This window comes from Prionailurus bengalensis, chromosome C2, assembly GCF_016509475.1.
Source record: "Prionailurus bengalensis isolate Pbe53 chromosome C2, Fcat_Pben_1.1_paternal_pri, whole genome shotgun sequence".
NCBI lineage: Eukaryota > Metazoa > Chordata > Mammalia > Carnivora > Felidae > Prionailurus > Prionailurus bengalensis.
The window spans coordinates 102699209-102771297 of NC_057350.1; positions in this window are offsets into that span (position 1 = coordinate 102699209).

The window sequence follows — 72089 nt, forward strand, 5'->3', positions numbered from 1 at the left end:
GGCTCCACGACTGACCCTTTGCCTCTCTACTCCATTCTATCATACTGTACTCATCAGAATGAATTTCACTCCAAATAGATGAGTATCTTCAATTTTTCTTTGTTTATGATGTCTTCTAAAGGAGGAATTTTATTCCACAGTGGTATCTATTTTGGCTTCATTCTCTTTGCAGACTCTTTCTGAATACTTCAGTTCACTATCTACAATCTTAAAATGTCTATTATCTATACTTTACATAAAAATGCATATTACATACTACATTAAAATTAACTATTGTGAGCATATAGTTGGTATGATGATAGCAATACCAGAGAAAGATGTATGATGTAACATTATTTCTGAATTTGTTATTATTATTACACAAAGAAAGCTTTGGCAAAAGCCTTTACCATGCTTTCCTTAAGTTTACAAATTCTCTTAAGATGCCTCCAATTAAGAGATCCAGAAATAGATGAAGGAAAAATTTTATAATTCTTAATTTTTCAAAATAAATATTAAATAATATTTTAAGACTGTGAGCACTGTCATTAGTTTCTCTGGAGAAAAAATGATTTACAGAGTCAGTAGACAAGTAACTACAAACCCTTTAATTGTTCCCTATTTATCCTTGCAGGAAATCTCAACAACTGTTAACTTTCCTTCAAGACAATATATTTCAAAAATAATCACTGTGTACAGATATTTCTGTTTATGTCCCTTGTTACCGACACTTGAAATAAAGTGAGTACCATTAAGATTGTTTCCCAAAGTAATTTCAAAACTGTATTGTCCACACAACCTCTATATCACTAGTTGTTAAAAAGCAGTGATGCCACAAAAGACAGGATTTGATTGTGTAAGCCAGTACTGAGGGCTCACTTAATATTCTTCTTCCAAATAATCATGTTTTTAAAATCAATAGGATGTTTCCATAATATGAAATAATTTTAAGAGTTTTATGTTAACATTCACTTTTTATGTATAATTTTTCCTCACTTGATAATGATCTTCTTCATTGGTCATAGGCATCCTATCTTGTGGGCATAGATAATCCTAATATCTTCCTGTCTGCTAATTTCCTTTAATGTAAAATGCAGAGTGAACCAAGGTGTGTTGCGGTGGTTTTGTCACCTGGCTCTGCACAGAATCACCAAAAGATATATAAAGCTTCCGCTCAGGGCTTCAAATAAGAGTTATGATATCCTGTACACCAGCTTCAAGAAAGCCAGAACTCTGGAGGGTGAAGCCTAACTGATTTTCTCCAGTACATTAATCAAAGCACCTTTGACAACTAGAATTATGTTGTTATCATGTGAGGCATTCAAATTCTTCTTAATTCCCAGGTGGCATTTCACTATTCTGAAGAAGTGACAGATGAAAGAAACCTTAGTTAAGATATCAAAGGGAATAAAAATGGTAAAATATTTCTGATCAGCCATACATTAAATAACAACTTGACTTTCAAAACCAAACACTAATGTTGCATATCCTGTCTACAATCTCTTGCAGAAAAAAACAAAAAAAATGTTTTATGCTACCTGTTTATTATAAGCATTAAAATTATGTATATATTCTTATAAAGTTAAGTTTTATTTTTTGTAATGTTTGTAACACCCCAATAAATCAATAGTATATACCAAAACATTGGTTAATATTTGATATTTTACTGGTTAATTTGATATTTGATTCACTTTTTTTTAAGTTTATTTATTTATTTTGAGAGAGATGGAGACAGCGCAAGTGGGAAGGGGGCAGAAAGAGAGGAAGACAGAAAATTCCAAGCAAGCTCTGCACTATCCATGCAGAGCCCAATGCGGGGCTCGAACTGACAAAACTGTGAGATAGTGACCTGAGTCAAAACCAAGGGGTGGACACAACAGACTGAGCCACCCAAACTCCCCATACATTCATTCATTCTTAATGAAAGTAATTAAAAATTGAAAAAAAAATCATGGATTCAAACACACAAAAGAAGCCCAGTAGTAGTATCAGACTACAGAAAATTTAGAGAACCAAATAATTGCTGCAAGATTGAACTTTAGTATTTTTGTGTTTAGTGTGAATTAGAAAGTTTAGATGTTCTGAGTTTTGCTTATTGAACCTGACCTATGTTTAACTGGGTCCTAACTGGGATACCAGACTGTGATCCCTTGCCTCTGATGCACTAATTCTGGATCACAACTTACTGAATCCTAAAGTCTGGACATCTAGACATCTGCCTGCATTTTTGTTTTATTTATACTTACTTACTGCTATTATTGCAAATCTAAACTTCTGGATTTCCAGGACAAAACAAGGCCGGGGTAAGGGACTATAAGTAGTTAAATTCAGGCAATACTGTGAAGGAAAATGCAAAAACCCAAATGCTATTATACATTTGCCAAGTTATAATAATCATCATCATAATAATCCTAAATAGTATTGAGAGAAAAATGATCGCTTATCTGATCAAAGTCAATGCTATATCAAATCCAGAAGTTGGACTATAATTGCCGGCTTTTAGACAAGAGGTCTGTACAACAATCTGTAGGTAGTATAACTAAGTTAATAAAAGTTTAAAAAAATGTGATCAGAACTAAACAACACCAATATCATTGTATTATGCTCATGTGCCTCCTGCTTTGTTCCTTACTTTAAACATATCAGCAAAATAGTTATTGCAAAGGATTAAATGTCCAAGGTACAGTTGCTCTAAACTATGAGCAACTTCTAGCTCTGAATAAGCTAGAAGTATTCAGTGCATATCAATCATTATACAATTTCTACTTCTTCACAAAATATCATTACTTTGTTGCCTAATTCTAAATAATTAGTATGAGGTTTAAGATTTAATACAGTAAATTAAATTCTCTATTTTTCCTGCAAATTTATCAATCCCTAACTTATAAAGACATAGTTAACTCATATTATCCTGATTTACTTTCTAAGATTTCACAATCTATAAATGGAATATTTACATTTTAGTTTAAATTTCTTAATTTTATCCAGGGAAAAATCTAAATTATATAAACATGTTCATGCCTAAGATCTTCGCGATAGTGAGATTAGCATCATATCTATTAGGTAAAACTGCTAGTTTTCCTTATAGTGTTAATATTCTATATTACAAAATAGAATTTTGTGAATCAGTGGACATTCCAGAGTCATTGTGCTATGCTGCATATTTTACATAAATAGGTATTTCTTTTGTAAAATCAAATTATATTTTACTCAAATTTTACTATTTTGTTACAAATAATATTCAATCTACTTTAATTACACCATCCAGAAAAATACTGTAAATATTTCTACCCTCTTTCTCTCTACCAGGTCCCTCAAAAATTGCAAGTAAGAAAAGTAACAGCTACCACCATGGTTAATGTTGAAATATTGAACTTTTTCTCCAGAAAACGGCAAACAAGGTGAATATCTGTACACTTAATTATTTGTAAACAACAATGAACTTGAGATACTAGCCATTTCTACAGAGTAAGAAAATGAGAAGAATAAACTCAAAAAGTAAGCATACTTAATTTTAGATGGCATGATTGTTAATGTAATAAGTCATAAGGAATGTGCATGGTACTAATAGATAGGATAAGCCAATTGAGCAAGGTCATAGAATACAAGTTTAATATACAAAAATTGAAAATACTTTTAAATTCTAGCAATGAACCATAACAAATAGCATCCAAAATATAAGATATTTATAAATTTTCCAAAATAATATATGCATTTTAGAAATAAATAGCAGAAATAGATAACCATAAATGATAAATTTGACTTATTTAAATTTAAATTAGCCTTCTGCTCATTAAAAGATATTTTAAATTTATATATATTTTTTCATTTTACAGTTTATGATTTTTGTGTTCTCCTTCAAAAATCTTTGCATCTCCCCAAATCACATAGATGCCAGATATGTCTGAGAAAATCTCTTTATATTCTTGGTTTGCTGACAGTTTTACTAGAAATGACTGTTAAAAGCTCTGTCAGTAGAAATTTTTTGTTGTTTTTAGAATGATTGAATTAAACTGATTGACTTTTTCATTGTTAATCAACTTTTCATTTTTCACATAAATTCTACCTTGCCTTGACATTTTACCTTTTAAAAAATACCGATGGATCTTTTTATGGTCAGTATTTTAATAAAATATGTAAGCCTTTATTTTTGATTAATCTTAGTGTGTAATTTTACTTCCCTTATAATGTCTTAGTTTAAGTTTTTACAATAGGATTATGCTAACCTCATAGAATAAGGTGAGAATGTTCTTCTGTAATTTTCAAGTTTTTTTGATGTGAAATAATTTAACTTCCTTTAACTTAAAATTTCTTACTAATAAATTGAGGACTTAATTAGAGAGTAACTAACCTTAATGGATATATGTTAGCGCTATTTCACAGTGAATTTTTCACATTCACTGTGTTATGAAAACTGCTGAAGAAATAAAAAAAAAAACAAATTAGAAGAAAGCAGGCTATATGAAAAAGTCCAAATTTATGTAATCATTTTAGGTAAGTGTATACCTAAGAAGCACAGAAACTGGGTGCTACATATAGGCTAGAAGTTTCTAATCTACCATGAGATAATAAAAGAAAGATATGCCTTTGACAAGAGATTGATTAGTCCCAAACAGGTTGGAAAATTCATCCTTCCCTAAGAACCTTCTCTGGTAAGAAGCATTGTCAGTTGAGGTTGGTCTTTTTTATAATTACACCACAGATAATTACACCACAACCCTAGTGGAATTGTTAATCAGAGTCAGATTCGGGCAATTTGCTTCAAATCACAAAAGATAATAATAAGCAAGTAGGTGTTTCCAGAAGAAAATGATACATGTGCCAGAAAAGAGGAATATGACTATAAATAATAAAACATTCATTGGTTATGATACAGATACACACACTTATTTTTTTTATTAATGTTTATTCTTATTTTGAGAGCAACAGAGCATGAGCGGGGCAAGGGCAAAGAGAGGGAGACACAGAATCATAAGCAGGCTCCAGGCTCTGAGCTGTCAGCACAGAGCCCAATGTGGGGCTTGAACTCATGAACCGCAAGATCACGACCTGGGCCAAGGTCGGATGCTTAACCGACTGAGCCACCCAAGCACCCCTACACACACTTATTTTTATATTTAATGTAAGTATTAGGATAGCTAATAGTAATATGAAATAAAATGTGAAACATCTCTATTTTACCTTTTATGTTACTTGTTTTTAATAGTCATGGAATCTGAATATCTCAAAAAAATAAAGATGACATATTTTAAATTTTGGATAAAACAGGGGAACCTGGGTGGTTTAGTCAGTTAAGCATCCAACTTCGGCTCAGGTCATGATCTTGCGGTTTGGGGGTTCAAGCCCCACGTTGGGCTATGTGCTGACAGCTCAGAGCCTGGAACCTGCTTCACCTTCTGTGTCTCCCTCTTTCTCAGGCCTTCCCCCACTTATACTCACTCTCTCTCTCTCTCTCTCTCTCTCTCTCTCTCTCTCTCTCTCAAAAGTAACATTAAAAAAATTGGGGGTAAAACAACAGGTCATCTATTTTATCCTTCTGAAAGACTAAAATGGCTTGTCCCCATCTATTAACATATGACACAATAATCCATTCATTAGCACAAATGAATCATGATCATTTTTCTCTAATTCTACTTATTTTTCATTCCATTAAACACATTTAATGTGAGAACAAAATCTAAAAGACATTTCTAAAGGGATAAAAGCAGTTGCGATTCTCTAAATTCAACAAACATTTGCACATACGAGCTATGTGGAAACATGTCAGGGTGGCAAAATTTCCTTAAACTTCCAAAACCTGCATAATGTTATTTTTAATAATACAATATATACATAAGGGTGATGACAAACGATAAAAGGAACAGAACACATACTTTAAAAAGAATTCATATTGCTTCTTGGTGTGCTCCACTTGTCTCCAATTTCAAGACACTTAAAACTAGTTGCTGAGAAGAGTTTTAATTTTATTCAGCACTGTAAGGTGTAAAAAGTCAGAGTAACTAGATCTCTCCCTCCCTACTATTTAATGAGTTTGAATTCTCTTGAGTCAGTTCTGTTCTATGTTCTTCCTTTTCAACACTAGCTCTTAAGGTCAGTTCTTTTAGTGCTATCTTTCGATTTTATAATAAAAGAGCAGATCTTTTCTAAAACTGGTATTCACATGACTGAATTTATTATAATAGTAGGAAAAAAGGTGTGGCTACCACCTGAAGCCTTGTTCTTAGAAATTTACACTCTGACACTGATGCAGTACTTTTAAAGAAAAAAAAAAGTCATAAGTCAAAGATTACCATAGTCATTACTGGCATTATACCAAAGTTGTATTTCAAGATGTAAACCAAGCGGGTGCAACTAGATGCTAATGAGTAGTATCTACAAAGGTTAAATATAAATACATATAATTATAGCTTTTTTGTGACAAGAAATTATTACTTTCTTTCTTACCCACAAGACATATCTTTCAAATAACAAACTGAAATGAAAGTATATTTATTCTGCAATCATAACAGGACTAGGAAATGTACAATTATGGTTAAGTGTTTGGAACATTTTGAATATTCATGGCTACAGCCTATAGATAGGATTAACTTTTTCCAACCAATGAAGTTCTGTATAATAGTATATTTGCATTCCGAAATTTTAAACTGGTGCTGAGAGAAAATATACATATTTTTTTGTTTTCTGTCAAATTTATAATATATAATATTATCAGTGAAAAGTCTTAGAAAAATCATCTAGTATTAAGGCAAAGTCTATAATGAGGTATTTTGAAGCAAGACTGCCAAAGTATACTTATTTTATAAGGATAAATTATAAATTATTTCTGCATAATAAATATAATCTGTAATTTAATATTAGGTACCCTGTGTTGATTGTGAAAATACAAGTCACATTATTGAGTTGATAATAAACAGGTATTCTTTTTTTAATGTTTACTTATTTTTGAGAGAGAGAGTGCAAGCATGGGAGGGGCAGAGACAGATGGCCAGAGGATCCAAAGCAGGCTCCCAGCTGATGGCAGCTAGCCCAATGTGGGGCTGGAACTCAGGAACTAGGAGATCATGACCTCAGCCTAGTCAGACACTCAACCAACTGAGCCACCCAAGGTGTCCCTATAATATAAGGTATTCTTTAATAAGTTCTAGATTTTAGCACAGAATGGATACTATCAGTAATATAATAAACATGAAAGATATTTATATAATGTTAAGTGAAAAAAAATGATGAAAATTGGATTTATTTTATAATTAATATGAATAAAAACCCACATATACATATTCACGGACAAAAGGATTTGACATTAAAAAGAGATGAAAAGTTTACAATTTGTAACAAATGTATTGTTTTATTTCTCTCAATTTATTACCATAATTTTGAAAAATTAATTTATTCTGAAAAACAAATTTAGTAGGTATTTTGAAGACAATAAGAGACCAATATTTAATAACAGATCCCATGAAAATTAAAGTAAAGAAGTGAGAGCTAAGGGGTAATCTTCAGTAACTAAATTCTGCTAATCATTTAGCACTTATTGACTGTGAAGATAGGACAATTGTTCAGCAGTAACATTCAGCATGGGAACTTAATTTGGTTTGGGTTTGTAATTTTTTTTCAGGTAAATGTAATGTATTAAAAAGGCAAATTCCCGGGGCGCCTGAGTGGCGCAGTCGGTTAAGCGTCCGACTTCAGCCAGGTCACGATCTCGCGGTCCGTGAGTTCGAGCCCCGCGTCAGGCTCTGGGCTGATGGCTCGGAGCCTGGAGCCTGTTTCCGATTCTGTGTCTCCCTCTCTCTCTGCCCCTCCCCCGTTCATGCTCTGTCTCTCTCTGTCCCAAAAATAAATAAATGTTGAAAAAAAATTTTAAAAAAGGCAAATTCCCTAAAATTGTTCCATTTTATGAATTTTTAGTTTAAAATGCATCATTTTATTTAATCAAAACAAATATAACTATAAACCAGTTTAAATTCCTAACATGGATTATAAGGCACTATAAAATTTAGTTCCCTGAAAATCTGTGGTCTCTTCACCATTCACTTTTCCCACTGAGATCCAGCCATACCTCTTTGTTCACTTTGCTTTTCTTTGAATCCTGCAAGTTTCTTCTTGCTTGTGTGTGTGTGTGTGTGTGTGTGTGTGTGTGTGTGTGTGTGTGTGTATCTGCTGGTAGTTAAGAAATGTGTAACAATTCCCAAGTTGGTTTGGCTACAACAGGCCAGCAAGAGGGATCCTGTGCTGATAGAAATGTTCTGTATCATGACCGTATCAATGCCAATATCCTGGAAAACTACAGTTTTGCAAGGTATTTCTATTGAGTAAAACCAAGTACAGAGCACATATCTCTCAACGTTATTTCCCAAAACTGCTTATAAACCTAAAATTATCTCAAAATAAAAAGTTTACTTAAAAATAAGTGAATAAAAGTAACTGGGAAAAACAACTATTTGGATCAAGTTTTAATTATGTAAATGATAGTCATTAGGTAATACAATAATTTTCTTCAATACAAACTTAGGAAGCATCTATAGGAAATGCCCTTATGCTAGTTGATAATATGGATTCACAATATTTACAGAATGCTCTACTTGCAGTGATAATTTCTTTTCAAGGTACTGTGAGATAAAATGACATTTTATGTAATAATAATACCACTATCAAAGTAACATGTAAAGCTTTTTAGCAGAAATATACATTTTGTATATATAAGGATGAATTTAATGTTTACCAAGTAATCCATTGGATAATAGTTCTTACTTTTTAGTAGAGCAAATGTAGAATGATGAGATCAACGTCAAAAGAGACATACAAACTATTTCAAAACCAACCTAAATTAAGAATTCTACAAAGTAGTTATCATGTTAAATTATGAAACTAAGAATTGAAGAGCAAAGAAATTCTTAATTTTCCTAAAAGCATGAAATAGTTGTTAATACGGAGTAATTTACCTTATTATCTAACGTTGGCAAGTACTCTGATATAAAGACAGCAAAAACTTTAATAACGACTACTTGCACTATTCTCAGTAATACCACTTACAAAGCACTTACACTATACCAACAGTTAGAAGGAAGGCTATAAAATATGTCTTGTGTTCAGCCTGTTTTCTGATTCTAGGATGGAAAATATTCTACATTCACTTATATGTAGCATCACATTTTTAACCTAAGAAATAATGAGGAAGCCATCTCAAAGTAAATGTATTCCAAATAATACACTTCATTTCCATATTTACATTAAATATCGCTACATTAGAAACAAGGGATTAATTCAATATTACTAGAGTTAAGGTGTTACCCAATGGTTCAAAACTGCTAGAGAGTCACTGAAAATAGATCTCTAAGTCAGAACAGCTACACGACCAAAATCGCTTTAGTGGATCTTCATTTTCTCCCAGCCATCTCTGTTCCTAGATAGGTTCCGGAAAACAGTATGGATGTTGGGACAATTCTGCAATTCTATGTTCAAACTGCTGGATAGATCATATATTCAACATTATATTCTTTCTTCAGTGTTTGGAACTTTCTATCTCTTGTCTATATACTTCAGAGACAACCTCTTTTGAAAAAATTAAAAAATAATTAAAAAAAAAACAGAAAAACTAGAGTTAAACATGATTTTCTTCAGAACCTGAAAAGCATTGATCCCTTAACTTCTGGCTCCAAATCCACACTAATTTCATCTTTTAACGGCCACTACAATGATTTGCGCTGATGTGCCTAAAGTTAGGTACTATTTTTGCAAATATAACAAAACTTAAAAACACAAATATTCTATGTGACTATAGTTTATCCTCACAGACTCTCACAAATATTCTCATGAGTCAGTATTTCTTGATTACTCTCTTCTAGGACATTAAATTAAAATCAACAACAACAACAATCTGCTTGAGTGCCCCGCTCCCCAATCCTCCATCAGAGTCTCACAGGCCACATTTGGAGGATTGTTGTCATAGAGAAACTAAGCATTGGCCAGTTCATAAATACATGCTAAGTACAAGAATCTGTCTTGTACTGAAAAAGTCCAAAAAGCATATTTCATTTCAATAACAGGTAATTAAAAGCTGTCATCCTATTAAATTTATTACAATCATAATCTTCAAGATCCACCCATGTTCAAATTATAGAATTTGACAGGTAATAGAAATCATTATGCAACTAAAACTCTTCTCAAATTTTGATTATGGTACTAATCTTTGATAGTCCTCAGGGTCATGAGATTGCTTTCATTCCTTTTTTTTTATCTTCAAATCTAAGAGTTCCTTGTATATTTTGAGTATAGCAATTTACCACATATATAACTTGGAAACATTTTCAACCATTCTGTGCTCTGTCTTGTTATTCTTTTTTTTTAATTTTTTTTTTAGTTTTAAAACTTTTCTTAAGTTTATTTTTGGGGGGGGGGGAGAGAGAGAGAGAGAGAGAGAAAGAGAGAGAGAGAGAAAGAGAGAGAGAGAGAGAGAGAAAGAAAGAAAGAAAGAAAGAAAGAAAGAAAGAAAGAAAGAAAGAAAGAAGAAAGAAAAAATGCAAGCAGGGGAAGGGCAAAGAGAAGGAGAGAGAGAATCCTAAACAGACTGCGTGCCAGCAGCACCAAGCCCAATATGGGGCTCTGTCTCACCAACCATAAGCTCCTGACCAGAGCCAAAACCAAGAGTCGAACACTTAACTGAGCCATCCAGGCACCCCTGTCTTATCATTCTTTTAACAATACATTTCATAGATCAAAAGTTTTTAATTTTAAAAATTCCTACTAATTTTTTTTTCTTTTTTACCTTTAAGGATCATTCCTTTGTTTTTGTTTTTTTTTGTTTTTTTTTAAGAAAACTCATTAACAAACCCAAGGCAATATATATTTACTTTTGTTTTCCTCTAGAAATATTATATATTTGCATTTGTGTTTAGGGATATAATCCACTTTTATTTCATTTCTGTGTTAAATATATATTTTGCCTAGGTTTATCCTTTTTCATAAGGACAACCTATTGCTCCATCACCGTTTGCTGGGGAGAAAAAATTATCTTTCCTCCACTAAATTGCCTCTGTGTCTTTGTCAAATATCAGTTAGATTTATTTTTGTGGGTCTATTTCTGCACTCTAGTCTGTTATCTTGACCTATGTGTCTATTCTTTCATAGTATCGCAGTCTTGACTGTGGTAGCTGTAGAGTTAAGTCTTGGTCTGGGGTACATTTAGTCCTCTGACTTTATTCTTCTTTGAATATTCTAGGTCTTTTGCCTTTACATGTACATTTCATAAGGAGTTGACTGATATTTACAACATACCCTTCAAATATTTTGGTAAGATTTACATTGAATCTAAACAAGTGGAGAAATAATTCTCCATTTAATTAGCTCCTCTAATTTCCTTCATTGGTTTTTTATAGTTTTCTACTTACAGACCATGCACATATTTTGTTACTTATACCTAATACTTTTTTGGTGCTATTAATAAAGGGTATTGAATTTTAATTTCAAATTTCAATTACTCAATGCTGATATATAGGAAAAGGATTGACTTTTGGGGTATACAAAAATAAAACCTGTATCCTGTGGCCTTGCTATACTTGCTTATTAGTTCCAGACATTTTTTCAAGATATTTTGGAGTTTTCTACATAGATAATCAGGTTAGAAATAAACGAATAAAATATAGCATACACACACACACACACACACACACACACACACACTTTTTTGGGTCTTATTGAACTAGATAAGATTTCCAGTACAATGAATAGGAGTCATTGGAGAGGATATCCTTGCCTTTTCTTGATTATCTGGGGAAAAGCCTCCAGATATTCTCAGCATTAAGGATGATATTAGCTGTAAGTATAGCTGGGTCTTCTATGTTGCTTTTATTTGGTTAAGGAATTTCTCTCTTCCTATTCTTTACCTTTTATTGTGAATTTGCTCTAATTATGTTGAACTGATTTTCTCAGACTACTTTGTTACAGTATTATACTTTCACATGTTCTTTAGTCTGTTTGTAGCATGAAATATAGTGTTGATTTATATATTTAAAACCAGCCTTGCTTTCCTGGAATGAATCACCCATCATAATATAGTTTTTGTATTGTTGAATTCAATTTGTTTTTATTCTACAAAGGATGTTTGCGACTTGTTCATGAGAAACAGTGGTTTGCAGTTTCCTTTTTCCGTAATGTATTTATTTTGTTTGGTATTAGGATAACATTAACCTCACAAAATGAGTTAGGAAGTAATAACTCTGCTCCTATTTTCTGGATGAAATTATGGAGAACTAGCATCCAATCATCCTTAAAAGTCTCATAGATTTCACCAAAACACCATCTGAGTCTACCACTTTATTTTGGGGCAGGTTATTAATTATTGATTGAATTTATTTAACAGATATGCATGCATTCAGATTATGTCTCTCCTTATATGACTTTTGGTAGCTTGTGACTATCAAGGAATTAGTCCACTTCATCTAAATTACAAAATTTCTGAACACAGAGCTATTTGTAATACTCCATTACTGTTCATATGATATTAGTAATTTGTATCTTTTTTTTTCTTGGTTTCCATGGCTAGAAGTTTATCAGCTTTTTTGATCTTTTGAAAGAACTAGTTTTTTATGTCATTATTTTTTTCTCTATTATTTTTCTGTTTTCAAATTTAGATTTCTGCTCTAATTTTTATTTTCTTTCTTCTGCTTACTTTAGGCCTAATTTGTTCTCCTTTTCTAGTACCCTGGTTATTGATTTAAGAGGTTTCTTCTTTTCTAATATATGCAGACAAATAGATGAAGAATACAAGGGATAAAAACTACTTTGGGGCGCCTGGGTGGCTCAGTCGGTTAAGTGTCCGACTTCAGCTCAGGTCACGATCTCGCGGTTCGTGAGTTCGAGCCCCGCGTCAGCCTCTGGGCTGATGGCTCAGAGCCTGGAGCCTGTTTCTGATTCTGTGTCTCCCTCTCTCTCTGCCCCTCCCCCGTTCATGCTCTGTCTCTCTCTGTCTCAAAAATAAATAAACATTAAAAAAAATTAAAAAAAAACTACTTTGTTGTTGTTGTTTTGTTTTGTTTTTTGCCTATTCCAGTATTAAAACAAACAAAAAAGCTAGGTAAGTCTTAAGAAATGAGTTTTTCTACCATTACTGATATGAAGCTGAGCTGTTAGGATTAAAATAAAGTGATCATATCTATATTAAAAATATATTATAAATAATGTTTAGAACATACCTCATATAAATTTTTTAATGTTTATTTATTTATTTTGAGAGAGACAGAGTGTGTGCAAGTAGGGAAGTAGCAGAGAGAGAGAGGGAGAACCCCAAGCAGGCTCTGGGCTGTCACAGCAGAGCCTGACACAGGGCTTGATCCCACAAACCGTGAGATCATGACCTGAACCAAAATCAAGAGTTGGGTACAAATGACTGAGACACCCAGGCTCCCCCGTACCTCGTATGATTTTTATTCTTTTAAATTCCTTAAGGTATGTTTAATACTCATGAGGTGTTCTATCGTTGTGAATATTTTTGTGAACTTAAAAATAAGTGTATTCTGATGTTGTTAGAGAACTCTACAAATGTCAATTATAGTAAGTTGATTTATAGTGCTGTTCATGTCTACTATATAATTACAAATTTTCTGCCTGTTTGTTATATCAATTACTGACAAGGGTGTTGAAGTTCCCGATTACCACAGGGAATTCTATATTTCTTTATTAAGTTATATCAGTTTTTACTTCATATATTTTAAAGCATTCTTTTTAGATGCATTTATGTTTCAGATTATTATGTCTTCTTGGAGACTTCATCCATTTATCATTATGTAATGCTCCTATTTCTCTCGGATTAATTTTATTGGAACTCAGTTTTGTCTGAAATAATTTTAGCATGTTTTTTATTCACTCCTCTATTATTAATCTGAGCATTTAATTTAAAGTGAGTTTTTAAAGGACAGCAAAGAGTTATGTTTTAATGCACTGTCTTTTAACTTGGATCATTATATAACCATATTTAAAGTGATGATTGAGAACTCCACTTTTACCTCTCGCATATAAAGAGTTTGAATATTGTTACTCTTTCTCTTAAAATATTTTTTTTAAAAAGGCTGAGCAAACATATCAATTACATTTGCTGCACCCATTAGGGAAGTCAGGTTAGGGAGCAAAATGCCACCCTAATATTTGGAGATAAATAAACCCTGAGAGTCCCAGCAGAATTCTGTATACATAACATAGGTACCTCCAGCCAGGAACTGGCAGGATCATTTAAATGGTTAAGTTTTGAAGAGTTAATAGAAGCAGAGTGTGAACTAATATGAGAATGAGAAAGTGCAGCCTTAGGGAGCTCACCGTAGCCTTGAGGGTGTTACCAGGAGCAATCACAGGAAAGATACCATCATAGCTCTGGCAGGGGAAAAGGAAAACTTACCACTGTGAAATATACTCATAGTGTCCTCCCTCAGAAAGACCTACTCTCCAGTGGAAAAGACTTTAATGCTGAGTGAGCTGACATAGGGGAAAGACATTTCCCTGACTGTAGTCCCCTTTAACCTCTTGTCTTACAGCATGGGGTAGAGGTGGCTAGGAAACACGTTGCAGGCCACACCCCATGGAACAGACCCACTAAGTGATGGATTTAATCACAGGATTATAGAATGCTTCTCCTTGCCTATACCTTACCACCAGCCAGGAGGGCTCCAGTGTAACAACAGTGGATTTCAATAAAAAGAGCTCAAGAAAGATCCTTGGGGCACCTGGGTGGTTCAGGTGATTGAGTGTCTGACCCTTGATTTAGGCTCAGGTCTTGACCCCAAAATTGTGACATCAAACTTTGGGTTGAGCTCTGCACAGATCCTGCTTGAGATATTCTCTCTCTCTTTCTCTCTCTCCCTCCCTCCTTCCCTCCCTCTCTCTCCCCCTGCCACCTCTCCATCTTCCTCTAAAATTAAAAGAAAAAAAGAAAGATCTTCTCTTAAAAGAAATATTTAGTAAAGCTCAAAGGCCACAGGAGAGAAAAATAAAAGGAATATTAAGAGGTCTGAAACCCTGGCACTTATTGCTACAGAAGTGTTACACAGCACAAAGCCTACCCAGAGTAACATAAATCTTCACACTAAAGACTTAGTGTGAAGCTTTCAACAACAACAACAAAAATACAAGGTTTGCTAAAAACCAAGAAAAAGCATAGTTTGAAGAGATAAAGGAAGCATCAGAACCAGATTCATATATGACACTGATTTTGGAATTATCAGATAAATAATTTAAAATAACTATGGTTAATATGATAAGGGAACTCATGAAAAAAATAAGATATAAGAATAATTTAGTAGGGGCGCCTGGGTTTCGCAGTCGGTTAAGCGGCTGACTTCAGCCAGGTCACGATCTCGCGGTCCGTGAGTTCGAGCCCCACGTCGGGCTCTGAGCTGATGGCTCGGAGCCTGGAGCCTGTTTCCGATTCTGTGTCTCCCTCTCTCTCTGCCCCTCCCCCGTTCATGCTCTGTCTCTCTCTGTCCCAAAAATAAATAAAAAACGTTGAAAAAAAATTTAAAAAAAAATTTAGTAATGTAAGCAAGATTAAGAAAAACTAAAAAAGAAACGCTAGAAATAAAAAGTACCGTAATACAAATGATGAATGACTTTAATGGGCTCCTCAAAAACAGACCAAGTTAAGAAAATAATCATGAGCTGAAAGATATATCAATAGATACTTTACAATTTGGAATATAAAGAGAAAAACAATTTTTTTCTAAACCCTCAGAATGGGCCATTTAAAAACTGTAGGACATTTAAAAGGTGACATTTGTAACTGGAATAACAGGAGAAGAAAGAATAAAACAAAATAAATATTTAAAGCAATGCTAGCTGGTACCTTTCCAAATTAATAACAGACACCAAACCACAACCAGAAGCTCAGAGAATGTCAAACAGGACAAATACCTACCCCCCCCCCCCAAAAAAAAACACCTGCACAAAGGCATGTCATAATATGACTGCCTACAAAAGAAAGAAAATCTTGAAAAACAATGTGAAGAGAGCTTACCCATAGAAAAGCAAAGATAAAAATTAGAATGGATTTCTAATCAGAAAACAGTGGAACAAAAAGAGAGTATAGTGAATTATTTAAAGGGTTGAAAGAAAACACACATAAATATATAACACACAACCTAGAATTTTATATCCAGTGGCATTTTCCTTCCAAAGTGAATGAGAAACAAAAATTTTCTCAGACCCAAAGGAAAAAAAAAAAAAAAAACTAAGGTAATTCATCACTAGAAGACCTGCCTTGCAAGCAATGCTTAAAGATGTTTCTCAGAGAAAAGGAAAACAAATTCAGAAATGTGGATTTACATAAAAAGAGAGAGTCCACTGAAGAAGGAACAACCTAAGGTAAAATAAAAAAAAAACTTTATATTCTTTTTGATTGATCTAAAGGGATTATGAATATAGTTGAAATAATAATATCTACCCTCTTGGTCACTATTCAATATTCATTGCATTTGCAAACATATGATGTGACTATAGGGAAAAATCCACAAAAATTTAGAGGCCATATGAAGACTGGCACCTAGGAGTTTCTTACTCTTACTCTAGCTCACACTCGGTGTCCAGCAATCCATTACTACCACCCATGTTCCTACTACTCTGTAGCTCCAAAAGACTTTGTTCTGGGTAGCAGACCTTAGTTGCTTTCTCTTTCTCTATGTGCCTGTCCCTCCAGAGACAGCCCTATGGCCTCAGTTTTCTATAATGTCCAGGACAAGTAACTGATTTTGAGTTTTTCTAATTTTTTCTTGTTACGCTGAGAGTAGTGGTGACTTCCAAGCTCCCTATATGCTAGAGTTGAGGACAAAAGTAAATATTTGGATTTTTAAGGACTGTTTCTGTTATTAAATATTTATTTAAACAAGATATAATACAAAATAAAGCAAGACATTTGTCCACATACTCATAGTATGTCTTAATATTATCAGCATAAATCCAGGCCTGTGTGTGTGTGTGTGTGTGTGTGTGTGTGTGCGCGTGTGCGTGTGTGTGTGTATACAAAAAAACCTGAGTAATTACTCAGGGTAATTATTACTCAGTTTTTTTCTGTTCTTTAATAAATCATTCAGCTGTACAATATTTATGAGCTTTTCTATATGTGCCTTATATTTTTAGTAAAATTTTAAGAAACCACAAAAGCCACATACAGTTAACCATGCATGTGACATCAATTTTAGCTGCATTAAATAATTTTAATCATTTACTCTTCTGTGGAAAAAATAATCCAAGTTTGGCTGACAACTTCTGGAATGACTTCCGAGTTTCACTGTGCATCTGCTTCCCAGTGAAAACAACCACAACTGGTAAAAATGATAAAAGCAAAGAAAGCACTTAAAGTCTCTAGAAACCATCCTAAGGGAATGCAATAGAGGGGAAAAGAATTGCAGAAAACCCTTTTAAATTTCATTAGAGCAGTGGTAGTCCACGGTACCTGAGCCATGATTAGCTTGGAGCCACCCTCAAAACACACCAGCTCATCAAGGCAGAAGCTCCAGACCAGGTGAGTGTGACCATTAAGGTTGTGCTCCTTTTCCCCATGCTCCAAGTCAAGGGCTGCAGCAACACCTCAGAGGGGCATGGCACCAGCATTTATCATCTACTCCGGCTCCCTGTTGCAGAAGCTCTATTCAGGAACACACAGCTAAGATGTCTTAGGACCCTCTTCTTCTACCCAGCCCACAGTCACAGAGTAGTAGTTCTACCTCAGACATGCCATGTTACAGGGGGCCATGAAGCTGTTCCTGAGGAAAGTGACTTTAGCTAGAACTGAGTCTATGAAGTTCACTGTGAGTTAAGCCAAAGAGTTAAGAGAACTCTAAAACAACGAAAGTTTGGTGGTAAGCAATTAGCAACCAGAGAAATGCAAATCAAAACCATAGTGAAAAAAAAAAAAACAAAAAACAAAATAACCATAATGAGATACCACCTCACACGCTAGAATAAAAAAGTCAGATAACAACTAGTGTTGAGAATAGGGAGAACTCAAAATTCTCATATACTGCTAGTAGAAATGTTAAGATTGTACAACTGCTTTGGAAAAATCTCCCAAAGTTTAAACACAATGTTATCTTATGCCCCAGCAATTCCACTTCTAGGTATAGGCCTAAGAGAATTAAAAACAAAAATCCACACAAAATACGTACATAGATGTTCAGAGTAACATCATTCATAAGAGCCAAAAAAATAGAAACAACCTGAATATTCACCAATTGAAGAATGGAAAATAAATTTGGTAAATATATATATTTATTAAAAACATAAATATATATATTCATTAAAAACATAAATATATATATATATATATTCATAAAATGGAGTATTATTTAGCCATAAAAAATGAAGAACTGATTACAAGTTACAATCTGATGAACTCTGAAAATATTGTGGTAATAAGTAAAAGAAGTTAGTCACAAAAGATAAATGAGTTTCTGTGTGTGTGTGTATATATATATATTGTGTGTATATACACATACATACATACACACTATGTATGTATACATATATATGTATACATATATATAGATACATACATATACACATTGTACATACATATACATACACACTACGTGTGTATATCTATAAACTGGGTGTGTATACACATATGTATATATATGTATATTTATATAATGCCCAGAATAACCAAATCTAAACAGACAGAAAGCAGATTAATCTTTTCCTAGGGCTGTGGGGTTGGGGAGAGATGGTGGGTGAGTGAATCCTAATGGCTATGTTTTTTTTTGAGAGGGCATGATAAGATATTGTGGTAATAATGTTGGGCAACTGTGAATAAACTAAAAATATGATACACTGCATACCTCAAATGAGTGAATTATATAGTAGATAATTATACTTCAATAAAGCTGTTATAAAAAAAATCCTAGGCGTTTAATTACACTAAAATTATTTTTAAATAATATTTCTACATCATAATTTCTATCAACTCTTTTCTCCTACAATGTACTAGTAACTTTATATTCAATATCTTAAAATCACATAATAACCAGGTAAAATATACATTCTTTTAACAAATTTTTTGCAGAGGAAGAATCCCAGAGAATTCAACTTTCTCAAAGTCACTTGGCTCTTATGGTGGAAGGTCTGGGATATGAATTGAGAATTATCTATGCTAACCAGTCTTGCTGTGGTACACTAAGCTAACTCCTGTGATTTATTTTAAGGGGCATGTTTAAACTAATGCGTAATCCTGCTTAATAAAACATTACATTTTTGTTCATTCTTTTAGCCATTTGCTCAATAAATATTTACTGAATTCCTCCTATCACCCAAGCCTGACCTAGGCACTGGGGCATTAATTAAAAAAAAATGTGTTTCATTTTCCAATTCAGCACAGTTCTGTTCTATCAAGAAAAGTAAATAGTTTATCCAATTTGCAGGCTCATTAGTCCCTTTGGTGAGTGCAACTTAGATTTATCATGGCACAATAAAGAATAGTGAAACTTTTTTTAAGTAAATTTCATATCAAATATAAATCCACGGCAGGTTTCTGTAACAATTACTTTTTTAAGTTGCAAAATGAGAATCTTTCTGTTCTTTCATTTTTTTAACCTAAATTAAATTCAAATTGGCATTTTTGAGGAGGATTAGGTCTAAAGACAATAACAGATGGAGATAACAGAAGATTTGATTTATATGTTGGTATTTTCAATCTTATATCTGAGTGAATCCAACCCCACTGAAGTTTCTGTGTCAGATGAGAAACGGATTTTATCCCACATACTCAAGCATGCACTCACGGGGACAGGAGTCTCTCAGTTTGTTTGGATACCTAAGTTTCACTCCCTGAAGGAAGAACTTTTCTGAAGATCAAATCCATAGGACTTGTCCATAGGACTCAAATAAAAGTGAAAACATAGATCCCTGGTTAGAATGTGTATGAAATTGCAGCATTACAATATAACACAAGTTGCCTAAGGCAATTACATGTATCTGAACAAATTTTTCAAAGAAAAAGCACACTACACAGGGTAGGGGAGGATTGCACTCAAATTAGAGACATTTAAGTGCTAACTATGCAAAACAGAACGAGGATATTTTTGAGGGTAAATTGACAGGAAAAAATTATGGTAACCAATTTTACTGACAAACATATCTTGTCAATTGGAGTGTTATTTGGTACTGGAGTTGTGGAGTATAACTTGACAGTTCCTCTCTAAATTAAGAATTTACAAATTATTTGAATAATATGCTTCTAGGAATATATTCTCCATAAAATTATGTCTTGAATACATCAGTTTCTCTTTACCTTGGCTACCACCCCAACATCCAAATCACCATTATTTTAAACCAACCTTGTGCAAAATCTAAATTTCTGGCTTCCTTGTTTTATTGTTTTTAATGTTTAGTTTTGAGAGAGAGTGGCTGAGGGCGAGTAGGGGAGGGGCAGAGAGCGAGGGACACACAGATCTGAAGCAGGCTCCAGGTTCTGAACTACCAGCACAGAGTCCAACACGGGGCTCGAACTCACGAACCAGAGATCATGACCTGAGTTGAGTCAGATGCTTAAATAACTGAGCCACCCAGGTGCCCCTGGCTTCTTGTTTCTAAACATGCTCTTCAATTTTTTACAACATTGTCAGAATGACTGATAAAATATGTAGAATAAGTCATGTGATTTCATACTTAAATTTTCAAATGTCTATTTCTTTTAGAATGAATACAAACTCTTTATTATTCCCTACAAGGCAGTATGTGAAGTAACCATAGGTTTACTCTCTCATGATCTAGAGTTCTAATCATACTAACTTCCTTACTTTTCTTTAAAATCACTAAACTTTGGGGCACCTGGGTCATGATCAGGTGAGATCAGGTCATGATCTCACAGTCTGTGAGTTCGAGTCCCGTGTCAGACTCTGTGCTGACAGCTCAGAGCCTGGAGCCTGCTTCAGATTCTGTGTCTCCCTCCCTCTTTGACCCTCCCCTGCTCATGCTCCATCTCTCTCTGTCTCAAAAATAAATAAATACATTAAAAAATTTTAAATCACTAAAATTTATTCTATATATTGGCTTAGCACTCGGTTCCTACTAGAGTAATTATTTTCCGGCATTTAGCATGGCTGGATTATTCTCCATTATATTGATATTTTCAAAGATCTGGATTTTTATTGATTTTTCTCTATTGATTTTCTCTTTTCAGATTTTCATCTGCTCTAATTTTCATTTCATTATACTGTTTTATGTGTTCTTTTTCTAGCTTCCTATTATTAAATCTTGGCTTATGATTATAGATCTTTCTTCTTTTCTAATACATTCAATGCTTAAATTTCCATGTAAGTACTGCGTTTGCTGTATCCCACAAATTTTATGTTATATTTTCATTTTTACTTAGTTCACAACATTTTAAAATATTCCTTAGGATTTCTTTGACCCTGGGTTATTTAGAACTGTGCTGTTTAGTCTTCAAATATTGAGTTATTCCAGCTATCTTTCCATCATTGATTTCTAGTTTCATTCCATTACAATCAGAGAAGATATTTTATACAGTTTCTATTCTTTTAAATTTGTTAAATATGTTTCATGTCACACTATGTGGTCTATCTTGGTTAATGTTCCAAGTAAGTTTAAGAAGAATGTGTATTCTGCTGTTGTTGGATGATGTAGTATATAGATGTTATCTTGATCTATTCAGCCTACTATGACAGAATACCATTGACTGAGTGGCTTATAAACAACAGAGTTTTATTTCTCACAATTCTGGAGACTACAAGTTTGAGATCAGGGAGCAAGTATAGTGGAATTCCAGTGAAGACTCTCTTCCTGGTTCACAGACAGCCATCCTATCACTGTGTTTTCACATGGCAGAAGAAGAGCAAGAGAACTCTCTGGTGTCTCCTTTATAAGGGTACTAATCTCATTCATAAAGACTCTACCCTCATGACTTAATCATTTGCCAAATATCCCTCCTCTTAATACCATCATATTGGGGGGTTAGTATTTCAACATACGAATTTGGGGGCAAATTCAGCCTATAGGAGATGCTAATTAAATGCAATTGACTGATTATGCTGTTCAGCTCAACTATAATCATATTGCCAGAAGCATTAAGGAATTATTCCCCAAATTCTCTGTGAGGCCCTAATAGGACTCCTGGAGGTAAGACTCACAAAAACATGGAGCATGTATGTCAATATGCATGTACGTGTGTACACGGTGGATGGTAGATACATAAAGCATAATGAAGGCTAGGGATGGGTGCTTTCAATTTTTTTTTATACTTCTATATTGTTTGCTTTTTCAAAAAAAACTCTATACTTATAATTACAAACAACTTTAAAGAAATGAGGAGGAAAGGGTACTTATTTATACTGACATTAAAGCCTCAACCAGGAACTTCACTTTTGTTAAATGCACTCTTACTTGAGAAGAGATACTGTGTCAATCTGATTTAACTCTGTACCTCTAGCGCCTGACATAGAGGGTGCACAATATGCACCTGATAAATACTTTTAGAATACATGAAAACCTTCAAGAGGGACCTTCAGGGATTTTAATTAGAAACCATCAATACAAATCGCCATTGGAGGCCACCACTGAGAGCATAAAATGGTGCATTTTCTATTGTGGATCCATTATTGCTCAGTAGCCTCCAGCTATCTCTTCACCACTAACATGAACTGTCCATGTTATTGAGGGAAGCATAAAAATTATCAAAATTTCCAGTAAACTTCATTGAAGGAAACTTTACTAAATTAGATACCCAGAAAGATGGAATGACAACATAAATGATATATAAAAATCGTGAAGCACACGTCATCTTTCAGTTTATCAGCAGAGAATTCGACCCTGTCTGAAAAACATGATTACAATACAGTATATTAAATTATTTTCTTCTGAATATTTTTTTCTCTCTCTCTCTTCCTTCCTCCTTGTCACAGTTCTCTGACAAATCCAAAATCAGTTTTTCACCATGACTGACTTTCTACTAACTCTTCTGACTGCTTTATTCAGGTAAAATTCATGATAAAGGAAAATTATCCGTATAAGTTAAAAAACAAAAGTACTTGCCAGATTGCAAGAAGTTTTATATACAACAGAATAAAACACAATTTAATTAGAAACAAAAAGTCTGTTTCCTAGGACTGCAGTCAAGTAAAGTTTTGAATTTAGGGGCCAGATGGTTGTCTAAAATAGAACATATTTGAGATTCTTTGGTAGCAGCGAAGTAGACTTAAATCAACTGGATGAGAGGTTCACTTTAATCAGGTCAACCAACAGTTGTTATATCAAAGCTGACTGAATTTCTGAAATTCCGTGAAATAAAACAAGTAATTCCCACATATTCCAACCTTCCACTGAGATAATGCATCAACTTATTTCTCATTTCTCTGAAGAGCTGCTTATGTTATAGGAATTTACTCAATGATTTACAAACATAAACGTCTAAATATAAAAAAGTAAACAAATGTAACCTGAAAGAGAGGACTGACAGATCAAATTTATTGAAATCCATGATGAAAACTTACATGTTATCAAAAATTTTATTATGATTTATTTAATGATTTGGAGTGTGATTTCTAAACAATATTAAAGAAATTTAAATGGATAAAGACAGTACTTACAGTTTAAGCTTCAACGTCATTCTAAAAATGTATTAAAATTCTTAAACTATTTTGGGGTGCCCGGGTGGCTCAGTCAGTGAAGCACTCAATTCTTGATTTTGGCTTACGTTATGATCTCATTGCTCATGGGATTGAGCCCCATGTCGGGTTCCACATTGACAGCATGGAGCCTGCTTTGGATACTCTCTCTCCCTTTCTCTCTGCCCCTCACCTATTTGTGTGTCCTCTCTCTCTTTCCAAGTAAATAAACATTAAAAAATAAAATTCTTAAACTATTTCTCATTAAAACCTTTGAAATTTAAGTATTAGCACTTGCTTTGATTCCCCTGATCTTGAGTTTATCCATATGACACTGGCAATGTAACTAAATTGTTTGAAAGTTCTCTTCATTTTAGTATTTTCTCATTTAATACCAAATATCATACCACAAGGAAAGTCAACATTGCTCATTTGATCATTCATTTAGCAGATAAGTGTTGAGCAGCTATATGTAAAGAAACTCTTTGAGAGGTAAGGTTGCAGTGAGAAAACATATGTAGTCCTTTCTCTCATGGTATTTATGTTTGATTGTGGGTGAAAGGCAGACAGTAAACAAAGAAATATGTGAGTCACCCAGGCGCCCTGAAGAACATCATTTTAGACATTTGTGTGAGGTAGATACTTGAGAGAGTTTTTAAAATGCAAGAGAAACAATAAAATAAATGGATGAACTTTTGAGCAGAGGGAGGATAATATCTGTTAAAATAGGATTCAAAATATAGAATGTGGATAAATATACAGGTGAATTACTCTATTTTTATTCAATTTTCTTCTCGTGAATTTAGAGGACAGTTATCTGCTGGAACCAATAAAAGAGGTAATAAGATTAGGAGGGCGAGGTATATGAAGAAATCATATCCTGGAAAATGTGGAAGATAATTGACCAGGAAAATCTGGAAATATTGAAATAAGGATAAATAATGTTTGAGTTGGGAAACCTGAATTTAGAGCATCATCATCAATCAATTCTTTTATCAATGACTTCCTCTTCCCCTTCCCTCAGTTTTTCAGGTCTTCTCTCCCACAAGAAAAATTACACCCACAAGAAAAATTCCACCCATGTAGAAAATGAGTAAAAGATTTCAGTGATATACTTTAGAAATATTAGTTAAGTAATATATATTTTATTTTACTACATACTACATGTAAAACAAAATATACCAATTATATAGCTTATACATGTGTTTCAAAAGCTTTTCTATAAGGAAACTACTTCACATGTTGTTTTTTTTTAATATATGTAGTATAGAAAAAAATTGTTGCTTAAAGTATACTTAGCTAACAGAGAGGCTGAAAAAGTATTTCCAAAATAAGGCAATTATATTCAGTCTATCAGTATAGATTAGGAGCATAATATTGACCAACAAGGACTCACTCTCCATATTTTGCAACATATAATCACACTACTATGCTTTCTTTCTGGTAATACAGTCGTTATTTTATTATTTTCCTTTTCCTTCAATGTTATATATTTTTTTACTACTTTAGACATTTTTCTGTTGGTTATGAGAAGCAAGTGGCATTTGTACATTTTCCTATGGAAAAGATAAAAGATAAGAACATGCTTGTTTATTTTCAGTATGTTATTACTTTTTACTTAGATTTATGTAAGGTTATGAAATCATTGGCCCTTGAAATTCAGAATCCTCACAGTTCAATATGTGTAACTTGATACAAAGATATTTGGGTGTCTGGTGGTTCAAAATGACCTAAAAATAAAGAATTATATGTACCTGTGCCCTAGTTATCACTCTGTCCTTAAGTCTCACATGCGTTTTGAAAGGACTATCCATTTTTTTGGTATATATTTTTATTATCTGTAAAATCAAACTATAAATATGTTTAAATGTAAAGGCAGTATGGGAGTATCATATAATATTTAGCAATTCAAGACAAATAAAAATAAATTAATTACAAACATCAGATTATGTATTTATACATATACATTTTGTGTGTGTGTATATATATATATATACATATATATATTTAAGTGATAGGATTTTTCAGTTATTTTTATTTTTCTTTTTTAATTTTTTAATGTTTATTTATTTTTTGAGAGAGAGAGAGTGCGATCAGGGGAGGGGCAGAGGGAAAGGGAGACACACAATCTGAAGCAGGCTCTAGGCTCTGAGCTATCAGCACAGAGTCTGACGTGGGGCTCAAACTCATGAACCATGAGATCATGACCTAAGCTGAAGTCAAACACTTAACCAACTGAGCCACCCAGGCGCTCCTCAGTTATTTTTAAATCTAAAATAGTGATATATATTTTTGTACCTCTTTTGTTTAATGAAGTTAAAAACAGCAACTAATTTCACAAACTTTTTATTTTTTTAAGAAAAATGCATGGGGCACCAGGGTGGCTCAGTCGGTTAAGCATCCGACTTCGGCTCAGGTCATGATTTCACGGTCCATGAGTTCAAGCCCCGCGTCAGACTCTGTGCTGACAGCTCAGAGCCTGGAGCCTGTTTCAGATTCTGTGTCTCCCTCTCTCTCTGCCCCTCCCCTGTTCATGGTCTGTTTCTCTCTGTCTCAAAAATAAATAAACGTTAAAAAAAACTTTTTTAATAAAAAAAAGGGAAAAATGCAGAGACTTTCAATACCATCCCCCCCCCCTTTCATTTAGTAAGGGAAAATTTGGTTTTCCAGTCCTGAGAAATTTCTAGGGCTAGCAAGCCCTTTTTGCAGCTAGAATTTTACAGCCCCACTTGCAGCAAAGACCATGTTGAATTCAGTCTTGCTCAGTGGGATAGAAGGGAAAATTATGTGTACAATTTCTTAATCATATCCTTCAGGAGAAGCTGTTTTTTCTCCTTCCTCTTTTCTCTATTCTAAGAACTGGTATGGAAAAAGGCAGTGAATGCACCAGCACTGGCTGTGCAATTAGGGATGATGAAGCAAGAAGGCAGAAGGAGACTGTGCACTTATATGACTTGCAGTACCCCACAACCCACTTATCAGACTTTTGTGTGCTTGAGGAAATGAGTCTTGTACCCTGTTTAAGGCACTATTATTTGCTCTCTACTAAAGCAACTAAACAAATAGCCTAGCTAATAAAGAATATGCATTCTTAAAATCTGCAAACATGAAATCCACAGCTCTATTTAAACTTTGTAATTATTATACTCCCATTACTGAAGAATAAATTTTGTTAAAAATAAATGTTATTTTATTAAATTGGATTATATAATTAAAAAAATAATGTTTCCATTTACATTAAATGTTGACGTTCAGATGCTTTGAGGCATTTTTTAAAGTACTTAAAGAAATATATAATTTTCTTCTTGGTAACATTAGCAGCAGAAATATAAAGTTTATTTCTAAAAACAGCTTTGTTAATTCCTGCCTTCCAACTCGTACCCAGGCCATTCTCTCCTATCTCCCTCTTTAATGTGTCTGCATTTACCATCGTGTTTAACAACCCAGCATAAATAGTTGAGAATATCTGTCAAACCAGCATTCTAATGCCTTTTATCATAGGTTCAGTGCTCACAGGGTCTCTCAATCTCTGGGTTCTCTCACCACTTTTTTCTACTTCCCATTTCAAGCAACCTATGGGTTACTATACTTACATGTAGGCAAACCTAAGTAGCTACCCTGGTCTCTTAGAGAGAAACAGGAGAGCACTGAAGCATTCTATGAGACCCTGAGGTTTATAGGTTGGGTTTTGTCCTCTGTGAATGGAAGTGATCTCTTTCAAATAAGATAATTGCTAACATCAGATTGTAAATTGCATTGTTAAGCCAATGAGACATCAGCAAACCAGAGCTTACAGATTATTTGCCAGTATTTAGATGGTCCCTTTTTGCCCAAGTAGAAGGCATGGAAATGCCATATATACTCTTTGACTTCTATGTTAAAAACAACAGATTTTAAAAGAACAACAAACTAGATGGACTTGCTGTATTATAATGTGTTTTATTGTGTTATATCATCCTGTCTGAGAAGAATTCCAGAAACAATCTTCTGGGTCAGGATTCTTAAAATCTGCCCTCAGTGTTCTGAGGAGGAAAGGTGCTAAGAACAGGTGGTAGAAAAATAACTGGTCTCCAGTCATGATTAGTTATATGAACTAACATTCATATTTATAGCTTCAAACTATGAAGAACATCTACTTTATAAATATATTTTATATGAAGAAAATGGTTAATCCAGTTTGACTGAATAACAAACCATCCAAGGGTATTTCAAATATTTTGAAATTATAAATGAATGAGATTTCTTATGATTTATTTTCTTTATAACTTGGGAATCAGTCCGGAGAGATAAAATTAATTAAATTTTCAGCCAACGTTTAGATTTGATTGTTCTCTTTGAGTTCCCCCAAAATAATATGTGTAACACCTTTATAACCGTACATAAAACTCCTTCTTACTGAACATAGGTGGGAAAAAGATTGAGGGAGAGGCAAACCATAAAACAGACTCTTATCTACAGAGAACAAACTGAGGGTTGCTGGAGAGGTGGTGGGTGGGGTGATGGGTTACCTGGGTGATAGGGATTAAAGAGGGCACTTGTGATGACCACTGGGTGTTGTATGTAACTGATGAATCACTAAATTCTGCTGAAATAAATTATTACACTATACGTTAACTGGAATTTAAATCAAAACTTGAAATAAAAACAAAAATAAAAAATAAATAAAACAAACAAAAAACCCCCTCCATCTTATGATAGTATCCTCTGCTACTTGAGACCCTGCAGATAGCCAAAACCAAGCAGGACTCATGTTAGAAGCTGTAGTCCTTAAGAAACTGGTTGTTAGATATCAGTGTCAAATCATTGTTTATGAAGTAAAGTCAATTACATATATATATATATATATATATATATATATATGTACATCTATATATATATGTACATCTATATAATTTTAAATAATATATAAATTTTAAATAATATATAAAATTATATATATATTTATATAATTTTTAGATTAATATTAGAAGTTTCTCCACATACGCATATGATAGAACTGAGTTCCTATCTGAATTTGAGCTTTGCATAACACTAGAGAAATAAATGTATCCTGGATATAGAAGATCCTTCTGAGAACTTCTTGTAACATATAACCTATTGGCACAGAGAACATCGACTCCTCCGTGGGGAATATCTAAGGTGGCAGGGGCGGGGGATAGAGGGCTCTTAGATAAGGCAATCATCTTCTAGTACAACATGGTGAGGCAATAATTTTCCAGGATATTGTTTTCATTACCACTCAGTAAGTGAAGAAGCAAATCTGGAAATTCTAGGAAGCTAGTTAGGGTAAATGTTACTTAATAATATAGGGGAGATTAAAATTGTTCAAATAAAGCAATTTGATATCAGTTTTTTGCTATAGGAAGTTGTCAGTTTTCCACTATAGGGAAAGGAGTATCAGACTCTGCTGTAGAGAATTTGCAGAAGCCTATGAAGCACCATGCATTACTCAACAACAGCATCAGCAGTTCAACCTAAGTCTGGTCGTTTATAATAGACTTCATTACTTAGTAATTGTTTAGTACTTCAGAAATGTATCTAAAAATTCACCCTAAAAATCACAGTGAATTTTCTTTTTCCTATTTGCTCTTTTTTTATTTTTACACTTGACTTTTTCTAGTCACTTATTATTACAAGCATTTTTTCACACTTCTTGAGTTTGAAAATGAGTAAGACTCTTACACAGTTTTTGTAAGTTAAATCACCAGAATTATCATTATATAAAATACCTTTTGACAAACTCATTTTGTTTTTTTACCATAGGGTTTTACTATAATAAAAACATGTCAGTATATTTGTACAACTAAATTTTTAGATGATTTCAGACTCATATAAATGAACATTATGTATTACGTCACTGAACTCAGATAAGTAGAGGTCATCAAAAAGGTATGTAGCTGTAGTCAATAAACTACCTTAGAATAATTGACTTCAGTTCTAATATCCTTGTGACTAAACATTTTGTATAACATATAATAAGGACCAACACAAAATATTTCTTACACATCTGATGAATCATACCACTTTTTGTTACCCTGAACTTCTAAATGAACAATATATAGTGAAAAATGCAATCCCCGTTGGCCTATATATGCTACAGAATATTAAAAATCAACATTATACATACTTCAGCAAAGAGAGTAAGAATAGTGTAATAAAAATATCACAATCTTTGAAACAGCGTTTGAGGCAATTTCTGAACTTCAAATTATTTAATCTCTCTCAACCTCATGTACCTCATTTGTAAAACAGAGATAACGCTGCTTTCGTCATAGGGTTCTTGCAAAAATTACCAAAAAAAAATATATTTACTGCATTTCATTTCCTAGGCCCTTCATGAATGATAGAACTTTTCTCCTCCTTGGCATTTACTTCTAGTGAAATGAAGTGAACTTACATAAAGAAGCATCTAGGAATGAAGACTGGGGTCTTTTCTATTCATATTATTAACGAAGAAAGAATCTACTGAGAATCGTATAAGAAAGACAGTTCAATAGTTGTTTAATGGGATCTGCATGACAATATTTCCTGCACCAGGGATACAGTAGGGAACAAGGGAGACAAAGTTCATTTTCTGATGGAGATTCTATTATGGTAAAGGGGAGACAAAGAATAAAGAAACAAACAATGACAATTTCAGGTAAGTAAAACTGTAATAAAAATAAAAAGAGCACTTAAATAGAGAGCATTTCTGAGGAATGGGACACATTTTACTTTGGAAAGGATTTCATGGAAGACATTTAAGAAGAGATGATATTTTCAGCTAAAATTTAAATGATCAGAAAACCAACTGCCATGTAAAGGTGTCAGGGGAAAATAAAAGAATTCTAGGCAAAGTGAGGAGAAATTGGCAATTCCCTAATATGAGAACAAACACGTGTTTTAGAATCAGAAAATAGGTCCACATGGCTGGATTGCAATTAGGGATAACACTGAAGTGTTTGCAGAGGCTAGATCATACAGAGTCTAGTTAGTAGTCAATGGTAAGGAGTTGAGTTTTGGTCCAAGTAAATGGGATAGCTACTAGATGATTTCAAGCAGTTGAGTTTTATCATGTCTTTATTTACATATTATTTTCTATTTCAAAAAGGAAGATTCTGGCTATGTAGAAAATGAAAGGGCAAATGAAACAAAGAGTTAGAAAGTTGATTTATATATGTAGGTAAACAAAGCCATTTCAGAACAAAATTACTGGTACAAATGGATGTTTCAAAGATGAAGACAGACTACATAAATGTAAAAACCAACTTCTATATGTAGAAATAATTTTTACATAAATGTAAAAACCAACTTGTATATATAAATGATACAGAAATTAATAATCTATATTTTATATGGAAATATGAAATAGGCATACTGGAAACAAATAAATAAAAAAATCCTCAACAAATGAATCAGTGAATAATACAAACATTCACAGGAAACTTTAAAAAGTGGGCTTCTCTTAAGACCAAAGCAGGAGGCATCACAATCCCAGACTTTAGCCTCTACTACAAAGCTGTAAGCATCAAGACAGCATAGTATTAGCACAAAAACAGACACATAGACCAATGGAATAGAATAGAAACCCCAGAACTAGACCCACAAACGTATGGCCAACTCATCTTTGACAAAGCAGGAAAGAACATCCAATGGAAAAAAGACAGCCTCTTTAACAAATGGTGCTGGGAGAACTGGACAGCAACATGCAGAAGGTTGAAACTAGACCACTTTCTTACACCATTCACAAAAATAAACTCAAAATGGATAAAGGACCTGAATGTGAGACAGGAAACCATCAAAACCTTAGAGGAGAAAGCAGGAAAAGACCTCTCTGACCTCAGCCGTAGCAATCTCTTACTCGACACATCCCCAAAGGCAAGGGAATTAAAAGCAAAAGTGAATTACTGGGACCTTATCAAGATAAAAAGCTTCTGCACAGCAAAGGAAACAACCAACAAAACTAAAAGGCAACCAACGGAATGGGAAAAGATATTTGCAAATGACATATCGGACAAAGGGCTAGTATCCAAAATCTATAAAGAGCTCACCAAACTCCACACCCGAAAAACAAATAACCCAGTGAAGAAATGGGCAGAAACATGAAAAGACACTTCTCTAAAGAAGACATCCGGATGGCCAATAGACACATGAAAAGATGTTCAGCGTCGCTCCTCATCAGGGAAATACAAATCAAAACCACACTCAGATATCACCTCACGCCAGTCAGAGTGGCCAAAATGAACAAATCAGGAGACTATAGATGCTGGAGAGGATGTGGAGAAACGGGAACCCTCTTGCACTGTTGGTGGGAATGCAAATTGGTGCAGCCGCTCTGGAAAGCAGTGTGGAGGTTCCTCAGAAAATTAAAAATAGACCTATCCTATGACCCAGCAATAGCACTGCTAGGAATTTATCCAAGGGATACAGGAGTACTGATGCATAGGGGCACTTGTACCCCAATGTTTATAGCAGCACTCTCAACAATAGCCAAATTATGGAAAGAGCCTAAATGTCCATCAACTGATGAATGGATAAAGAAATTGTGGTTTATATACACAACGGAATACTACATGGCAATGAGAAAGAATGAAATATGGCCTTTTGTAGCAACGTGGATGGAACTGGAGAGTGTGATGCTAAGTGAAATAAGCCATACAGAGAAAGACAGATACCATATGGTTTCATTCTTATGTGGATCCTAAGAAAGTTAACAGAAACCCATGGGGGAAGGGAAGGAAAAAAAATGAGGTTAGAGTGGGAGAGAGCCAAAGCATAAGAGACTGTTAAACACTGAGAACAAACTGAGGGTTGATGGGGGGTGGGAGGGAGGGGAGGGTGGGTGATGGGTATTGAGGAGGGCACCTTTTGGGATGAGCACTGGGTGTTGTATGGAAACCAATTTGACAATAAATTTCATATATTAAAAAAAAAGTGGGCTTCTCTTGACCCTAACACAGATGGAGAAAGAAAAACTGAAATACTGTGGGTAGTGTGACTATGAGAAGATGTCCACAAACAGGAGCTATTTCAACTGGGAACTAAACAATTATAATAATGCTTTCCAGAACAGTTCACAGGCACAGCAATCTTGATGCCCATGAAGAGGCAGATAACAGCAATGTGATAGGAAAATGTCAGGATTTAACTGTGATCTGAATTATGGAGCCCCCAAAAAGTTTACTTCATGTCTGGACACCAGGAAATTGATGTCATTTATCAACCATAGTTGTTATGAAGAGGGCTATTAACATAATTGCTGTTATTTTTGCAGGAATGTGATGAATTACAAAAACAGAAGCTGAAGACCAGCAGTACCATTCTCTTGGACTATAAATATTTATTCCATCTTGATACAGATTATATAAAGCCATTTAAAAATGTTTTATTAGCTTCTCATGTCTTACCTAATTATGACATATTAAACAGGAAATACATGTTTTGATGGATTTTCAACTGGAAAATTAATTGAAAGCTAGGTAACTATAACTGACTTTTCTAAATATTTTTACTTTTGCCCATCTTTAAAAGGTTTCCAATGTTATATTTCCAAGTCTTTTATATTTTATTGTTTGTTGCATGGGGGGTGGAAAGTCTGTATGAGAACTAATTCTGAAACTTACCAAAGCAACTAAAATGAAGATTCAAGTTTTTTCTTAAAGCACCATGCAGTAAACAGCAATCTGGGCAAAATCCTCAGTCAGTAGAATCTCTGTCATTATGAATCAGGGCTCTTGGAAAGATGTCCTCTACTACAGAATTATGAGTTTTTAAGAATACAGACCATGGGTGAACATTACAAAAAACAACGTAGTTTACCTTAGGACATCACATACATATACATATGTAAATTTCACAAAGGTGTATATGTATACAACGATAATGATAATGTCTAAGAAAGACTTTTGCTGAAAATGCTAAAAAAAAGTTAGAGCACTTTCTGTAATTCTGTTAATGGAGGGCTTCAGAATACAGAAATACAAAGAATGCAGGTGAGGGTACAAAGAATAGGTGTTCTACTCTATGCAACCAAAATAAGGATGATTCCTGATTCATTTCCCATTGTGAGATTTTATGAACAAGAGCTCCCCTTTTTACTCATTTATTCACAGGTCCAGTTGTACTTACTTTCAACATATCCTAGAATCTGTACTTGTTTTTTTTTTTCTTTTACTTGAAGGCATTCATGAAATCAAGAACCAATGGAAAATGTTGACAAGCCTCTCCATCACCTGCCCCTCTTTCTCTTTTCGCTAAATATAAAGAAGTGATTTGGAGTAAAAGTTGCTGTTAAATGCCATTCGGAGAATCTCAATACCCACCGTTATCCTTGGTTAAAGGTTAACTAGAACTGAGGGTTAAGCATCCTAGTAAAAATGAAGTTTAATTTGGGCTTTGATAGTTAGCTCCCAATCCTGATGTGTTACCCACCTATTATAAAATGAATTGTAAATATCTTATCTCTATAAAACAATTTAAAACTCATTAAAGATTTCATTATGTTACGTATTTTTGTGGCACAGATATCATGAGGCAGGAAGGCTTGAATATTTTACAATTAATGCTAAATAATCACACCCCTGAGGTTAACTAAATTCCTTATCACCATTAAGCATCCAACTCAACATTGACTTCATGATCACAGTTCTTAGCCAATTTACCATCCATTTAGAACAATGGCTTTGAGCCCCTCTCTTGTGCTTAACAAGCTTCCTGAAGAAACAGGGAAAGATTTGTGTCTTTCTGTGCTATAGCCTTAAGTCTACTTGACCTTGACTACAAAGAATTTGCTACAAGCTGCCTGATCTTCTATTTAACATACTGACCCTTCTGCAAGATAACTTGATAAGACACATAAGTAATAAACAGCTCTTGGTCCTTTTCCAGATATTTTGAAGAATCAAAGTTATGTCTACCTTTTATTTGAAGCAACAGCAGCTACGAAACATAAAGCAGTCACATAAAATCCCTTCTTAAACAGCCTTAAATATAAATAGTTTATTTCCTCAAAAAGTAGCAAAATCTAATGTTTCCTACTGAGGAATGGCATTCCTCCTTTTTGAAACACTTTGGGTTAACCCCATGTGTTTTATTCTAAATTGTATCGTGCTTTTCTGTGTTGACTAAAAATGCCAGTAGTTTCAACAGCAATTTGCCACTTAACAAAACTTCAAGTAACACTGTAGTATGCCACTTGCTAGTAGTGCTATGTTTTATCCAGAGGAAATTAAGAGGAGTTGCCAAAATCCAATTACGAAGCAGCAGAATTTCAGCACCTAATTCCCAAGTGCTACTATCAGCATAAATTCACCGACTGTGTTTCCATAACAGTCTGCCAGGTATTAAAACTGTAACATAGCATCTCTCATGTAATTTCCATGACCAACAAGTAACTTCACGAGCTTGAATAGCTCCAGATGATTATGCATAAAATTTCTGCTCATTAGTAAACGGTGTCAACTTCTACTATAAGATCTCCCAGATAAAAAATTAACATAATTCTCCCACTCAGTATGTATACTTCCTACACAGGAAAAATAATTTGAGATCCATTTTCTCAGCATGCTCAGTGGTGCTAGGAAAAAAAAAATACACACACACATACACACACACATATATCTTTTGGCTCCACACTCTTAGACATTTAGGACTTAGGATTTTTTTATATGTTTTTTTTCCAACGTTTATTTATTTTTGGGGGGACAGAGAGAGACAGAGCATGAATGGGGGAGGGGCAGAGAGAGAGGGAGACACAGAATTGGAAACAGGCTCCAGGCTCTGAGCCATCAGCCCAGAGCCTGACGCAGGGCTCGAACTCACGGACCGCAAGATCGTGACCCGGTTGAAGTCGGAGGCTTAACCAACTGCGCCACCCAGGCGCCCCTAGGATTTTTTTTATATGTTAGGCCAAGACACTCAAGCAAACTCAGAATCTTTATACTTAACCCAGAGTCAGCCAAATTTTCTATTTCTACAATAGTTATTTTAAATTTTATCACTATTTTCCAGTCTTAATCTCTACCACTGCCCCCTATCATCTCAAGTGATGACCTTACCTTGTACAATCCAGATCAAATAGACACTATCTAGCATCAACTGTCCAATTTCCCAAACCTTACAGCTAAAAACATTTCTGAAATAGTACCTATTGCTGCCCATGCCCTGACCTGGTCAGAAGGAGAGCCATACCTTTTTCCCTCCCAAAGCTAACCCATCACCTCTCATCTATTCATGGTGCGACTGGTTTTGCATTCTCAGGAAACTTTCTCCAACACTTATCCTCTCTCTCCTGAATATTTCTTTCTTAGGATTCCTCCTCATCAGTCTTTAATTCCTCTATGTGATTTCCCTTCTAGAAAAACACCATTTTCTACAATTTAATGTTTTTAGTATTTAACAGCTATACTTCACTTTATTATTTTAATAATAATAATAATAATAATAATAATAATAATAGCAATAATAATGATGATAAGCAACAGAAAGTATATGGCTAACAAGTAACTTCATCACCCACGGCTCCTATTCCTTCTCCTTTTTTATTATTGCACCATTTCACAGAGATATTTCTTCCAACGCTCCATTAGTACTGGTGTTTTTAAATTGTTAGAAACTTTACTATTATGGAATTTATTAAATGGTGTTTGTCAGATGGATAAGAAAAAGGACTGACAGCAAAAAAAAATAATAATAATAATAAGATCAATGCCACACAGCTAGTTGGTAGATGAGAATGGTTCTAAAGCAATTTTCTATTTTGTTTGATTTCAGCAGCTTAACTATGGTTTTCATAAGTGTTATGTTCTTTGGATTTATCCAGTATGAGGTTCCCATAACTTCCTGTAGTTGCTATCTTTCTCAAACTGTGAGAAACTGTAAATTTTTTTCTTCCAAATATTCTCTGTACCCTTGTGTCCCTTCTGTTTTGAGTCTCTAATTGCATGTATGGTAGCATATTTAGTATTGTTCCAGAGGCTCCCAAAACTTGGTTCAATAATTTTTGTCAATCCCTTTTGTCTTCTTCAGATTGAAAAACTGCTGTTTCTACATCTTTAAATTGACGAATAATCCTTCTGATATCTTCAAATCTATTAAAAACTTCAGCGTTTGTTTGATTTAATTTCAGATATTGTATTTTTAGTTCCAGAATGTTCACTTGGTTTTTAGTTTCCTTCTCTCTGTTGATAATCCTAATCTGTTTGCTCATTATGGTCATCTTTGACCTCAATATTTAGCCATAATGTGATAAAGGTACAGACAGAGGTACAGGGGAAGAGAGCAGTAGAGGTAGAGGGAAAGAGAGAGAAGTAGAGAGCGAGAGAGAGAATAGATGTAAAGAGAGAGAAGTAGAGAGGGAGAGAGAGAGTAGATGTAATAACTTCTTTAAAATGCATATGCTAATTATCTTGAATGCTAAGTGATCTTAAATTGTTTTTCTTTTAATTTTTTTTTAATATTTATTCATTTTTGAGAGACAGAGAGAAACACATAAATGAGTGGGGAGAGAAAGAAAGAGGGGGAGACACAGAAGCCAAAGCAGGCTGCAGGCTCTGTGCTGTCAGCACAGAACCCAACACGGGGCTCAAATCCACCAACGCCGAGATTATGACCTGAGCTGAAGTCAGACACTTAACTGACTGAGCCACCCAGGCACCCCTAAAGTCTGTTTTTCTTATGTGTTCAATAATTTTAGATTTCGTGGTGAGCATTGTAAATGATAGACTGAAAGAAATTTGTGTACTAGTGTTTAAAAAGGTTTTGATTTTTTTTTCCTGGCAGGAAGTTAAAATTCCTTAGTCCAAGGTCATAGTTCTTATCCTAGAATGTGAGCCTTACTCCTAAATTATGGTTTTCTAAAGTCCCAGGTGATGTTTGAAGTAATCAGTGATGTGTCTTCTCTCACTCACTAGGCTAAACTTCAACATGTCTGAGCCCTGTGTGACCTCTGATAACCTTTGTTTCACTCAGTTTGACAGGAAGCACACTTGAGAGCATTCAAGGAGACCAGCCACTCAAGAAGCAACAAAATAAATGCTTGGCCAAGGACCTGCAAGGAACTACCATGCAGACTTCTGCCCCTACCCTCCTCCTGGTACTCAGGAGCCCAAATTCCAGTTGGATTAGTAGCCCCAATTTCGGATCAATTTATGCTCCTTCAGCTCATTGAGACCACTATTCTGTTTAGACTTCAAGACACTAGGCCACAGTCCAAAACTCGACCCCAGGGAGAATACATAGGTAAATGTGGGCCAACCTTGTGTTTGTCTTTGCTCAAAGGTACTCTCTAGATTAACTGCTTTTCTATTGCCCAAAAAATTTGCCTTATATATTTTCTCTGGTTTTATAGTAGATTCCAGCCAGACTGTATTTTCAATACAATTAATCATAGCCAGAATGCAAAAACCTGAAATTTTACCTATCTTTATCAATAAAGTGAAAAATAACAGAAAAATAAGTCATTTCAGATTAATGCCCTTTAAATATCATGGACCAGGTTTATATAACTAAAACTAGCAGTAATACTGAGAAGTATCTGGCAATTTTGACATAGTTGACAGGAAATAGATAGATAGATAGATAGATAGACAGACAGACAGACAGATACATCTGTGTCTCCCTCTGCTTTGGATTCTCTGTCTCCCTCTCTCTCTGCCCCTTCACTCCTTGTGCTCTCTCAATCTCTCTCAAAAACAAATAAGCATTTTAAAAATTTTTAATTAAATAGGTAAATAAAAAATATAAGATGAATTTAAAAATTAAAATAAATAGGGGCGCCTGGGTGGCGCAGTCAGTTAAGCGTCCGACTTCAGCCAGGTCACGATCTCGCGGTCCGTGGGTTCGAGCCCCGCGTCAGGTCTGGGCTGATGGCTCGGAGCCTGGAGCCTGTTTCCGATTCTGTGTCTCCCTCTCTCTCTGCCCCTCCCCCATTCATGCTCTGTCTCTCTCTGTCCCAAAAATAAATAAAAACGTTGAAAAAAAATTTTTTTTTAATTAAAAAAATTAAAATAAATAAATCTGGGAATTAAAGAAATATTATTCTACAACTCAAGAGCACATTATTTGGTAAACATTAATCGACAATCTAAGACTGAATTAGATAACATTAATAATTTTTCAATGGTAAAATGAGTGATGTTTATGATATATAGCTAGTTAGCATTTTATAGGCACTTTACCCTTGATATGCACGGGCTTTTTCAGCACATGCATTCCAGCTCAAGCATACCATTTGGGTCCTCTACACAAAGGGGGATTCTATTTCCTAATGTGACTGGAAAATTAGCTAAGTAATTTCATTTGCTTTCAAATATGCCTTTTGAGCGAGGGGAAGTAGAAGTGCCTCAAATTTACAGGAAATCTGGAATGATGATTCTATGCCTATTTGAAGAAAAAAAAACCACATATTTGCTCATGTGCAATAATTTCCACATGAGTAAGAAACTTTCTCTTATTGTTATAAACCACTTGCTTACTGGGATATAAAAGGAGAAAGATATGCCATATACTCACATACTATTATCTGAAGTTAAGAACATGACAATGATTCAAGTAATATATGGGTTTAGCATGATTTCCCAAGCGTCCTGTTTTTATTCTGAATAACATATTGAAAATGCACCTCATGTAAATATCATAGACTTCTATGCTATAGCTAGTTCCATGCTGCAATATCTAGCTTTTCTTTCTTCACGTTTAGGTAGCCACAGATCTCAAAGCATACATTAAACACAGATTCATTGTATGATTTTACCTAGTATGTAATGGAAAAAGACAATTAGGGACCATGTTACTTTCCTTGCATTAGCAAAGAGGAGACATGTTTGCCAAATATAAAACTGCTCCACTTTTAAAATTTCATCTGATATGAACAGATTCTCAAACACACAATGAATAAATATAAAAACTATACTTCACTGTGCCTGGGTGGCTCAGTCAGGCACAACTCAGTGCCGCACAACTCTTAATTTTAGCTCAGGTCATGATCTCATGGTCATGAGATCGAGCCCTGACTTAGGCTCTGCGCTGGGCATGGAGCCTGTATAAGATTCCCTCGCCCCCTCTCCCCATGCACCACCCCCTGTTCTCGCAACTCCAAAATGACTAAACACATTCCAAACCTCAGCCTCTTAGTCAGCTATTCAAATAAAATTATCATTTGATGTTATAAGCCATTTTAGCAGAAATTGATCTCTTTTTATTTTAATTACAACACTTCAGAAAATTATCAAAATACATGTTCCAACGCAGTGTGATCTACCACACTCCCAGCTTCATTACCAGTGTCTGTCCATAAACAATCATCTCCTTGCCTGGACCCTGAATTACACAGGCTCCCAAGGCTCCAAAGGGGGAATAATTTGAGAACTTATCCCCCGACTCTGGCTTGATTTAAAAAAAAAATGTTACAATGCATTATGAGAAGATAATATAATGGGTATTTTATAAGCTAAGTCTGTCTTCATAGTAATCCAGGCCACAGAGAATTAGGCAGATCTGGTCATATCAGTTAGTGCTACTAAGATTATTTTTTTTCCTTTGCCAAAATTGCGATAATTGGAACACTAACTATTCATGTTCACAATTCCTTGTTAGTCAACAATTTAAGACTTAATACTCTCTTCTTCTGGTAAACTCATTCCTAAAAATAGGATCCTACTATATAATTGCAAATGTTCACAAGTACATGCTATTCTATTTGCCTTTTTGGGACCCTCACTATAGTTTCTGGAATTTCTGCTATGAATTATTAAAATATAAAGTGTTAGTGCCTTAACCCTTTGGATCCTCTACTTATTAACCAGCAAATCCCCTTTCTCAGGCCCTCCAATAAAGAATGTGACAATTCAGTAGTTGTATTGTCCCTAGTTGGGGATGTCTAATTCCCCCATGTTTCTCTTCATGTTACAATGGAGAATACTAGCAGTAGCCTAAACTCAAAATATCAGTCAATTATAAATATGCATAAGTCACCCACTCAAGGAAAATATGCTACAATCATAAGCCCCTGAAATCTGATGAACTACTAAAACTAATTATTAAACAAGCATTACCAGATTTTCTTTTTAAAAGTAAATTTTCTTCTTTAAGAATGTATTTATACCACTTTTAAAAAATAAAGGAGGGGCGCCTGGGTGGCTCAGTCGGTTAAGCATCCGACTTCTGCTCAGGTCACAATCTTACGGTCCGTGAGTTCGAGCCCCGCGTCGGGCTCTGGGCTGATGGCTCAGAGCCTGGAGTCTGCTTCCGATTCTGTGTCTCCTTCTCTCTCTGCCCCTCCCCCATTCATGCTCTGTCTCTCTCTGTCTCAAAAATAAATAAAAACGTTAAAAAAATTTAAAAAAAATAAAGGAGATGTCTCACAACAGTGAGTTAGCTTATACAATACCCCACGGTTATACTCTGGTTTCTCTTCAGATCGCATAAATCTTTCGCCTTTTACAATAATCTTTCGCCTTTTACAATACCCCATGGTAAACATCCAACTCTTATTTGAGCAGCTCTAAGAAGAATAAAATACAAACTATTTCTATACATTTTATTGTGCAAATATTTTCTAAATATATTTTGGCACCAAAAAGTGCTGTTCAGAGTAGCACTTTTATATTGTGTTATACAGAACATTACATAATAGCATTCTGTGACTAGTAAAGAGATAACCCTGAACAAATTGTGACCCTTTCAAATACAACTTGGAAATGTCAAGCTAATCAAATCTAAATAGATTTATTTATGGGAAGATAGCTCTGAGCCTTAAAAATGCTTATGTGTATATGAATCTCCCAAAGGAGAAAAACAAGAAAACTTTCCATGTACCTTTTAGCACAAACACCGTTTCTGTTTGTATACCTACTGATATTTCTAGGATGACTATTCCATATCACACAATTAAGGAAATGGTCTATAGAATTATTTTCTAATATATCAATAATATGGACAAAACTCAAAATACCTGACCAATTAGCAAAGCCTAGAGAGTAGGGTTTTGGAACTCTTCTATACTCTAGAAATTAAACCTCTTGTTGTTAGGTCTTAGGTAGGGCAGAGATGGGAGGAAGATAATCAGAATAGCTGAGGGCACTACAGTATGTCCTGAGGGGTGCTGAAACTGGCTGAAAATCAACAATAATTATTTATCATCTTGGAATTAAAGAATATATTTAAAAGTTTATGAGTAAGCACAATTGAAAATCCTTGAAAACGGGTAAATCAAATAATTTCTACCTCAAAATGAAGTGACAGCTAGTAAGACATCTGTTTCCATGATGCAAATGAATAAGGTTGGAGGCGCCTGGGTGGCTCAGTCAGCTAAGCGTCCAGCTTCAGCTCAGGTCATGATCTCCTGGTTCTTGGGTTTGAGCCCCGCGTCAGGCTTTGTGCTGACAGCTCAAATCCTGGAGTCTGCTTTGGATTCCATGTCTCCCTCTCTCTCTGTCCCCCCAGCCTCCCATTCAAGCTCAGTCTGTTTCTCAAAAATAAACAATAAAAAATATGAATAATGTCATATTAACATCAACCTAAAGTCTCCTTTATTATTTTGTAATATGCAAATATTTATATATATATATATATATATATATATATAGAGAGAGAGAGAGAGAGAGAGAGAGAGAGAGAGGAGAGTGGGAGGGAAGGAGGGAGGGAGGGAGGGAGGGAGAGAGAGAGAGACAGGGAGGGAGAGATTGGGTTATTATTTTAGTGAAAATTATTTGATTTTTTTTCTGCTTTGTGTTATTTTTCCTGTGGCAGAATGATCATGATAGGAAACAAAGCTGGTGATCCATTATGCCAGAAGAATAATTCCACATTGCATTTTAAAGTAATATTACATAATATATTAAAAGAAAAAACAGACCAACACTAAACAGCAAAATTTTTAAAAAGATAATCAGTGTCTGCTGTCTGTGTCATATGACTTCGGTGTTGATACTCACATTTTACATAGTTGTTTCTGAAAGATTTTTCTACTTATTACTAAGTTCCAATAAATTGTATATAAGTTTACTTATCATGGTATGATAATTTAGAGCCAAAATTTCCTCTCCAGAACAGCAGTAATATTTTTACTATTGTAGTCAATGAAAATAAATAATTGTATCTTCATGAGTTTTTATAGGAACTTTAAAATTAGTTTTTTAAGTAATCTCTACACTCAAAGTGGGGCTCAAACTCATGCCCCTGAGACTGAGTCTCATGTTTCACTGAATGAGCCAGCAAGGCAAACCTAAGTTTTTTTGTTTTTTGTTTTTTTAAATATAAGAAACACCCTTATAATCTTCACCTAGATTCACTGATTTTTAAAAACTAAACACTAGATTTTATTTGGATTCCACCAGCTTTTCTTTCATGTCTTTTCTGTTGTAGGACTTCATCTAGAATACTGTATTTCATTTAAATACTGTGCTTCTGTAATGCCCTCCGTTCTGTGAATAGTTTCTTAGTCTTTAATTGTTTTTCCCAGCCCAGAAAGTTTTGAGGAGTAAAAGGAATAATTATGAGATATTTTGTAGAATAACTCTCAATTTGGGTTTGTTTGATGACTGGACATGGGTTACAGGTTTTGGAAAGAATAAAACAGAGGTGAAATGCCTATCACATCATATCAAGGGGTAATGATGTCCACAAGGAACCTCTGGTGATATTAACCTTGATCACTTAGTTAAGATAGTATAGGCCAGAGTTCTTCAAAAGTTACCATTTTCTCTTCATACTCTTTTACTTCCATCATTGTTTTTCCTATGGAATATGCCTTTGGAGTTGTATCTAAAAATTCATTGCCAAATCAAAGTCATACATTTTTACTCCCAAGTTTTCCTCAGGACTTTTTATATCTGCACCTTTGACATTAAGGTTTGTGAATCATGAGTTAATTTTTGTACAATGTGTGAGATTTATGGCTAATTCATTCTTTTTATTTTATTATTTTATTTATTAAATAATTTTATTTATTTAAATCCAAGTAAGTTAACATACATGTAGTATTGGTTTCAGGAGAAGAACCTAGTGATTCATCACTTACATTTAACATCCAGTGCTCATTCTATTTTTGCACATGAAAGTCAAATTATTCCAACACTATTTGTTAAAAATATTATTCTAACCCATTCTATTGCCTTTGCAACTTTGTCAAAGATTGGTTAAACAATATTTGTTTGGGTTTAATTATGGACTCTATTTTGTTCCACTGGTCTATGAATCTATACTTTTATCCATATCAACTGTCTTGATTACTATAGGTTTATAAGTCTTGGAATCAGGTATTATGATATTCCAAATTTTATTTGTCTGTTTTCAGACTTGTTTTGACTATTCTAGTTCTTTTGGCATTCCATATAATTTTAGAATAAGTTTTTCAATATATGCAAAAAAAATTGTACAGATTTTGATTGGAGTTGTTTTAAATCTATAAAACAAATTGGATAAAAGGATGTCTTAACAATAATGAATGTTCCAATCCATGACCATGAATTTATTTATATTTTCTTTATTTCACTAATCAGTACACTTTGTAGTTTTTCACATCTAGATGCCATACACACACACATACACACACACATATACATACACACACATACACACTCCCTACACAAGCAATTCATTTTTTGGTACGTATTTAGCTTTTTTTATTTCATATTTTAGTTCTTCACTGTATATAAAATACATTTTTTATGTTGACATTTTATCCTACAACCTTGCCAAATTCATTTAAGGATTCAATGATTTTTATGGGGAATACGTTTAAGAATTCCCTGAGCCTGCACCAATGGGTTAACAAGACTTAGGGTCGAAAGCCAACACAGAGTGAAAATGCCCAGTGTAGAACAAAGCATAGAGCAGAAAGCCATTTCCACAGGACAAAAGAGTCCAAGAACAGGTAGAGGAACAGGTAGAGGCAGAAAGCCACTGCATCAGGGCAAAAGTTTCCAGGATTTATCATTAAGTAAAACAATGCATAGAGTGGAAAGCCACTACAGGGTGAAAGCACCCAGAGCTAATTAGTGAGAAAAATGCCTTGTTAACCCTGAAGTAGCATGGTATATCTGTCTTAGCCCCTAGAAAAGTAAAGACAAACAGACATGGTGCCTGGTGACGGCAGTAAGCGCCTCACTGCTTCGTGCAGGGACTTTGATTTGTATTGACCCTAAACCCTAACACTGCTTACTTTCAAAACCCCCTTTCTCTCAAACACGTGAGTTAATGATCACTGTCTTACTGTCTCTTTCTACATGTCCCAAAGGTTTGTAAGCCTTCTGATCCTAATAAATATGGAGCAAGGACCCTTACTTGGGGCTCTTGTCTCCTCCTGGTAATTAACCGCTCTCATATTCAGTTCTGCATCCACTCTCTGGCTGGACAAGAGAGAACCCCAGACTCAAAGTGTGAGGCAGATTTCGTTTTTCATATAGTTTATTTTGCACTTTAATCAAGTCATATGAAAATAAAGATGATTCACTGATTTTGTTTAAACAACCTTATCATCTGTCCTCTTTCTTTCTCTATATATACAGATAGGTAGATAGGCAGGAAAGACAGATATATAGAAAAATTAAAAATACATAATTAGATATTTAGATGGATCGATAAACAGAGAAACAGACATAAACATAAATGTGAACCATTTCTCTATAAGATATTCCTAGCAAAAGAGCAAGCATATGGTCGACAGATTCTTAATTTTTCTTATGCTTATCAGTTAACTTATGGAAATCTATGATCAAGTGCTATCAGTGTACTGATATTGCCTGAGTGATAATTACAAGTTGGTCAAGTTAATTCTAGAGCTGCAGTGACAACAATTATAACTGAAAGCAAAACAGGCAACAAACAAAAGATGCTAACAAAAGATGATATAAATGAAATGTCTCCTGTTGTTTAACTACTACTTCCTCTTTCCATATGCAGTTCTTGTTTTAACCAGGATGAAAGAAACCTCGTTAACAAAGGATGATTTTTTCTTTTCTTTTCTTTTCTTTTCTTTTCTTTCTTCTAATTATTGTTCTCCTATGATTTTTGCTACATGGATTAGTCACTTTCCTACATGGAAAACTCATTTTCTGGTATTAGCACTGTACCATTAAAAGATTAAAAAATGAAAATAGTATATAAATTTCTTTTCTAAAGCATTTTGCCATTAGTAATCATAGAAACTAGAATTAAACAGCCTTAATCAAGAAACATAATTTACCAGTCTAAGTAACAGTAAAGTTCAGGAGCATACCCAAACTCAAACACTATTTGACCAAAACATTACACATTATAAAAAGTTTTGAATCTCTGGAGTATTCCTCCTAGATCTTCCATTCTTCATGTGTGGATATGGCTTTAGGAGGATTTCCCAGAAATGGCAAAAGCACTTTTAAAGATCATACCAAAATATTCTTACTTTTAAAAGGAACCATTTTTCTTTCCCAACTCTGTAAATGTATCCTGGGCTTTACCCTTAACTAATTCATGTGAATTTCCTGTAAGACTAATGGGGATACAGTGATTTCTTGGTCAGTCAAGGTCTATCCATATAGTGAGAATGGTGTCAAGCTATATAAAAATCTAAGCCAGCATTACAGAAGCGCAGAAATTCAAAGATGCTATTAAGTTGGGGTGGAAAGATAAAAAATCAATGTCTATTATGAATGGTCAGACTGAATTATTTTCAGAAGATTACAGATTATGAATCTGAGACACTAGGGTACTGTGATATGATTGACAGAGGGGCAAAGGGGAATTTGAACTTTTGTAAAAACAAAAGCACGCATTCAGCCTGAGCTGTGATATTATGAAACACTGAAATACAGGATTTTCAGCCAGCATAACATAGAGGATGATGGCAAACTTGGGAATTCCGTACAACATATGAACATGTTTCAAAAAGTTAGTATTCTCCAAAGTTTTTTTTAACCTTTATTTATTTTTTAGAGAGAGAGAGAGAGAGAGAGACAGAGCATGAGCAGGGGAGGAACAGAGAGAGGAAACACAGAACCTGAAGCAGGCTTCAGTCTCTGAGCTGCAAACTCACGAACTGCAAGATCATGACCTGAGCAGAAGTTGGATGCTTAGCCGACTGAGCCACCCAGGCACCCCACTGTTCTCCAAAGTTTATGGCTCAACAAGATTTGTAAATAAATTCATTTTAATACTGTTACACAGGGAATATTTATCACTTGGGGCTTGGATGTGATGATTTAAATACTGGAAAGGCCCTTAATACATCAAATAGTTTGTAATTTTAAGTTTATAAACTGACACAGAATTATACTTTTAGCTCTCAGATATTTAAACCAGAGACACATACAGAGATCCAGTAATTATCTTCATCCAATAAATCTTTGTTGATAAAAATTTAAGAGTATGTCTCTTGCTTTGCTTTGTTTTCCAAGTTATGCATTTTGTGTAAATATTATAAGCATTGGGTTCTATTCACATCAAACTTTTTTATAAATAGTTGGCTTCTAAATTTGTGCTAAACTACCCCAGGAAGTGTTTACATATTTTAACTTCTTAGATTCTAAAAACTATTTGATATACACATATCTAATTGCAATTGCATATTGTTTGGAACTCTGGGAACAATAAAATATGCTAATTGCATAAAACATGCATAAAAACTGGATATGAAGTGAAAATCCTAAAGTATGGTCTGAAAACCTGCCAAGAACCTAGAGAAATTTTGAGAGTTAGCAGCATGCACATAGTTACTATTCTATGCAATCATTTCCAAGCTATGATTAAATTAGTTTAATCTAATGGAAAAATTATCCAGAAAAAGATAAAAAAAATCCAAGAATTATATATATCTTTGAATTTATTTCTTCAGTAATGATGGGATTTGCAGTTCATTCATATTATTTCTTTTTTTAAGTGTACAAAAAATCTACAAATGCAAAAAAATTACTTAGGAAAAGGAAAGGGATAGAAAGGCTTGTATAATAAGATCTTATAATCTGTTAATAGTAGGTCACTAAGCATGTACCAGAAAATCAAGTGCTCAAAGTATAGAACGGATTATAAGATACCTTCTATTCCTAGGCACAAGGTAGGACAAAAATTCTTTGGCTTTCACATATAGGGTTGTTTGGGAGCTTCAGGAAAAAACAGATAGAAAATGCTTCCAAATTTATTTATTTATTGTGCTGAAGTTAAAACTGATGAGATTCTTGGAGCTCTTACTAGAAATTCTGTTCATGTGTGTAGTATTTCCAAAAAATTAAAGAAAATCTCAAGGTTGAAAGGAAAATTCAGAGCCCTTTTCCAATGCCTTATTCAATTCTGAAAACATTTTATTTGCCTGATTAAATAAGCAAAGTTAGAAGTTAGCTTCAGAACTGTTATATAATCTCCAATATATAAACTCCTTTTTTGCTAGGTAAAATAATTTTAAGTTGTTGAGGTACATCTGTTGTGTAAACACTGTGAGCTGACAGTGGGAACACTGTGTCATTTAGCGAAATGAGTAATCCACAGCAAGATGTCAATGTATTATGGAAGACTAGTACTGTGAGCAATTATTGCCTGGCTATAATACCTTGAAAACATGAAATGTGTCATATCCAACCAAATTTGCAAATTTCAGATTCATTTACAGAACCACTTTAACATTTTCAGCTGGTACAACAATAGATGTCACAGCAGGAAAAAAAATAATAAAAATTTTTCAAAACCTTTCAAATGCAAAGCTCATTTGATCCTGTTTAAGAAACTGTATTGTTTCCTTGGTTGGATTGATCTCAGTAGCAGTGTATGGAACAGCTAGTCCAGTGTTTCTTTTCTATAAATAAAGAAAATGTTGAGAATTTGCCCAATTTTTTCATCTGCCTATTTATTCAACATATCTTTATTTCACACCTAGTTTATACCACGTCTTTACTCACTGTTAGTCCAAGATGAAGTAAACACAATTTATACCTTTAAATGACTCAAAATTTAGTGGAACCAACAGTTTAGTGGGAAACTTCAGTCACAATAGGGCATATTAGAAAAGTTTCTTTGGTAAGTAAAGGATGTACCCAAAGCTCTAAGTATGGTAATCTTTCCAGATGCTTTTTGGAGGATTATTAATAATGTCAAGATTAGTAAGTGTAGGCATTAGCTTCAATAAGAGTGATGAGGGAAAATCTTCCAATTCATTGGTAGGAACATTTACAATTATAGAAAACAGACAAAGTGGACCATGGAACATTCTAAGATGTTTTAGTTACTGTGTAAGGCTAGTATGTAAAGGCATTGAGAAGGGTAGGGTATACAGGAACTCTTGTCACTTAATCAAGGATTATGTCATAAAAATGCCTTTATGAAGTGTCCTAAAAAATTAAAGCTGTGTATTAAGGGGACAGAGACATACTGAAGTTTTATGAGTTAATACTTGCAATTTAGAGTGAGAATAGTGTTAATGGAGAAATAATTGAAGGGAGCAACTTTGTTGCAAAAATGACATGAGAATATGTCATTATTTGAGTGCAGGATGATGACAGGTTTTTTTTTTAATTTTTTTTTCAACGTTTATTTATTTTTAGGACAGAGAGAGACAGAGCATGAACGGGGGAGGGGCAGAGAGAGAGGGAGACACAGAATCAGAAACAGGCTCCAGGCTCTGAGCCATCAGCCCAGAGCCTGACGCGGGGCTCGAACTCACAGACCGCGAGATTGTGACCTGGCTGAAGTCGGACGCTTAACCGACTGCGCCACCCAGGCGCCCCATGATGACAGTTTGAATTAAGCTGGTTATCAGGTAGATATAGAGTACTGGGTAATTAAGAGGGAAATAAAATATGTATTATCTTTATGTCTTAACAGAAAATATACAGACTTTCTGGTTTCTAAATATAAACTACGGAAAAGATACAACTATTCATTAAGATGAGTTAAGAAAGATATATTTAGGGGACAAGATGAGGAGACCACTTTTATTAGCTGTGCTTCTCTCAAAATCACAACTAAATGAAGATCCTTTTGACATATTCCCCTTTCTCATTTTCTCATTTTTTTAGAACACTTATTTTTTTGGATGCTATATTTTCTAATCTTTTACATTTAATACCTTATATAACTTTGCTTTGTCTTTGATACCTATTGATGATTATAGAACGTATCAGATAAGATAAAACACTATTAATTTGATTAATGTTTCTGGAAATAGAACAGCATGACTATATACTGCACATAAAGCTATCACATCCAGGCAGAAATATGTCTCATTAGAAAGCACTGGGCAAAGAGTCCTTGTTGTCTGTTATATTTGCCTAATATACTATCCATAATATAAGTATTATATAGTAAAGACAAAATGATTACTAGTTTAGAAAAATTATAATGCAACAAAGTGATGCCTTCAATATTCTGGTTGAAAAGTATTTTTATTTCAGAATTCTGATTCCAGTCAAGAATTAAGATAAAACCATTTTAAAACTTAAACAAAAATTGCCATACTCTGAACTCTGCCCAAATATTCATTTCAGTGTGTATCATACAGCAAAAAAGAAAATATAAAAGAGTAAAACATGAAATCCAGGACACAAGCGATACTTGCTCTACATGGGGTTCTACAGGTTTCTTCCTGGATGGCAACTAAGAAAAGTATAAGGGTAAGAGATCGAGGAAGTTGCCAGACTGTAGCTGTGCAATAGACCTCATGGTCTACCAGGGCCGATCCAAGCAGGTGGACAAACCATGCCAGCCGAGGAATCTCAGGAGAAAAATCAGAAATTATATGTTTATAAATATGCAAAAAGATAGTTATTGCACTGATACACAATAGAGATGGGGGGCAGCTAGGAGTACAATGAAATGCTTTTCTAGAAAACTAGGTAAATGGAACAAAATGCAATTTATTATTTTCAATAAATCTATAAGGTTTATGAGAAACAAAATGAATAGTGGACACTCAGATAAATCCTACCAATGAAATAAAAGAACACAATACAGCTTGCAGAAAAGTGGTAGATACTATTCTCAGCATTTTCCCTGAAGGATATCTGAATAGGAGCTTTCCTTCAGACTCCCAGGAAGGTGATCATTTAGGCGTGGTCTCAGTCTCTCCACTGACAAACTACTGTCACTGTCAATCAGTTTCTACTGTGTGATCTTCCTCTTTTCTTCCCCAAATCTATAACTAGACTAAAAATGTGTATCTAATCTAAATAAGTCAGCTTCCCTTTTTCCTGAGAAAATGGGAGTGGCACCACTCAACTATTAAACCTAGTAACTCACCAGCAAGATTTTTGCTTTCTGACGTTCAACCTTACATATCATCAGCCTTGAGGTCCTAGTCTCAGAGGGAAGAATACTTCTATAAGTAGACACAGCAATGATTTCATTTAACTGCAAGTTAAGATTGCTGCCTGGTCACTATAGACTCCTCATGTTTCTAAATCAACAAAGAGGACAGGACTGTGCTATCTGCGGGATTGATCCTGATTATCAATGGGAAATAAAACTGCTACTGCACTGTGGAGGTAAAGAAGAGTATGTCTGAAATACATGAGACCCCTTAGACCATCTCTTGGTATCACTATCCTCCTGTGGGATATTTGTGTCCTCTTAAAATTCCATGTTGAAGCCCTAATCACCAATGTGATGGTATTTGCAGGTGGGGCCTTTGGGAGGTAATTAGGTTTACATGAAGTCATGAGTGTGGAGTTCCTATGGTGAGAATAATGCCCTTATAAGAAGACACCAGATCTCTCTCTCTTGCTTGCTCACTCTTGTTCTTACTGTGACTCTCTAGCTTTCTGTCTCTCTCTTTTATTCTCTCTCTTCCTCCCACCCCCATCACTACCACGTAAGAACACAGCAAGAAGGCAGTCATCTGCTAATCAGGAAGAGGTTCTTTATCAGAAAGCAAATCTGCCAGCTCTCAGGCTCTGAAACTATGAGAAATTAATGTTTGTTCTTTCAGCCACCAAGTCTACAGTATTTTTTTCATAGCAGCCTAAATTCACTAAGATGCATGTCCTGTGATTAAGGTAAATGGGAAATTACAGCAACTTAATCCAGGAAGAACTACTAATATGGACCAGATTTTTCAGGAATGAAGGTTTGGGGTGCCCCACTGAGTACAGAACCATGACCAGCTGAGGTGGTTCCTGAAGACAAATGAAATGCAATGGACATTTGAAACAGGCAGCTGTAAATACTGGCTACAACCACATAACCAGTTACAGAAACAAAAATGAGGATTATAATTCTCATTATAATTTCCTCCTTAATATTTATAAAAATACCTGTGTGTGTTTGTGAATATACACATACACACACTAGTCTGTTTTCTTCCTTCTGTTATTTCCTTACCATGTAACATAAGATGTATTAACTTTATATCATAATATTTAAGTATTGTTAACTTGCTTCATAATGTTTAAGTTACGGGACATCAAAGAGAAAAGTAAACATGAAACATCACACATGGACCTTACATTCTCTGCTGGGTAAGAGTTAGCCCATTTCTGGTTTATTCAGGATAGTTGTTATCATATTAGGAAGGCTTATGTTCATATTATACTCCTTATTTGTGTTAACTCTATATGTGCTAACTTGACTGGGTGATAGGGTGCCCGGATATTTATTTGGTCAACATTATTTCTGGATGTGTCCATGAGGGTTTTCTAAATGAGATTAACATTTGAATTGATTGACAGAGTAAAGAGTAAAACTGTCTTCCCAAATGTGGGTAACCTTTAATCTGATAAAGGACATCTGCAGAAATTCAAAAGTCAACATCAACTTAGTATCGAATGACTGGATTCTTTCTGTACTAAGTTTGAATGAAAGAAGGTAATGATTACTGCCCTCTAACTTCTTTTTCTGAATTTTTACTTATTTGTTTTTCACAAATAAATGTTGAAGATATTTAAAGTATGAAGAAAATACATATGGCCAACAGACACATGAAAATATACTCAACATCACTCATCATCAGGAAAACACCAATCAAAGCTACAATGAGCTATCACCTCACACCTGTCAGAATGGTTAAACTGAAAAACACAAGAAACAACAAGTGTTAGCATGGATATGGAGAAAAAAGAACCCTCTTGCACTGTTGGTAGGAATGCAAACCGGTGCAACCACTCTCGAAAACGGTATGGACATTCCTCAAAAAGTTAAAAGTAAACTACTCTACAATCCAGTAATTGCACCACTGGGTATTTACCCCTAAAATACAAAACACTAATTCAAAGGGATACATGCACCTCTATGTTTATTGCAGCATTATTTATAACAGCCAACTTATGGAAGCAACCTAAATATCCATTCATAGATGAATGAATAAAGAAGATGTGGTATATATACACAATGAAAAAGTATTCGGCCATAAAGAGGAATGAAATCCTACCATGTGCAACAACGTGGATGGAGCTAGAGAGTATATGCTCAGTGAGATAAATCAGAGAATGACAAATACCAGATGATGTCACTCACATGTGGAATTTAAGAAACAAAACAAATAAGCCAAGGAAAAAGAGAAAGAGAATACCAAGAAACAGACTCTTTACTATACAGAACAAATTTATAGTTACCAGAGGGAAGGTGAGTGGATAGATAGGTGAAATAAGTGATGAGGATTAAAGAGTACACTTACCATGAAGAAAAAAAAAATATACAACATGGTATTTTGGTACATGTATACACTGTGAACTGAATTACCATATTCAAGGTAACGAACATATCCATTGTCTCCTATAGTTACCTTTTGTTTTTCTCTTTGTAGTGGGAACACTTGAGATCCACTCTATTACGCTATTTCAAGTATACGGTACATTATTAACTATAGTCACCGTAATGTACACCAGATCTCCAAAACTTATTCAACTTATAACTCAATGTTTGTATCCTTTAATCAGTGTCTACACCTGTCTCGTAGCCTCCACCTCTGCCTCTGGTAATCACCATTCTACTATTACTATGAATTTGACTTTTATTTTTTAAGATTCCACATATAAGTTAAATTATGCAATGCTTATCTTTCTATGTATGGCTTACTTGATTTAGCATAACATCCTCCAGGTTCATCCATGTCATTGCATATGACAGTATTTCCTTCTTTTTTTTTAATTTTTTTTTCAACGTTTATTTATTTTTGGGACAGAGAGAGACAGAGCATGAACGGGGGAGGGGCAGAGAGAGAGGGAGACACAGAATCGGAAACAGGCTCCAGGCTCCGAGCCATCAGCCCAGAGCCTGACGCGGGGCTCGAACTCATGGACCGCGAGATCGTGACCTGGCTGAAGTCGGACACTTAACCGATTGCGCCACCCAGGCGCCCCAGTATTTCCTTCTTTTTAAAGGCTGAATAATATTCAACTATAAGTACACACTTTCTTTACTTATTCATCTATTGACAGGTTTTTCCATATCATAGCTACTATTCAACATTTAATTGGAGTTTCTTAGCAGTGAAAATAAGTGAATTATTAATCACATAAAATTGTTTCAATCTCAAAAGCACTATGGTAAATAAAAGAAACCAGATGCATGCAACTTCATTCTTTATGACACCATATTTCATGAAAACTTAGAAATGACAAAGCTATAGTGACTGAAATCTGATTGAAGTAGTCTGGAGTGACTACAAGGGGGGGGGGATGAAACAATTTTTTAAATCTTAATTTCTTTAAAAAAATTAGGTCCCCATCTGTCTCATTTTAATAGGTTTCTTTTTAAGATTTTATTTGTGATATTTATTTTATTTATTTATGATTTTTTTTTTCATTTTAGAGAGCGTGCATAAGCAGGGCAGAGGGGCAGAGGGAGAGAGAGAGAGAAAGAATCTTAAGCAGTCTCCATGCTCAGCACAGAGCCTGATGCAGGACTCGATCCCACAACTCTGGGATCATGACCTGAGCTGAAACTAAGACAGACACTCAACCAACTGAGTCATGCCTGCTTGCCTGCCTGCCTGCCTATCTATCTATCTATCTATCTATCTATCTATCTATCTATTTATTATAAGTATGTTCTATCTATCTATCTATCTATCTATCTATCTATCTATTTATTATAAGTAAGTTCTATCTATCTATCTATCTATCTATCTATCTATCTATCTATCTATCTATTTATTTATTATAAGTAAGTTCTGTGCCCAACATGGGGCTGAACTCATGACCCCGAGATCAAGAGTTGCATGCTCTACTGACTGAGCCATCCAAGCAACTCCAAATTTTTTTTCTTTACATTTCAAGTTTTTATTTAAATTCCAGTTAGTTAACATATAGTGTAATAATGGTTTCAGAAGTAGAATTCAGTGATTCATCACTTACATATAAGATCCAGTGTTCATCATAAGTGTCTTCCTTAATACCCACTATACTTTTAGCCCACCCCCTGCCCACCTTGCCTCCAGCAACCCTGTTTGTTTTTTTTAATATGAAATTTATTGTCAAATTGGTTTCCATACAACACCTAGTGCGCATCCCAACAGGTCCCCTCCTCAATGCCCATTACCCACTTTCCCCTCCCTCCCAGCCCCCATCAACCCTCAGTTTATTCTCAGTTTTTAAGAGTCTCTTATAGTTTGTCTCTTTTCCTCTCTATAACTTTTTATGAGTCTCTGGGGCACCTTGGGTGGCTCATTTTGTTAAGCGTCCAACTCTTGATTTCAGCTCAGGTCATGATCTCATGGCTTGTGAATTTGAGCCCCAAGTCAGTCTCTGTGCTAACAACAGAGAACCTGCTTGGGATTCTCTCTCCCTCTCTCTCTGCCCCTCCAGTTTGCTCTCTGTCTCTCTCTCACAAAATAAACAAACATTAAAAAAAATTAAAAAGAGTCTCTTGTGGTATGACTCTCTTTTTCTTCCTTTCCCTATGCTCATCTGTTTTGTTTCTTAAATTCCACATAGAAGTGAAATTAGTGTTTCTCTCCAAAATTTTTAAATAAAATATTCTATATATTTTTTATAGTTCAAATTGTATTAAATTGAAAGAAGAAAACAGACTTAAGGAGTTCAATGAAAGCATAACCCCAACAATATTATTGTGTTTACATGGGAATGGATAAGGAAGATGTTGTGTGTGTGTGTGTGTGTGTGTGTGTGTGTGTGTGTTGTACTTGTGTATATATTTCACCATAAAAAAAGATGAGATCATGCCATTTGCAACAACATGGATGGACTTAGAGTGAAATAAGTCATGCCAAGAAAGACAAATAGCATATGATTTTCACTCATATGTAGTGTCTAGAAAAACAAATGAACAAAAAAAAAAAAAAAGAAAAAGAAAAAAGCAGAATCAGACCTATAAATACAGAAAACAAACTGACAGTTGCCAGAGGGGAGGGAAAAGGAGGAATGGGCAAAATGAGTGAAGGGGGGTAGGATATACAGACTTCCAGTTGTGGAATGAAAAGTCATGGGAATAAAAGGCACAGCATAAGGAATACAGGCAATGACATTGTAATAGCATTGTATGGTGACATTGTATGTAATAGCATTGTATGTAAGCATATGCTTATGCTTGCGGTAAGCATAGCACAATGTATAGAATTGTTGAATTACTATGTTGTACACTTGAAACTAATGAAACATTGCATGTCTATAAACACACATATATAATACTTATATATTAAGATATAAGATATATATGTATACATAAAATGTAAATCTCCCCATGTCAATACATATTCTTCAATGGAATCATTTTTAAAGACTAAATTATTTACATTACAAATTGACACTAATATTAAATAGATGGATGCTTAGCCTGTTTGTAAGGTCAAACCTACAATGAAAATCTTTGGATGTACATATATACATAGTTTTATAGGATGAATTCTAGAACTAAAATACTAGGTTCAAAAGTGAGAATATTATAGGATTTTTGACATTTTTGTGCATAATCAGTCTATCCATATTTTATTTATAATGCAAATAATGTTTCAGACTATTTTCTGTCATTTAAATTTTGTTTCTGTGTTCTTTAACAAAATATTTTAAAAGTATATAATAAAAATAATTTATGTAACTATATTACATAATGTTATAAGACTTCCATGAGCATAGGAACATATCTAACATTTTTTGTAAAATGTTGGTGTAAGGTTAAGAATTCTGATTTCATTTCATCCCCAATGTTTTCCTAGTTAACCACTTATTAAATCTACTTTTTCTAAACCAATCCAAAATCTAGTTTCATTCTTTTGTATTTACAAAGGATATTGATTTTATATTATGATCCATCAGTCTATTTATTCATTCCACAATCAATTATGTAATTTATTTGCAATAGATTTATAGCACATATCAAGACCTGATGTTAAAACAACTATGTTTTTAAAAATAGGTATGGTCATTTCCCATAGGAAAATGTTGTGATCATTTCTGAAACCAAAACAAGATACCGTATAAATATATAAAGTTTACAAATTTGAGGTAATTAACAACTTAAAAATTATGTATTCTTTCTACCTATAGTAAGATATCAATTAGTACTTATTTCAAGTTTCTTTCATGGATCTCATTTGATTTTTGCAATATTCTTCATGTACATATTACAGATATCTTATTAAATGCATTCCATGGATTTCTTATATTTGTACTGAACTATCAGTGAGATCACTTTTCTCAATATATTTTAATCTTTTCTTCCTTTTACATTTTCTACTATGTAGAAAAGCACAGTTTTTATATTAGGTAGTCATAACATTTTCAGTTGATTTTTCTTAGATTTCTAATTTAAAAATCACATTATCTAAAAATACTCCAAATAATTACCTCTTCTTTTATTTATACTTGTCACATTTTTTCTTACCAAATTTCATTTCTAGAATATGAAATGTGCTAAAATCATGCATCTCTGTCCTGATATTATTAGGAATCTAGTTGGTGGCATTTTTCATATTACAATAGTTTAATGGTGGTAATAGACATATTGGTAGCAATTAATAATGGCAGTGATTATCACTTACTGAAATTTATTACATACCAGATACTGTGCCCTTGGGTCTACAACTTTAATACACACACACACACACACACACACACACACACACACACACACATATATATATATGTATTTTTTAATGTATGAGAAAATTGAGTCAAAAAGAGTAATTTATGGGCACCTGGGGGACTCAGTCAGTTAAGTGACTGACTTTGGCTCAGGACATGAGCTCACAGTTTGTGGGTTCGAGCCCCATGTTGGGTTCTGTACTGACAGCTCGGAACCTGGAGCCTGCTTCAGAATCTGTGTCTCCCTCTCTCTCTCTGCCCCTCCCCAACTTGTGCTCTGTCTCACTCTCTCAAAAATAAACATTAAAAAATTTTAAAAAAAACAGTAATTTATCTGCCTCAAGTCACACCATTAGTAATTGAGAGAATCTGTATCATGGATGGAGAGTCTCTTCCTATTTTTCATCTCTTATACACCAGAATTTAAAAATGAATGCCATATTACATATATTGATTATGCTATATAATTTATTAAAACAAAAACGAAAACAAAAACATATGTCTTTCATTCTCCTATCATTATCTTCCTATCATCACCCAGAAAGACCCGTCAAAGCCAGGAAATTCTGCTGGATAAAGTATGTGTCCTGATCTAGCTGAGGAGCTCTAATACCCATTGTTCTCAGTTCAGAGAATGAGAAAATGCACAGGCTTTTTGATTTTGTATAATCTGGATTTCAAGTGCTAACTATTTAGAGAAGTTATCTGAGAATGTTAGCTACTCTGTACTTAGTAACTTTAGGGCCTGAGGATTGTTACAATCCATTATGCTTCATAAAGATGGAAGAAGTGGTAAACCACAAGCCCAGAGAAAGCTAGATTTCTCTCTTTGGAAGAAGGAGGAGACATTCTCATGACCCAACTGGCTTGCTGTACAAGTAAAATCAAAACAATTACTGGGAAAAGTTCTGCTCATGAACCTCCAGTGGAATTTGAAACCAGTAAATTTAGTTCTTGTTTCATTAAAAATCTAAGTTAGGGGCACCTGGGTGGCTCAGTTGGTTAATCATCCAATTCTTGGTTTCACCTCAGGTCATGATCTCATGGTTCACAGGATAAAGCCCCACACTGGGCTCTGAGCTGACAGCACAGAGCCTGCTTGTCATTCTGTGTCACCCTCTTTCTCTGCCCCTTCCCTGCTCACCGTCTCTGAAAATAAACACTTTTTAAAAATAAAATATGATATAAGGGACAGAATGGCAGAAATATTAAAGGCACATACATTAATTTGAGATTACATATGGTCAGATTCTGTTTCTCTACAGAAAAGCTTTTATTTCTCTGTTTCTCTATCAAATGGTGAATTTGATAGAACCTAAATCTAGAATTCTTGTGAAAATTAAATTAATGCATGTAAACTAACAAGCAGTGCCTGGGGCATAATAAGCCATCAATAGAGTGCCAGCTATTATAATGACATTGACTACTAGCTTAAAATAGATACAGTATTATGTTAATTATCTATTATTGTAACTCTATAAATAATAATTTATATAAAATAAACGCTTAAAATATAAAATGTTTAATGCTGAATTATTTAAAATGTCATTTTATCATCAACTGTTGATGTTTTTTCTCATTTTGCCTATTAATAATATTTTAATAAGAAGTAAATATTCTCTATTAGAACTATACTGATATCTTACATAACAACTATTCACTCATATTATTTATATTTACATTGCTAAGTTTGATATTGGATTTAGATTTTTCTCATGTGTATTCACATGTAAGACTGCCCTTTTTTTATGCTCCAAGTCGAGATGTTTCTTAAGAATAAGCTAGCTTCATAAAGTTACATGAAAAAAATTTATCATCCAAAACTTTGGCACAATTTAAAATCCGTAAGAATCAAGTATTTTGTGAGTAATGATATCATTTAGTCTTAAAAAATCCATATTTCTGCCTGATAATATTAACCAGGAACCTAATGCCATGATTTCAAATTGGAATATTATATCCGTGTTACACATCAATTGAACTCCCCTATTAAATTCCTAAAATGCATCAAAACACAGTAAACATCTATGTAGAAATAACAATCACAAAATGCCTAAAACATTATTTCTTGGTCACCTAACTATTTTCAGGTACATCTTTCCTTACATTGAAATTACTTTTCTAAATCTTTGCTTCTTTCTCTACATTTTATCCACACTTTTTCAAATTTCAGAAGCCCATTTTTACAACACTAAACAAAAACAAGAGAAAAATATGAACATATTTACACTTAAAAAAGCATATACAGGACAAATATGCAGTTGCAGAGAATAGTTCAGACTGAGAAGGAGGCTCTGATGCCTTTCTCAAATTCAAGAAGAACTCAGACATACATCCCCATTGTCAGCATTTGACATATTTTTTTTCAAAATATTTACTTGTGATCCTGATATTCTACAGTTATATTTGAAATATAGCTCAAATTTTCTTATTTTTGTTAATTTAAATTGTTATACTAAGTTTGGGGAAATTCTTATAAAAGTTTTCCATGTAACCATTGGTTAAGAACAATTGTAATATATAAAACTTCGATTCTATAATGTCACTCTACTGAGAAAATCTGTGGAAAGTGTTTGCAAGGAATGGCAGTTTGATAGGTGAATGCTGACAGATTAATAAATGCGAAAATTCCCTGTTGCATATAACATATTGGAAGACAAGCAGTTTATTGGAAAATATTTCAATAAGGATCCAATGCAAAGGTTTGAGCCCTCTGTTTAGATGAGTAAATCCCCCATATTTCTTTGCTACTGCCCAAAACATACATACACACACACGCATGTGATTGTGAAAACAAGAAAAACTTATGACACATGGAATGACATAAATTAATCCAAAACATTATTCTGAGTCAAAGAGGCCATATTTTTTTTTAATTCCATACAAAATGTTCCCAAAAAGAGAAAAATGATCTATAGTGCTAAGCAAATAAATGGTGGCCTCAAGAAGGGAGTAAGAGAGAAGCCAACAAAGAAGTCTCAGAGGAACATTTAAAGAAAACAGAAATAAATAAAATTTGTTAAAGCTCCTCAAACAATATAAATGAATGCATTTTATTAAATATAATCATATCTCAGTAAAGTCTTTCAGGAAAAAAAAATGACAATCAGATGCCAACAGTTCCACTCCTCCTTCAAGGAAAATTAAACTTACATGCTTGTGTCTAGAGAAATAAGGTGTGAGGGCAGAAATTCCAAACTGATTTTCTTCGGAGAAGCACATTGAGAATCACTGTTTAATGTGTAAATCCACTGGGACAAGCTAAGGAATAGTATATACCCCACCTATAATTTTACTTATGTATATAAATATTTTTTTTGTTTGTTTTTTTTGTTTGTTTTGTTTTTGGTAATAACTTGTAACTGCTTTAGTGCAGCTTTGGTAGTGATGTACTTTGTGAACCACACATTATTTTATACTTTCACACCTTGGTCCTATAAAGAAAGGCTTTTTACAAATTATTATATTTCTTTCATTGGAAATAGAATGAAGACTTAATAAATGTTCATAAAAATGAAGATAAGTATCTAGCAACGCTAGGTTGAACCTTATAACTCAAGTACTTTTTGACAAAAATCATTAGTCCATTAGCCTGTATTTGTTTTCTTAGTTGCAATATAGTCAGGTACTGTATAGTGAAGTTCCATGGAATTTTTCATGTTTAATCTAGATTGTTTATTTTTTTAATAAATTTGACATTTCACATTTTTAAGTTTACGGTGTACAGCATGTTATTTTAATATATTTATATATTGTAATATGAGATGTAACCATGTTTACCACATTGCATAATTATAATACATATTATATATATTATTGTCATTCATTATACTGTGTGTCAGATCTCTATGACTCATTTACTACTTATTATAAATTATACTCTTAAACACCATCGCTATTATCTCATCACTCTTGTCCCCTGGTAAGTCCCATTTTATTGTTTTTTATAAGTTTAACTCTTTCAGATTCTGTGTGTGATATCATTCCTTATTTGTATTTCTCTGATTTACTTCATATAGCATAATGTGCTCACCCATGCTGTTGCAATTGAAGGATATTCTCCTTTATCATGGCTGAATAATATTCCATTGTGCATATGTATCATATCTTTTTTTCATCCATTCATCTGTTGATGAGTATTTGGGTGGTTTCCATAGCTCTGCTATTGTGAATAATGCTGTGATAAATATGGAAATACATACCTCTCTCTCCAAAATCCTATTTTTATTTCCTTTGGGTATATACCCAAAGTGGAATAGCTGGATTGGGTGGTAGATTTTTAATTTTCTGAGAAACGTCCATATTGTTCTTTATAGTGGTTGGATTAGTTTACATTCACACCAACAATGTATCAGGGTTCCCTTTATATCACATCCTTGCCAGCACCTGTTGTCTCATGACATCTTGATGGCAGCATTCTAATAGGTGCAAATTGGTATCTCATTGAGGTTTTTACTTGCATTTCCCTGATGGTTAGTGATGTTGAGCATCTTTTCATGTATCTGTTGCCCATTTTGACATCCTATTTGGAGAAATGCCTATCTAATCCTTCTGCCCATTTTGTAATCAGATTTTTTGTTTTTTGTTATTGATTTGACCTTTTTTTTTGAGAGAGAGAGAGAGAGAGAGAGAGAGAGAAAGCACAAAAGTGTGAATGGGGAAGAAGGACAGAGAGAGAGAGAGAGAGAGAGAGAGAGAGAGAGAGAGAGAGAATCTTAAGCCAGCGTGGAGCCTGATGCGGGGCTCGATCCCACAACTTGACCATGACATGAGTCAAAATCAAGAGTCAGATACTCAACTGACTGAGCCAACCAGGTGCCCCTAAGTTGACTGAATTCTTAATACACTGAATATTAACCCCTTATTTGATATATGGTTTGCAGAAATTTTCTTCCTATCTCTAAAATGTCTTTCATTTTGTTATTTCCTTTGCTGTGCAGAGATTTTGAGTTTGATGTAGTCCCATCTGTGGATTTTGGCCTGTGTTATTTGTGCTTTTAGCATCATGCCCATAAAATTATTGCCAAGACCAATACTGGTGAGCTTCTTTCCCACATCTTCTTCTAGGATTTTATGGTATCAGGTCTTATGTTTAAGTATTTGATCCACTTTAAGTTAAGTTTAATGACCCATGTGAGATAAGGGTCCAATTTCATGGTTCTGCATGTCTTTCTTCATCCCAGCACCATTTGTTGAAGAGACTATCCTTTCCCCTTTGGAAATTCTTGGATCTCTTGTTGAATAGTAGTGGAATGTCCATGCCAGCGCTTAATTCTGGGATCTCTATTTGGTTCCTTTGGTCAATGTGGTTATTATTTTACGTCAATACCACACTGTTTTTATCACTATGACTTTGTAGTATTGTTTGAAATCTGGAACCATGATACCTTTAGATTTGTTCTTTCTTCTCACGACTGCTTTGGCTATCAGGGTCTTTGGGGTTCCATACAAATTTAGGATTATATCTTCTATTTATGTGAAGAATGCCTTTGGTATTTTGATAAGAACTGAATTAAATCTGTAAGATGGTTTTGGGTACTGTGACCATTTTAGCAATATTAATTCTTCCAATCCACGAACACAGAATGTCATTCCATTTGTCTGTGTCCTCTTAAATTCCTTTCAGCAAAGTTTTATAGTTTTCATTGTACAGATCTTTTACTTACCTGTTTAAATTTATTCCTAAATATCTTATTGTTTTTGATGCTATTCTGAATGAGATGGTTTTATTTCTTTTCAGATGCTTCATCATTAGCATAAAGGCATGTATTTGATTTTTTATGTTGTTTTTATCCTGCCATTTTACTGAAATTATTAATTACAACAGTTTTTGATGGATTCTTTGAGATTTTCTAAGTATAAGGCAATATCATCAGCGAACAATTTTGCTTCTTCCTTTACATTTGGATGCTTTTTTATTTCTTTGTGGTGCCTAATTGCTCTAGGTAGAACATCCAGTGCTACACTGAATAGGGGTGGTGAGAGTGGGTACCCTTACCTTGTTCCTGAGAGGAAACACATTTCAATTTGTATCCACTGTATATAATGTTTGTTATATATGTATGGCCTTTATTTTGCTGAAGTGTGTTCCCTCTACACCCAGTCTGGTAAGTTTTTATCATGAAAGGATGTTATGTTTTGTCAAATGCTTTTTCTGCAGCTATTGAGATGATCATGTGATTTTTATTTTTCAATTTATTGATGTGATATGTTACATTTATTGATTTGTGTATGTTGAATATCCCTGCATCCCAGGAAACATCCCATTTGGCTATATTGTATAAATCTTTTAATGTGTTCTTAAATTCGTTTTGCTAGTATTTTCTTGAGAATTTTTACATCTATATCATCAGGAATATTGGCCTAATAGCTTTGTTTTCTTGTGCTATGCTTACCTGGTTTGATATCAAAGTAATGCTGGCTTCATAGAATGAGTTTGAAAGTGTTCCCTCCTTAATAGTTTGGAAGAATTTGAGAAGGACTGGTATTACTTCTCCTTTAAATGTTAGATAGAATTCTCCAGTGAAGCCATCAGGTCCTGGAGTGTGAGTGTGTGTGTGTGTGTGTGTGTGTGTGTGTGTGTGTGTGTGTGTGTTGGGAGTTTTTTGATTACTGATTCAATTTCTTTACTCATTATTGATATGTTCACATTTTCTATTTCTTCCTGATTCAGTGTTGGTAGGTCATAAGTTTCCAGAAATTTATCCATTTCTTCTAGGTTATACAATTTTTTGGCATATAATTATTCATAGCAGTTTCTTATAATTCTATGTATTTCTGTAGTATCAGTTGAAATGTTTCCTCTTTCATTTGATTTTATTTGACTGCTTTTCTTAGTTTAGCTAAAGATGTGTCAGTTTTATCTTTTGAGAGAACCGGTTTAGTTTCACTGATCTTTTCAATTGTTTTTTTCTGGTCTCTATTTCATTTATTTCTGCTCTGAGCCTTAGTATTTCCTTCCTTCTGCTAACTTTGGGCTTAATTTATTCTTTTTCTAGTTCCTTGAGGTTAAAGTTAGGTTATTTGATTCTCTAACTTAATACATGCATTACTGTAAAATTTTCTCTCTGAACTGCCTTTGTTGCAGCCTATAGTATTTGATATGTTTATTTTTTCATTTGTTTTGAAGTAACTATTTATTTCCCCTTTGATTTTTTTTCATTGACCCACTGGGTGTTCAGAAGTGTGATTAGATTCCACATATTTGTAGATCTTCTCACCTTCCTCCTGTTATTGATTTCTACCTTCATACTATTGTGGTCAGAAAAGATACTTGGTATCTTTCAATCTTAGGTTTCCTAAGATTTGTTTTGTGGACTATCATATGATCTATCCTGGACACAGTTCCATGCGTACTTGAGAAAAATGTGTACTCTGATGATGATGGATGGAATGTGAATAGGTCTATTAAGTCCATGTATTCTAAAGTGTGGTTCAATGGAAAATTTCCTTGTTTTTTGTCTGGATAATCATTCCATTTCTGATAGTGAGGTGTAGAAGTTCCCCAAAAATATATTATTGTCCAATTCTTCCTTAATTTTGCTATTAATTGCTTAATATATTTTGGGGCCTGGTACTGGGAGCAAACATGTTCATGATTGATGTATCTTCTTGATATATTAACGTCTTTATAATGAATGACTGTCTTTGTTTTTTGTTACCCTTTTAGGCTTGAAGTCTCTTTTTCTAAGTATAGCTATATCCACTTTCTTTTTGTTAAGTGCTTGGAATATCATCTTTTATCCTTTCACTTTGAGCCTATATGTCTTTGGATCTGAAATGAGTCTCTTGTAGGTGGGATATATACTTGGGTTTTGGTGGTTTTGTTTTTACCGTGCAGTTACTCTGAGCCTTTTGACTGGTGAGTTCAATGCATCTATTATATTCAGGATTATTGATATGTAGGCATTTGCTGCTGCCATTTTATCTTTTTCCTTCTGGTTATTTTGTCTCCATTGTTTCTTTTTCTTTCTGTTTCTTTCTACCTTTGTAAATTGGTTTCCATGGTGATTTGCTCAATAACCACCCCCCTTTTTAAATGTTTTGTGTCTCTGCTCTAGGCTTATGCTTTGTGGTTACCATGAGATTTGCATATTACATCTCACAGATAATATAGTCTTTTTTATGCTAATAGCAACTTATCTTCTATGCCTATAAAGGTTCTATCATTTTACTCTTCACTTTTTATATTTTTGATGTCACAAGTTATTTCTTCTTATGCTTTGGCTTCGTTACTATGTTGTAGTATAGTTTTTAATGCCCTTTTCCTTTTACCTTTATGCTATATGGCAGTCCTTCATTACCTGCTGTTTCAGTTAACCATGATTAACTGTGGTCCAGAAGCAGATTATCCACTTTCTGAGGTTTCAGAAGGTCAATAGTAGCCTAATACTATGACATAATGACTATGTCACTCACCTCACTTCATCACACTACATAGGCATTTTATCATTTCACATCATCACAAGTGTGAGTACAGTACAATACTCTCATGAGGAGACAGAGATATTTATATAACTTTTATTACAATATAGTTACAATTGTTCTATTATTTTCGTTCTTTATCCCTGTGTCTAATCTATAAATTAAACTTGATCATAGCCATGTATATGTGTGTGTATGTGTGTGTGTGTATATATATATATATATATATATATATATATATATATATAAAGAGAGAGAGAGAGAGAGAGAGAATGAGAATAAAGTGTTCAGTACAATCTACAGTTTCAGGAATCCAATGAGAGTCTAAGAACGTGTCCTCCATGGATGACGGGGGGTGGAGTACTGTAGTTAAAAGTTTAATATTATTTTCTTTAAAAGTTAGAGCATTCTATTTATCACCTTAATCACAATTCTGTGTATTTTTTCTTTCCATTTCATCTTAAAGAGCTCCTTTCAACATTTCCTGTAAGGCAGGTCTAGTGTTAGTGAACTCCCTCAGCTTTTGTTTGTGAAGGAAAGCTCTTATTTCCCCTTCATATCTAAAGGATAACATTTCTAGATAGAATATTCTTAGCTGGTGGTTTTTATCTTTCAATATCTTGAATATGTCATTCAACTCTCTCCTGTCCTATAGAGTTTCTGATGAAAAATCTGCTGATGGCCTAATGGGGGTACTTTTGTAGGTTACTGTCTCTATTTTTCTTCTTTGCTGTTTTTAAAATTCTTTTTTATGGACTTTGACAGTTTTAAAATAATGTTTCCTAGAGAAGGTATCTCTTTAAGATAATAAGGTATTGTATCAGCTTCAAGGATTTGTATACCCAGTTCCTTCCCCAAGTTTGGAAAGTTTTCAGCTATTATTTCTTTAATTAGGCTCTCTGTCCCCTCATTCTCTCTTCACCTTCTGGGATACTCATCATTATGATGACAGTTTTTCTAATGAAGTCAGGGTTTCTTCACATTTAAAAAAAATCTTAATTCTCTTCTTCCTTATGAATCATTTCTATTAACATCCTTGAGCTTGGTTAATTCTCTCATCTGCTCTATTTCCAATGCTTTCTAATATATTCTTCATCTCTTTTTTAATTCTTCCACTCTAAAATTTGTTTGGTTCTATTTTAGAATTTAAATCTCTTAGGTAAAATACTCCTTTTGTATGTTAATTATATTCCAGAGATCACTGTACAGTTGGCCCTAGAAAAAACACAGGGGTGAGGGGCACTGACCTTCCATGTAGTTGAAAATCCATGTATAACTTTTGATTCCCCCAAAACTTTACTAACAGCCTACAGTTGATTGGAAGCCTTACCGATAACATAAACAATTAATACATACTTTATGTTATGTACTGTATTCTTACAATAAAGCTAAAGAAAATGTTATGAAGAAAATAAGAGAAAATATATTCACAGTGCTGTACTGCCGTTATTAAAAACAACCCATGTGTAAGTGGCCCTGTGCAGTTCAAACTTGTGCTGTTCAAGAGTCCGCTATATTCACTTTCTGAGTCTCCTTGTGGCTTGTTGAATTTCATCATAACAGCTATTTTTAATTATTGATCAGATCACAATACTCCAATTCTTTGGGTTTGGTTGCTAGAAAATTGTCATTTTCTTTGTGTGATACTATACTACCATGATTTTGCATGGTGTTTGATGGGACATGTATCTGCTGCTGTATTTGAAGTTGTGAACACCTTATTTAGGCAAGGTTTTGTTTACTTTGATTCAAATAGTTCAACATGTTAATAGGAGCATTCCTTTTGTTTTCCTAGTGATGCTATAGCACAAGTTTTTGGCTTCTCTTATAGGAGCTGAATTGCTGCTAAAGTTGGGATCACAAACATTTAAAAAAAAAAGGCAAAGAGTGGCAACAGTGCAACAGGGAAGTATGTAGCTAGCCATTGTGGCTTTGGGTGTGCCAGTGGCCCAGCATGGGGAATCCTAAAGTTGGGGAGGGTCCTAGAAATCTGTGGGCAGTTCTCTTTCCTCCCAGGCAGAAAGCAAGAGACTCTTTCCTTCAATTCTCTTTGCCTCCTTCCTTTTCCTTGCCCTCCCCCAACTACTGTGCTCTCTGTTCTGACAGAAGCTGGTCTTTCCAGTTGCAGCAAGTATGGACAGACAGACCCCCACTCACTGCCTTCACCCTCCTGTAACAGATGGGTTCTGCAGGCCTGCTGCTTAACTAGCTGTGACCTTCTCTGACATCACTACCCCTGCCTCCACTGGCTCCATCCCCACTTCCTTTGCTCTGTCATCTCCTCCACTGTCAGATCCACCCACTTTCAGGTGCACAGATGAATGGATTCCTCAGATATCTTGGTATACTGTGCTGAGGTGTTTTTGCCTGTTTGTTTGTTTGTTTTAAGTTAATTATGTCCCATAATTGTAAATCAAAGGGGACAGAAAAGAGGAATGACTTACACCATCATGATGTTGATATCATTCCCCCCATGTCATTTCAGATATGCATTACTGTAGAATTCACAGATAATATAAAAATGGTACATGGCTACATCAGAGTGATTATAGTATTAAGGAGTTCAAAACTATGCTAAATACATGTGTGTACATGTGGTGTTTGTGTGTGTATATAAATGGACATTACCTAAAATCTATACAGGATTTTGCTTTAAGGAATTCATGGCTAACATAATGCTTTCATAAAAAGATTTTAAAATGCACACAGATGATAATTTTTAGTGTAGCCAAGCCTCTAAATCTATCCTTCACAAGAATATAAGTTTAAAGCCTTGTCAATCAGAACATAATTAGGTACATTCACATGCAGAACAGATAGGAATTTTGGAAATCTTTCCTTTGCTTAGTACATGTGAGGAAAAAATATGGATGATTTTATGTACATATCTGTGTATGTATACTACAAGTTATACGTAGAATGTAACAATGTTATAAAAATATACTTAACACTTAATAAACAGTTAAATCACTATTCAAGTCTAAATATGTTACCAAAACAATCAAAACATCCACATGTAAAACCAATGTCACTGGAGGAGATATAGTTAAGGACATGTTATGATTATAATAGCTACTTTTTTATACCATTTTTATAGATACAATAAATATTTCAAAGTGTTAAAACAAACACCAAACCATGGGTCCAGGCTGATAAATATTATATAACAATGCACTGCCTCATACTTCAATAAACTGTGGAAATGTCCTAATTGAGTGCTTTGGATATCTACTGATCCCATAGATATGCATCATGTCATGGAAAGAACATGTTACTGGACTTAGAGACTGTATATTTGAGTTTCATATTTAAAATCTGCAAGAGATGTGACCTTGGTATACTCATTAGCTGAGCCTGTTATCTTCACTGAGAAATGACAACAGTAAATTTCCAATGTTTCATGAAGATCAAAATCAAAATGAGATATTTTTAAAATTGGAAACCTCTATTCAATTATTGATAATATAAAATTAAATAATATGTACAGTCTGGACATTCATTTTTGCTTATAACAGAACCACTCAGGTAAAAAATTGTTCCAACCCTTATTTTTCCATGAAAATGTATAGATTAGTAGTACATCTCAATGATACTTAGAATGTGTTCATGTCTTTATTAATTCTGCCTCTATCAAGTAGGAGGTAATATAACATGTTTTTTACAGCAGCTAATGAAAATACTTTGAGAAAGATTACCTCCATATTTATATGTATTGTCATATGCAGCCACAAGAGCTAGGTACTTTTATCTTTAACTTATTCACATCAATGAAAATGAATGCTCTTGATAGAACTAAATTTGTATGTCTTTAGAATTTCTAAAACTATATGATTGAGATTATTTTTTATTTTTTAATCAGAACTATAGTTTAAAAATGTAACATAATATAGAATAATTGCCTCTAAATATTTTAATCAAATATTATAAAGAAAGAGTTCTTCCAGCAAATGAAGTACCTATAAATATGCTTTTAAAGAAGAAAAAAATAAGCAATTCCACATTTCACTTTAGGATTTAAAGAGAATTTCTGAAAAATAATCAAATCCAGTATGTGTATACTTGTTTATTACAGTTAAGATCAAGCTGCAATAACTATTAAAGATTTTGATAGGGTGTTCATGTTGATGAATATTTTCCTTGTTTCTCCTAGTACTGAAAGTATAAATTAACTATAATTTGGTAGTTGATTTCATCGTAGGGTCTGTGGATGGGAAACAAACCAGGAGAAAAGTCAAATACAATATTTATTAATAGAAAAACTAAAGGGTAGTTCTGAGGAGTCTCAGAAGCACTAAACATTCTCAAAATATCTAGTCCTCATCTTCTGGAAATTCACAAAAGTTCAATTTGAAAAGGTAAGCAATTATTTAAAGTACCACATATGATTTTATTTTGGTAACCCACTTTTAAAGCTTTAACTAAAACTTCAAACATTAAAAAAATTGTAAAGTAATGACATCTTTCAATGAAACAAATTATATGTGTGTGTATGTATGTATATATGTATGTGTGTGTGCATATATATATATATACACATACACACACACACAAACATGTAATACATATGGAACTCACTTTTTTCCCTCTGATAAAATAAGATTACTATTGTTTTTAATTTTAAATGGAATCTGAGAGCAACCCATGTGTCAACTTCTCCAAACTTCTTAGGAAAATCATCCTGAATAAATAAATAAAAAAGCAAACCAATTATATTCAAGAGTTCTATGAAGCAAAGAAACAACTTAGTGTGCACTGTCTGGGTAAACTATTCTCATCAACTATATCAAGGCTGATGGAACTGTGTTGAGGATCAATAGGTATTATATGATAAATATGTCTGAAAGAGAAGTCCTGTCCACTGAGAAAAGGGATGGAGATATTTTGTCTTGTCCCACTCTCTTCTGCCTAGATCAAATACTCAGATTCTCTCCTGCAACAAAGCAATGTCTTCTCTTTTGTTTGTTTATTCAGACATAACTGATAACAGAAAACAACACAGTAGAAAGACAGAAAGTGTAAATTTTAGTAACATGCTTATTATATTCTGGACAGTGTAGCCCTACAAGGAAAAATCAACTATTCGTAGAAAAATGAATCAATTACCAATATGACTGTAAATACAATTCTGCTGCCCTTCCACCCTCCGTTTTTTTTTTTTTTTAATACTGATGCACAGACCTACTCTACATTAACTTATTATCTCCAATGTGGAAGAAAATTCTAAATCATCTGAAATCAATACTCTGAGCCTGTCAACCAGAAGTTTCAGCACAGCCTAAAATGCTGTTCATGACACTTTATTCCCAGGTAACCACCGAGAAGGATATGAAATATATACCCTAAGACTGTACTTTTAAGTATCCTAGACTTGCATTTGATGACTGTGCTTAAACTTTGTTAGAAACAAGAGGTTTTACTTTGTTGGCTTTCTCCTGCTTAAGCTCAGAAAGCATTTTTGGCTTCTTCCCTGCTTTAATTTGTAATTTTCTTTCCAGTCTTACAAAAAAAAAAAAATCTACCTCTGCCTATACTGTACCTTCCTTTCCCATCTCCTATTCTTCCTCTTCCTTTTTCTGGTAGGCTGCTAAAGTGTTTTTTTTTTTTCTTTTTTAACTTTCTATTTTGAATTAAATTTATTTAATTCACTTAATTAATTAATATGAAGTTGCAAAATATTAGGGAGTCTTCTCACCCTGCTTCCTCTAATGTTACTATCATATATAACCATAGTACAATTAGGAAGAAAAAACATTGATACAATATTACTAAACAATACCCATGAAATTTTTTACCAATTTTTTTCTCTAATGTCCTTTTCCCATTCTAAGATTGTGACCAGGATCACACATTGCAATTGTTGTTATTTCTCTTCAATCTCTTCCAGAATGTAACGATTCCATATTCTTTTTCCTTGTCTTTCACAACTTTGACAATTTTCATGAGTCTTGATAAGTTCATTTGTAAAATGTCTTTCAATTTATATTTGTCTGATATTCATTCATGATTGGAATAGTTAGGCATGTTTGGCAGTAACAGCACAACAGTGATGTTTGTCTTTCTTAGTACATCATACCAAGGGGTCCATGATATTGATAGGTCATTACCAATAATGTTAAGTTTGATCATTTGGCTATGTTGGTATCATTTGAGTAGTCCCCTGTAAGGTTACTGTTTTTTC